Source organism: Anser brachyrhynchus (genome assembly GCF_964034855.1).
Source record: "Anser brachyrhynchus genome assembly, chromosome: 3".
Lineage (NCBI taxonomy): Eukaryota > Metazoa > Chordata > Aves > Anseriformes > Anatidae > Anser > Anser brachyrhynchus.
In genome coordinates, this window is record NC_137696.1 from 31,640,815 (window position 1) to 31,712,903 (window position 72,089).

The 72,089-nt window shown below is 40.8% G+C and overlaps 1 protein-coding gene and 1 long non-coding RNA gene across 3 annotated transcripts; one reads left to right on the top strand and one right to left on the bottom strand.

Moving 5' to 3' along the window:
* Nucleotides 1-3,089: 3,089 nt before the first annotated feature.
* Nucleotides 3,090-57,483, bottom strand: LOC308192773 (uncharacterized protein). Of its 2 annotated transcripts, XM_080586686.1 has the most exons (12): nucleotides 57,429-57,483; nucleotides 56,558-56,742; nucleotides 50,398-55,113; nucleotides 45,915-46,046; nucleotides 45,129-45,373; nucleotides 43,604-43,699; nucleotides 40,884-40,996; nucleotides 18,916-18,997; nucleotides 17,946-18,109; nucleotides 9,347-9,446; nucleotides 8,853-9,055; nucleotides 3,090-6,588 (listed from the first exon to the last, which is right to left on the bottom strand). In XM_080586686.1, exons 7-11 carry the CDS (start codon nucleotides 40,910-40,912, stop codon nucleotides 8,945-8,947), a joined length of 486 nt encoding a protein of 161 aa, XP_080442812.1. In that variant the 5' UTR covers nucleotides 40,913-40,996; nucleotides 43,604-43,699; nucleotides 45,129-45,373; nucleotides 45,915-46,046; nucleotides 50,398-55,113; nucleotides 56,558-56,742; nucleotides 57,429-57,483; the 3' UTR covers nucleotides 3,090-6,588; nucleotides 8,853-8,944. The 2 variants fall into 2 exon arrangements, with proteins under 2 accessions (XP_080442812.1, XP_080442813.1); XM_080586687.1 differs by lacking the exons at nucleotides 9,347-9,446; nucleotides 40,884-40,996 and adding an exon at nucleotides 29,118-29,279.
* Nucleotides 57,484-58,506: 1,023 nt separating this feature from the next.
* Nucleotides 58,507-62,679, top strand: LOC308192775. The gene is made up of 2 exons (XR_013949128.1): nucleotides 58,507-58,640; nucleotides 60,289-62,679. It is a non-coding gene; the product is annotated as an uncharacterized lncRNA (long non-coding RNA).
* Nucleotides 62,680-72,089: the final 9,410 nt, after the last annotated feature.

Below are 72,089 nucleotides of genomic sequence, written 5' to 3' on the forward strand. Positions count from 1 at the left end.
CAATGCAGCCAATAGTAAAGTTGTGAATCCAGTGCTTCTGTTTTGTCCTTAAAATGAAATAAACCTATCTATTGATACTATTTATCAGCACTGTCCCTTCTGGCTGGTGTTTAAATTAACATTGCAAAATATAAACCTTCCTGATTCATAAGGTCATTTAGTTATATTCTCATTTTCAAGGACAAATATTCTCTATTGACAACATCCATGCACGAGTATTTATACCATGTGTAAAATACTATTTAAGAAATGCAATGTCAAGATGAGGTTGCAATACAAAAACCTACTTCTGAACGAACAGAGAGTGAGAATTCAAGACATAAATATGATGAGAGTAACAGTTTAGTACAGACAGGACTCCTGAGAGATTATCTGAATTTCAGAGGCAATGTTATTTTCAACGAGGTTTTTATGTACTATATTGCCCACCACTCATTTTATGGAGCTGAAGGTTCAGGATGCTGCCATGAGTCAGCTGTAAGCAGGCCAAGTAGATAATGCAGTTAACTGCCATTACCATTGACCTCCAAATAATCATCTTTTCTAATTGCCATATAACTGTACACAAGAAGCATTATTCTTTTTATAGAGAAGTACTTATCCCCATAGTCATGTGGGAAGACATTTAAACTGATGTCAGATAGAAACTGCTGAAATATTCCTGAGTCTGCAGATACTCCAAATTCACAATTAGTAAAATCAAATCATCAGGATTCAGAAACAAGAATTACCATTTAAACAAATTATTTTAGCATCAGAACCACAAGCTGATGTGCTTCCTTTTCAGTTTCAAAATGAAAGAGCAGTTAGTCACTTTCACAGTGCACAAGAGGTGCACAGAAACCAAACCTCCTCTGTCTTCAGCTGCAAACCACTTGTGCCTAAGAGAAAGAAGCATGCAGTCCTGTTCCCCATCACAAGCCTCTGTTCCTGCCTCAATTCCAGGAGCAAAGGGCAGCACCACAAGTCCCTGTCACTCCCTACCGCACTGCCAAAAATTCTCCACCGATCTTCTACAACACACTGGTACCATGTCAGTCCAGAAATAACAGTAGTGCTATGCATCAAATTTAGGATTTGAAACTATATAAAATGAACCAGACAGCAGAAGAGTGCTACTGATTAGTACAGACAGTAACAGATGAAACCCAAGAGTGGGCTGTTACATGAAGGCTAATATACAAGTATGGCATTTAATTTTCATAATACATTTGGCTAATTGGATATTCTGCTGGCTGCAATTCGTGGGCTGCCAAGTTTGCAATATGAATGAATGCTAAGGAGGTCTTGACACAGGAAATAGAAAAGAAAGACCTCTGGTTTCCTAGGCTAGAAGGATAAGGCGGTGCTTCTTTCAGAACTATTGCTTAAAAAATAATGCATCATGAAGCACTGTGAGTCTCTGTGAGACTATAGAGAAGTGCTGATCCTTTGCTAAGGCTGCTGCTAATTCCTCCTGCTCACAGAAGTGCTACTGGTAATACGTAGTATATATAGACACATTGAAATAGAAAATATCTATTTCCCTTCAGCTGCCTAGCAATGAGGATGTCTTGATCCCAGAGACAGTGTTAATCAGTTTCCAGTTGGACTTCAGACTCTTTGCTCTGATTTCAAAACCTTGCTTTAAAAAGGAGAGAGAGAGAGAGAGAGAGAGAGAGAGTACAGAGATGACTACACATATGTATCTATCATTTGTGCTTCAGAATAGGTTGTGCTGGAACTTTCTGTAAGTACTGTGCTGGAAGTCCCAGTAAAGTCAGGCATCCCCACACAACCTTCACTGTTTTTGATGGAAAAGTTGTGATATAAGCTATTATGTAAAGGTAACATCTGTATTGGGAGATCTCAGCTCTTTCTCAGCAAAGCGTGAAACAAAAGAGCAGAGTTATTTTCAGAGCTGAAAAGCTATGAACCTTTACTTAATTTTAGAAAACTGATGATTGAAAATTTCACCTTTGATTCACCTGAGTTATTGCGATACAACCTGTCACCATGTCATTTACCTCAGGGGAACATACTGCAGTGAAGGTCAGGTAACAGGCGGTTTCCAAAACTTGTTTTCGTCACGAGCACGGTTCTTTGCTGTGAATAAAGCACAGCAACTCTACCATGAGGAAACCTTTCCTTTTGGAGGCTAATAATGCCTCACAAGTATTTTTAGAAATATGACAGTGTTTGCTGTATCTGGACACAACACCACCTTCAGACAATCTGGGTGGCAGGGGCTTACCACATAATTTGACATCAGGGTGCTACATGTGCTGTCAGCTTCTTGATGCGGGGACACTGGTAGTGGTGGGGACTCCTTAGAAGTCCACCAGGGCCTGTCCCATGTCCCACCGCCCCAGACAGGAGCAGGGCACTGAGGCAGCCCCAGTCCTGGGCATCTCCCAGGGGATGGGACTTGAACCCAGCTGAGTAGGTCCCATGGCCAGGCAGGGCAGGGCTGTGGGGAGCTGGAGCCCTGCCCTGCTGCGGCCTCTCTGGGGCAGGGGCTGGTGTGGGGGCCGGGGCAGAGGGGGAGAGCCCCAGGGGGCCAGGCAGGGACACCAGGGCCTGGTGGTGCCCCTGGGCCTTGACACTCTAAAGCTGCACTCGTTAACAATGCCTGTGGAAACAGCTGAGTAGATTGTGCATTTTTTCTGAGTAGGATTGTGATAGCAGGATTGTGAGCTTTAAAGCTATTAAAACTGTCAATATGCTGTTCATATATAAGGTAACATTTATTTTCTAAATCAGTAGACCTTGAACAGCAGTGCTCAGCTGGAACAGGGAAGGGAAGAAACTGCTGAAACGCAGGCCTTTTTGGTTTCAGTAAGGAAAAAAATCATCTTACTTATATGATAACTTCCTATTCTTCCTTACTCAAAATTTATCAATCAACCTGCTTTTCAGAGCTCTGAACATCTTGATTTGCATTCCTCTTCTCACACTGGAGAGAAACATGAGGATTTTCATTTGGCAGTATTTGGGCAGAACTTACCCAACCTTGGTGCTTCTGTTTCACCATCGAGGCCTCCTCAGTCTCTGGCTGCAAGGTAACATGTGCCTTAGTTTCTTCCTAGCAGAATAGATTGCCCATTCAGTCAAATCATGAAATGCATTTATTTCCAGGGTAGCGCAAATATTGCCATCAAAACTGAAAAAATCCAACATTCTTTCCCAGGTATAGGGGTCATGCAGACTTTTTAAAATAAGGTTCATTAATAATCCTTTGTTGAAAGCATCAGAGTTTGTCCCATCAACACAACCATTGTCATTAGTGACAGTATATTATCCTTCCAGACAGATAATAAAGGGTTCAGTGTGTTAACAAAATTAATTTCTAACATACATGTAACTCATACCTACTTGTTTCAACCAATAATTGAAATTAAAACAGTACATGAAATGTAGAAAAACGAAACACAAAACTATTGCAATCCAAAGTACTTGTGGAGAAAAAAGAAACCCAGTTAAGACTGTCACAATACCCTTGCCTTTGTGTCATTGCACCAGTAGATAAAGCAAGTTGCCCAGAACCTATGTTTCACCAGAATGCATCAACACTGCAATTGAGGCAATCATACATTAGATTTCTGGAAAGTATTGGAAGCCTGTGTTTAGAGCGGGAAGTGAGAACAGGGCTTTCAAAGGGAAGAAGAGAGATGGTCACAACCAACAATTCATCATAACTGAAATTATTCCCAGAAGAACTTCCTGTCCTCAAAAAAATTTGAAAAAAAGTTTTGAAATTCTAGAAATGTGCCATTACAACATTTTTAATACAAAAAGTCTTCTTTTTGTGGTTAAAAGCATCTTCTCCTGATGAAATTTAATTTAGTTTATATTAAAAGTTTTTTAAAAAAAAAAAAAAGGAAAAAAAAGGTCAACATTAAAATGAAGTATGTTTGCTTGTTTCTTAAGTCACTCATATATTCACTGAGCCCCATGCCAGGCCTAAAATTTCAAAATCAACAGAAGCCTTGTGGGATAAGAAAACTGTTTTCTGTATATCCACACAACAAAGGGAACATATTAGCAGTTCAAGTTCTTCCCAGTTTCCTAGCATTGTGGCTCAGAAGTGACCTTTGAGAACTACCTTGGTGAATGGAAACATAGTCTAGACCTCCAAACTTTCAAATGTACAATTATCTCCTTATACCACGTTTTAATATATATAACATATATTATTATACTTTTAAAAGAGAGCTACACAGATAATCTTTAGGGTACTAAAAATGAGGTGCTCCTTCAACCAAGTCAACACAAAACTCTTCTAGTAGATTCACGAAATTGGTGTTAAACATACACACCCATATTTTATTATGGCCTTTGCCTGACAAAGAAATTAGTCACTGTTGATGCTGAGACTGTTATGACAAACTAGATAAAAATAAAAAAAATAAAAAAAATAAAAAATAAAGTATACCATATTTGAAAAGCTTAAGAAAAGTCAGGGGCAACTTCCCTTTTGCAGCATCCAGCTTTTCCAATCATCTTTTCTCCAAAGTACAAAACAGGAAAAAATGAAAAAATGAAAAAAAAATGAACTTATTTGAGTAAGCACAAGTAATAAATTTATGGAACTTAAGATCAGAAAAGACTGCTTGATAAAGTAATCTGAATTCCCGCATATGACAAGCAGTCAGATTTTACTGGGCTCCCATGCTGTGCTCAGTTCCTAGTATCTGAGAGGCACACACTATGCATTTGGCTAAAGCATGTCTTGGAGACAGCCCTCCAGCTGAGGAATAGTGGAGATATTTAGGCACAATGTGCAAGTACAAAAGAAATGAGCAAGAAAGAGAGTTTGAGAGACTCACAGGGGAAAAAACAAACAAACAAAAAAAACCTATCCATTAACTACAATCTAAAACCCCAAAATCTGTACCTGGAATTATGCATATCCATCCTGGACACTAAACTATCACCTTTCCCTGAACTAGCTGAAAAGCTATGCCATTATGTTTTGATAAATCTTCTAGCGTTAGTTAGGACATCCCAAGTGTAATAGCTATGCTGCCAAACCCACCTTTCTGGGTGGCAGTCATACTGGCACCACAGTAATTTTGTCTTAAGATTAGTTAGATGGTTTAACCATAATGAAGGAATACCTTTTGCGACCGTCCTGGTGATGATGATAATAGAATATGCAATACATATAACTTGAAGTCTTTTTCAGTGTAGGCTACTGGTTTTTTGGTTTTTCTTCTCTTTTAAAATCAGACAATGTTAAAAATTGAAGTTTTAAAGATGATGTTCGAGAGCTACCATGAAATGGCACAGGCTTCTTTCTAAGCATGTAGTCACTAAACTCCTTCTTTCTTTATAGAAAATAAAATACTTCTCAAAGTTGAAGAACTATTGCTGTTCATGCCCAACTGCTCAGTCAGGTGTACCTTTCCCAAACTTCCAACTATCCCACTGTGTTTAAATTTTGACAGTGAACAATGCCCAAAGGTGTTGGAAATCTGGGGAAAAAATGGTTTAGCTGTTCTCAACTGGAGGACTGGCTATGGAAAAGGGTTCTTTTTTAATCTGTATGCCAGATCACACTACAAGGAGGAGAAAATTAGTTTAGCTTAGAAATGGTCTACATTAATGAGAAATATCTTAGAATTTCCTGCGTGGATTGCTTTTTATTTCACTGAGTGAATCTTGCATACTTATTTCTCATTGTAATGGCTGAAATATATATCAAGAAAGCAGCAGTATACATGCTTACTTGTTTATATGCTTGTTAATGAACTGAAGTACAATGAGCTCTTTAGTCCTCAAAAAGGCATTTCTAATATTATAAAATTACAGTGCCCCCTTATGATAGTAAAATGACCATGTAGTGACAGTACCACGTAGAAACTGTATTATAGGTCTGTAATTTCTCAAAATACTTTAGAATAAGCTACCCCCAATCAGGAGTTGCACTCAGATTGTTGCCATGGTCATCACTACATCTGAGGAGTTCTTTGTAATGGTATTTGTGAAATTATAGATCCATAGCTCTTAAGGCTAGAAAGGACCACATGGAATATCTCATGTTCCCTGCTCTTTAGTACAACCATATAATTTCACCCAGCTGTGTCTCCATTGTTTGCTAAAGCATACCATCCACTCTGTTTGAAGACTTCAAGAAATGGTAAGCTCACTGTTCCTCTTAATAATTTGTTCCAGTGGCTGATAACTTCATTGTTAGCAGCTGAGAAGTTTAATACTAATCTAGGAAGCAACCAAAAAATACTAGGAATATCTCCACCTGTTTAAATGATGGTATTCCAGATAATTAATATCCTTCTAACCAGGTCTGTTCATCATAAAAGCAACAGGGCTTTAAGAATTATTATTTTTTAGTAACCACTACTTTTGTGATTTTTTTCACATTTGTTTCTCATCATTTGAGTTTCTAGAAGCTTATAAAATTTGGAGGCAAATCCCCTTTCTGGTTTCCATCTTCACAGGCCACAATGCTTTCAAACAATGGCCGATACTTTCTTCTGTAGCTTTCCGTGATTTCCATGCAGCCTTTTTTCTTGATAGAATGGAAGCCTTCTTCTCACAATGAAATTATTCCCAGATGGACTCATTGCTGAAAATTCATGAGAACTCCTGCACATGCACAAAAAAGGAATAAAAAATGAGAGTACTTTTTGGGATGCCACAAAACACATTTCCAGATAAATTGATAGTTTGCATTTTTGCAGACCTTTATATCTTCAAAGCATTGGGCATGCATTCATCATCCGAAAAGATTAGTGATATTAAATGCCATAAACATTATTTTTCTAAGGTTCTGCTTCACCATCACTGTCAGGTTTAGCTGCCACAGTTCAAGGGGTGATAAAACTACTATGTATGACTGACAGACTTAGGTTCTGTAGTGCACCCAACTTTGACAAGTACATCGCCAGCAGAATTCTTGGAAATCTCACTCCCTGGTATGGGGTTAGGATACGGAAAGAGTGTGTCGCACGAAGACTGACTGCTACCATATATTAAGACCAGGTGGTCTTAATGGGTGGGCTACAACCCTCTTATCTGCCCTCCCCCTGTAAATCTGTACTCACTTTGAAGCTTTACCCTTACAAGTTCTGAGTCCTTTATTAGAAGCTGAGGCTCAGCAGCATAGAGGATTAGCCTTTATTGTCTCACTCATGGCCAGGCCTGTCTGAAGGCCCTTTTTTCTATGGGAGGTGCTTATTGATGGCAGAAGTCCTGTGGAGGGTAATTCCCAGAATATATCCACATATGGCAGTGGACCACAGTGCAGAGACTCCTGACCAAAACTGACAGCTGAGATGGTCACACTGCACACTGCAGCATTATGCAGAGAAGCTGTTAAGGTCCCCAGAGCACCTCAGCCATGTTTTTATGGCACTTGACCCAACCAAGCCAGCCCTAGCTCAAGTTCACAGTCATCCTGATCCAGACCTACTAACTCAGTGCCCATCTCAGCATGACTGCAGTACCAGCAGTGACAGACAGGCAGGAACTGTCCACAGCAGTTTAGAAACAAATGCAGAAAAATGCTCTAAAGAAAGCAAGAAAGTTCTCACAAGTTTTATATTTATCATCTGTTACACTGACAGAGGAAAGCTCAAGTTTGACTGATTTGATCAAACTAAGCAATTCAAGCATCTTCTACCTAATTTTAGGCCAAAGAAAATCACAGCAATGCAGAAGCAGCTGATAAATCAAAAGCAGAAAATTGGGAATTAAAGCTCAGTTCAGGCCTTTCATCTTTATTACCCTTCTTTATGTGCATATGGTAGGTGTTCAACACTTTCCAAGTCCGTACGATACTTCTTGTGCTCGAGAGCTTTAGGGCTGTAGTCTTCTATAAAAAGGCAACCTAACAGTTTCCTGTGGCCGAAAGTTGAATGTGTTATTTGTTACCAGCTTGTTCATGGTTAGAATGAGCCCAAGTCTTGGCTTTAAGTGATCAGACTTACTTCAAAACACTCACTCATGGGGTGAATTCATGTACAGAGAGAATTCTGGCACAATATTTTATTTCTGACTTATGGCACATGACCTTTTTTTTTCTAAACCAATATTAAAACCAGAAACTATAATATGCCAAATGCAGACTGCATTTTTTGGAAAGCTGATACCAAACGTAACAGTAAATGAACCCTTTTGAAAGGTTAAAGTTGCTTTCATATAAAACTTTTTCTACCAGGAAATGGAAGTGGAATGTTGAACTAAACATTTAACTTGAAAGAACTGCGCACAGATTCCAATGGTTGCATTATCCGTTAAAATAAGAAAAGCAAAAGGGTTTTATGAGCATATATAGCTCTAGTTTCATAAAAAGAATATTATGGTGATGAGGTAAAATGAATCCCAGTATTTTGGATGCTCCTTTTAACCTTCCAACAGCTCCCTCCTTGTGCATTAAGCATTCTAGAGTGAGGTTTCATAGCATGGCTGAATTCATCTAACAGTCCTGCTCCTTACACTTCTCCCTGCATCCTCCCTTCCCTGGCATGCAGGCCTATAGCTTCCCTTCCACCCTCTCTGACTTTCATGTGGCCCTTCAATGAGGCCGTTTGGATTACTAAACCCACACAACACTACCAATTTTTTTATTTTGCTGAGTTAGTTTTCCACCAGCTGGCAAGGTGAACCAGCCCTAGAAGTGACACAGATAGCAGAGCTCCTGCAGAAAAAAAAATGGCTGAGAACAGCCCTCCTAGATCTGCTCAATATGCCCAGGAAACCTCAAACCCTTAAAGCACCCATTCTAAATAATGTTACTGCTTCCTACATATACACTTAGAGGACCCACTGGAGATTGTGGACCTGTTGCACTAGCTTCTGCAAAAAGCTAATGGAAGAAAGTAATCATACCAAACAGATTTGCCACTTACAGAGATAACAAAGGGCCAACAGATGCACCATAGGGTGGTTATGCATTCTCAGGAGTAGACACTGCTGGATGAGGGCACACATCTGTGCATCTTCATATTAAGCAATCAAAGAATGCCCTTTTGCTGGATACAATTTTCTGATTGGGGCGGGGGAAGCCGATTTTACACAGTTTCCTTGGCTCAATTTTGATTCCTTCATCATTCTGTTGGAAAGAAAAAAAAAAAAAAAAAAAAGCAAGCCACTCAAATGAACTTGGCACACTGAGCTACTGCTGATTTGCCAGATTCCAGTGTCCTCAAGTGTGACACAGCGTTATTATTCAGTGTCCTGTATTTAAAATCAGAAGTGATTTAATCTGGCTTTCTGCCATCCCACTTGCTGACATGTTGACACCATGTAAATAATACATAGCTCTGTGGCCACACTACTTTCATGCCACATGCTGAGAGAAATAGACAACACCTGCTATTATTATTAGCCACATCTTAGATACCTTGGAAATGTGCAAAAGGAACATCAAAATTAAGTCAAACATGTTGTGGTCTCCAGCTCCAAACTCCTTCATTAGGACTGAAAAGGAACCCATGCAAGTACTGTAATTAAAAACAGAGATTGCTGATTTACATCTCACACCCTTTTAAAGTCACCATTCTGAGACTGTTGCTAAATAACTGAGTCTGTTGAATGACACAAGAACTTAAACCAGCAAGATATGTCTCTGTACACCACTGAAAAGGCCACCACTTTAGAAGAAGGCTCACAGAGCAACAAAAGCTCAGTTCCACACTGCAAAATTCTAGCTGTGTAATTAATTTCAGACAATGCCTCCCCTGCTAACATTAGCTTGTCTACTTCTACTCTCCTGTTCATGTCAAAATATAAACCTACCAAAGTCATCAGGGCAGACTTATTAAACCAAAGCGAAATTATGGTTTTCACTGGGGAACACTGCAAAGCAAAGATAGCACATCTGATATGTCACCTACTTCCTATAAGAGCTGCTTTTGTCATCTAAATGTCATACACCCTCAGTCATATTGGGAACAAGCAGCAATATATACTGCTTCTCAGAGGACATATAACAACATTGAAATTTGCTGTCTTCATCCATGGTCCCCGACTATTGCTACACACACCCCCTTTTCACAGACTCGTGACAAGAGGAAGTGGATGATTATAGTTTACCTTTTCATAGTGTACACCAGAAGAAAACTTGCTCATCCTCATTTCACTGTGCCTATGCTGTTAGAGGAGGGTCATGATATTTGTCATTCTTGTGAAAACAAACAAGAATAACTATGAAGTCAGAAGAGACAGCAAAATACAACAAATCTGATGAAAAATAAAAGTCAAGTATTTATAGTTCAGAAGCTGGGAAGCCTGCATTGTTGCAGAGAACTCGCCTCAGTCCTCACTCTGTGACCAACACTAGGGAATTACACCTATGTAGGTACACAGTTCCTTACTGACTTTAGATTCCTAAAGCTATAAATAAAAGAATCTCTGGCTCCAAACCTCTGAACTTTGCAATCAGATCATCATTTCTCAGGGAAAATCAGATATACAGCTTGAAATGCCTTGCCCAAGTGAATTCCTCTGGAAACTTTGGAAACATGCAAACATAAAAAAGAAAGGGAGGGGTTCTTTTCTGCTCCTATGAGACAGGCAGAGCACAGAGAAATTTAGTTTATTTCTGCTCAAGGATGAATACATTGGACAATATTCTGTACTTGTCCCCATTGTTCAAAAGGATCAGAATTTTGAGTGTCCCAGACTGAGACCAATTCTTTCTGTTTTATCCATTAAGAAGACCAGGAATCTTGTGGTCTCTTTTCAAAGGAATGTCTTTGTCCAGAATCTTGCCTCTGAGATTTTATTTGCAATATGTTATTTAGAAAAGAAAAGAACACTGGAATGACTTCCTGATTTCTTTACTAAATCTGTTCTCAATCTACTTTATTCCAAGCATCTTTATAGACAGTTCCTTACAAGATATTCTACTGTGACGCTCTGTAATTACACACACGCTGGTCAAACTTTCTCTTGACTGGAAAAGGGTTGTACTAACTCCAGTAAATTGAAAGAAAAAACTTGGGGAAAAGAGTAGGTTGGTTGAGAAGATAACTCACTGTTAAAGATGTGATTTCTGTTCTTACAGTTGGTCTGGGTAATGTGAATGCTTCTCACACAGAAGTGAGAAAACCTATCTTGTGAGATTTTGTGCAGTTTTTGTTTTGCCTGGGGTTTGGATTTCACAAGGCTAACTAGATTGCCCTTGTCTAGGAAACCCCGGGGGTAAAGCAGATGGTGTCTGCATGCAAGCTAGAAAGAGTGAAAACTGGAGAAGGGTAGTGGCTGAAAACTAGGGAATAAAAAACACTGAGCTGGACTAGCAGGTAAAATATAAAAAGTTAACAAGAAGTTATGAAGTGGCATAACAAGGGTAATGAAGTGTGCTCACCACAGGCAGAAACATGTTTCGAGAGGAACATCAAATGCATTTGGACCTTTTTTCTAAAGTTCCTTCAGAACTTCTTTTGGTGAAGTTTTCCCTCTGCCTCCTCAATGGAAGTCTTGTGAGAATACTATTAGCTCCAGAAAATCCCCCCAGATTCTTGTCATGTGATATATACCTATATATAAATAAGTTACTCCAAAAAGGTAAAAAATAGCACAAAAATAGCACAGAAGGAGCACAACTTGCACATTCTTACTAGAAGCCAGCAGCACTGCCTGAATGGTCAACTGTGGTAGCCTGACTTGACTGTTTTCTCTACCAAAATGTCCTATTTAAGTGATATAAAACGTACAGGTAAGTCTTGCCTTTTGTGCAGCTGAATGTGGATCAACACCAAAAGAGCAAAATCTGGTAAACGTGAGCTACTGACAGCAGCAATGAGTCTCTTCGAGAGGAAATGGTGCACTCTTCCTGCCATCGCGGTTTCCTCTCTCGGTGGTGGAGGGGAAGCAACGAGGGAAACAGAGCCTGCCGCATTCAAAAGCAAATGCTTCCAGCACCGAGGCCTTCTTGCACTTTATCTGACATCCATATTTACAAACTCGAGCACATGTGGTTCCAAATAAACGTTCAGAGGGGAAGACAGCTGCTGTGAGGGGCCCAAGCACGGCCTGTTCCCTACGGTGGCTGAGCAGGGGGAGCTGGATGCCGGGCCCGGCCGGTGGGGCAGCAGGCAGAGCTGTGACCCACCAGAGGTGACGTGGGGTGCTGATGGCAGGGAAGTGGTAGCATGAAGCAGGGTAGGGGGGCACATACGTTTATGAGACCAAATAGCGGTCAGAAGCATTTAATTTCCCTGCACGTGTCACTTGCAGAACAATCTCAAACAATATACAAAAGTAGCAGGTTTTTTTACGCAATAACTAATATAGCCCCATCCATACAGCATTTTGAACATTTTCTGTGATACAACACTACTATTAACATTTCAGTTTTCTCATCTAAAGACACGCAGTATTCCACGTGGAGGTGTAATCTTCTCTTGATTGTTTACAAATCCAGTGTTATACCCTCTCTTATCTGTTCACTTTGGCTAATGTGGCTTGATGATTTCACTCTGTGTTTTCCCTTTTCAATTGTATACATCAGATAGCAGATATTTGTACTTCCCTCCCATCGTATGACACATTTTCATAATGCAGAGCGACAACATGGCAGGCTTACTTTTGCAAAGAATTATCCTTGATCTACTCTATGGTATTTTTAGAAGCTAGCATTAATTTTTACAGTATAAATTAGGGAATGCAAGGTGCAGACGGTGCAAATATTAAATTCTGTGTGTTACATTTCTGCAGAAAATTGGTATTCGCTCAGTCTGAGGATAATTCATGTCTGAAACAGCCTCTTTAAAACTGTTATCTGCTTCATCTCTGTGCTAGCCTGCTCTCTCTGATATGACTGACGCTTTGGAAGACATTGCTGTGAAAGGAGACTACGCTTACAGCAGTGCACTTGAAAGCTAATAAACTGTCATCCATCTCGATATACAGTATGCGCTGGGATAAACAATGGGGAAACCAGGGGCTTACTGAGGCTGCATTGCAAAGTGAATCAGAATTTCATTGAAAATGTGTTGAGGACACTAGGCTGTAATTTTAAAGGTGTTCAGTGTTACAGATAAACGTCTACTTAGCTTTCTGTACAGAACTTAAGTACCTGAACTCCACTTCAGCTTAAGGTGAGCACCCTCACACTCCTCAGAACTGCAATAGGCAGCTACTTGCATGCTAAAGGATTACATACCCCAAAAAATCTGGACACTAGTTCTTGATGATCAATAATGTTAGTCTACCAGCTCACTTCAGTCTTGAACACTGCATTGTTGGCTACCTACACACTAGGAGTAGGCCATCACCATCCATCTGAAAATTAACTCAGTAGTAATGAATGAGAAATATCCCTCTTGGCCTCTGTTTGAACCTGTGACATAGGCTGAACAGCTACCCATACCATTATAACCATCCTAGCCCTCCAGTCTTACTATCCTGCATACCTCTAATTAAATGCACAAAAAAAATAAATGTTTTCCTGACAGTCTTTCCTCAGGCTTGTTATGAGTGATCTGAGAATGTCCAGAAAACTGCTATGAAAAGATGTTGTGAAACAATTTTTCATTCTAAGAGCTATTTTTGATTACACACACACACACAAATTCACTAATTTCAAGAAAATGCAACAGCAGTCTAAGCTTGGATCGATGTGTCTGGAAACTACAGCAAAGTTTACACGCTCCAGTTACAATAAACAAATTAAAGAATAAAATAGTTACTAACGATATGTTGTGGTTGTTTTTTGTTGTTGTTGTTTGTTTTTTTAAAGGATTTATGCTTTTAAGATTACAACAGTGAAAGATTTAGCAGGCCAAAGTGCCTTCCTTTTCTATTTCAACTAAATCGTACACTATTTGGGGTAGAAATTTGGCATGGAACTCTGCTAGATTATTCCTGCATTGTGTTTGGACTGATTTCTTTATCATTTTTTGATAGATGGACATCTAGCCTATCCCTGAATATCTTCAGTGGTACTGATTCCAAAGCTTCAGTTGGCAGCTGCTTTCCTTGGCTAGGAGTCCTTATATTTATAAACTTTTCCCTGATATATAATCCTAATTTTACCCTCACAATGCTTAGGGCTACTTTCCTTTCTTTCCTTCTTTGTTATTAATTAATGAGAATAATTGAACATTGCCTCTCTTTAGTTTCCTTTCTATTGTGAACAATAAAAGATGTCCCTTTAAACTTCCTGGAATTAATGTGATTAATTCTCTCAACATCATACTGTGGGTCTTATTTTGCAAGACTACCATCACTATTCTTCCATATCTCAAGATTCGTCCATTTTTTGTTACACAAAATATCTAAAACCACCTACAGCTCTTCAGCTCATGACCATAAATGACCATAAGCAACACTGAAGTTCTCCCTTCTCATTAGATATATATTTTTTCATGGATTATTCTCATATAAAAGGTTAGACTAGCTGATTCTGTGGACTCATACAGAAAATGTACAAGTTTCTAGAGCTGAAAAATATCAATGCTGCAAAAAGAATGATGCTCATAGTTGAGACAACAGTTGGAGAAACTAAATCTCATTAGAAAAGAAATAAAACAGTAGGTCAGTATCAGTGTTAATGCCACCAAATTGGGAGGCTGCTGTCTCTGTAACCGCTGCAAGACAGTTAAGCAAGGCCAGAGAAGGAGAGATTTGTTTTTAGAGGGAGTAAAGACAGTGTGAGAAAAGGAGCAGTGGACTATGAATTAGCACAATGAAAAGCTGCAGGAGACGCTTTTAGGAGCTGAAGAAGGGCCTAGAAACTGGCTAAAAAGTTTTGGGGACCTGTTTTTACATTGGAAAGCCATGGAAGATTATGTTAACCATGCCATGCAAAGCAGTGTCACTCAACAGCAGCTCACGGCTGCGGATCCTGGGAGGAAGGGGATTGAACTGTGTCATAAATGCAGAGAAAGGTGCAGTAAGCCAAGTCCTGTCTTTCCTCTGAACATTTTCTACCTGCTAGCAGTTTTTTCCTCAATATGTGCCTGAGTTTTGTGCATTCCCTCCCAAGGAACCCAGGCTTGTTCCTAGGTGCATTATAGAATCCTGTTCATCTTTCCTGGACAAATTCTATTATGTGCATTAGAACACACAACTCTTGGTGGACCTAGCCCTCAGAGTTTAACAAAATCACCATAAATCAAAAGAAGTAAGTACCTTATCACTCTGGCAATCCCATCAGACTCCTATTTGTGTCTTTGAACAGCTGGCTTCAAGTGCCCCAATTGGCCATTACAGCTTCAAGGATCAAACAACAGGATGCATGAATGCACACAGAGAGATGGATCACGACAGTATGACTCTGGGAGTCTTTTCTATTAACAGGATGACCACTTGGTTCAGTGTTTGCTCAAGCTTCCGGACACATCTCATCCTCATCAAACATGCTCATATAACTAATGAGAGCTTTACCAGAGCATCTCCCATGTAGACAGTAATCTCATTTCCCAAGACATTCTCACACTACTAACCTGGCATGCATGTTTCTAGGTACCATGTAATCATTTATATTTTGTCAGTAGTTACATAGTATGAAATGTGCCGTGGCCATTCAAATGCTTTTGACTATTTTGCTAGCTAAGTTCCAACCATAAAAAGTAACTCAGACAACTCAAATTATTAAAAAACTGCTTCATCTGGGCATCTGCTACTTGTAGTGATAATTAAATAAGTTGTTTTAAAGTAGGAATGTTGTGGCCACTGAGTAGATAACTCCCAAAAGGCTCAGGTCTGACCTCATTTGCCAGGTAGCTTTTAGCCACTACATCATTTCCTCTGAGCTGTGAACCCTTCAACCCATGCACATGCATCTGGATCAGCATGTTCAAGTGGTGCTCATTTCTGCATCACACTGTCGCCTATCATCAAGCTGTGGATTACCAAGTTCTTCTTTTTACCATAGGACTGTCGCTTTTAGTACGTGGGAAATGTGGTTCCTTTTTTAAATAAAGGAAGTCTGAGTAATTCTGTAAAGCCACGAAGGCTAAAATCTACATACACATTTATTCCAACAACTTACATCATTTCAGCTTTTGCAGCTCTGACATCCAAAATAACTTCATTAAAATCAAAGTTTGTAGGCAATCAAGCCACTAATTTGCTACTAAGCATTACTACTATATTGCAATGTTCATATTCTATACAAACCCTTTGGCAGCACAGCTTCCAAGTTGAAGAGCCGCTAGATTTAATCTGACTTAGAGAAAAGTTCTACTACGCCCCTTAGGAAACCAACAGATGTATGGGAGATCCATAATCAATTAGCAAGAGGAGATAATGGGACGAGGTGGCCGAGTGGTTAAGGCGATGGACTGCTAATCCATTGTGCTCTGCACGCATGGGTTCGAATCCCATCCTCGTCGGTGCGCAATCATTTAACTATTGGAGAGTGTCCAGAGAAGGGCTACAAAGATGGCGAAGGGCCTAGAGGGGAAGATGCATGAGGAGCAGCTGAGGTCACTTGGCCTGTTCAGCCTGGAAAAGAGGAGGTTGAGGGGAGACCTCCTGGCAGTCTACACCATCCTCACAAGGGGGAGTGGAGGGACAGGCGCCAATCTATTCGCTTTAGTCACCAGTGATAGGACCCAAGGGAATGGTGTCAAGCTGCGACAGGGGAGGTTTAGGCTGGACATCAGGAAGAGATTCTTCACTGAGAGGGTTGTCGCACACTGGAACAGGTTCCCCAGGGACGTAGTCACTGCACCAAGTCTGTCGGAGTTTAAGAAGCGTTTGGACTGTGCACTTAGTCACGTGGTCTGAATTTTTGGGTAGACCTGTGTGGTGCCAGGAGTTGGACTCGATGATCCTTACGGGTCCCTTCCAACTCAGGATATTCTATGATTCTATAATCAGCTCATCACTGGTCTGTATAAAGATGTATAGATGTTGAATGAGCTACAGGTCCTGGAACAACCTGGCAATACTAACCTCAGCAGAAGATATGGGTGCTAGCATGCAATGCTGCTCTTCACTTACTGACCAGGACACCTTGCAGGGAGGATTATAGTGCTCTGGAGCTGGAACAGACAATCCTCAATTCTTACTTGTTTACTCAGAATCATAGAATCACCTAGGTTGGAAGAAACTTTCAAGATCATCAAGTCCAATCATCAATTTGACCTACAGAGACCCCTCACTAAACGATGTCCCTTAGTGCCACATGCCCGTGTCTCTTAAACAGCTCCAGCAATGAGGAGTGTACCACTTCCCTTGTCAGCCCATTCCCATGCTTAACAACCTTCTCTGTGAAGAAATTAATTTCTGATATCCACTATAAACCTCCCCTGATGCAACTTGAGACCATTAATCTTATATCCTGTGATTGGTATCTAAAGAGCACTCACTCCTACTTCTATACCACATTTCAGGGCAGTCAGGACTCTGAAGCCAGAATCGTTTATTGAAAAAAATATGGGAGACTATTAAAATGTTTTTTGAGGTTCAAGGACTATGGACCTTGCCACCTCAAGACCAAAACAGTTAAATATAGTAATATTTCAGGCATCAGCTGCTTTTCTGATGTGGCTTTAAGAATGATGGAAGGTATGTTTTTTAGGTAGATGAGGAATCAGACCAACTAAATTGTCCAAATACTTCCTAATACATCTCTGGAGGATCAAGTTCTGATTTGAATGAAGTGTCACGGAGAATAGAAAACTTGTTAATGTGAATATATAAAGTCAGAAATTTAAGTGAAAGCAATCATTGACAACAGTACTTTGAATTACAAAGCTCTTTATAGCTGGGATTTTAACAGGACTTAGTCTAAACCTAACTCCAAACCATTTAAGTCTATGGTAAAACTACTGACAATTGCAGAGGCAAGCTGAGGCCTCACAGAATTTTTTTTAATTTTTTTTAAGAATCTTTAAGTTTTCACCTCACTGCTTTAAAGCATTTTGCAAACATATACACCTTAGAGGTTTTATATAGCTGGCGAGTAAGCTAAAGCATATGGGGAAGAAATAATTTGTTCCACACCACAGAAGAAATCTGTCAGAGCTAGAATTTGTACTCACAGAACTGTTGCTATTCTGTTCTTCTCTGTGGCATGGGAAAGTCTTCTCATTGAGCTTTCAAGCCCACAGGGCAGAAATGACACTATCAGTGAGTTAAAGCTGTTCGAGTCCTTACTGAAGGAAAGCGTCCATGATAATACTTGTAGGTCTACAGATTTCATTTCCTTAACACAAAACAGAAGATAATGATTTAAAGGATCCATTCAGGCTTAGTCAGTTTTAGTTCTCAATGCACTTCAAGTAGAGACTACAGGAAATGTAAAAAAACAAACAAACATGTTTCATCAGATCCTTTTCAACTGTCATGGTTAAATATTTAAGGCAAAAATCAATGGACACAATAGAAGTGGACCAAAACCGCTTCATGTTTGCTTTCTATTTTATGCTGTAGAAATCAAAAAGGCAAATAGATTCTTCTTCCTTAAATGCTTACATTTGCTCTGAAAAAAAACAGTGTATTTAAAACTACACAGCTGATTTTCAGCATGTGACCTCTGACAAATGTCAGTTCTGACCTCTGATAAATGTCAGTTTTTTGGACAAATGAAGAATCTGCATTAAAAACAATATTTTTTTTTTTAAAGAATAGGAACAGAAAATAGACAGTGACAAAATGGTGTTGAGGCAGATTTCAGGAAATATATTTTCTCTTCCAATGTTACATTCCAAGATATTTTTAAAGCACAGATATTGAAAACAGATTCCCATACAATTCTTAATCAGTTACAGTAGCCACTGGAGTTAGTGGTTCCTAACATGTGGCAAATATATAATATTTCTAATTCAAGCCATGCCATGGTGGTATTTTACCAACATTCCTTATGCTATTGTTACAATTCCACTAGTTTCACAGCATTTGATTTTGTTCCCAGAACATAGCATCTCCCTTTCTGATATTAACAGCAAGCTGTACAATCATAATAGCCATGGTTCTTTCCATCCCAATATCTCAAAATAATTTGATCCTTACCTCCCAGTTTTGTAGATGCAGAAACTGCAACTCAGAAATATAAGGAGACTGGATTCGGCCAGCAGTAAGCTTGCTGTAGGGCCTAGAATGGAAAATCAGCAAAAAAGTAAAACACCTCAAACTTTGTAGAGCCTATCTGGTTTCATAAATGAAACTCGCCCCCCACAGTGGGCCAGGGAGAGGGATGCTCCACTGGAAATGGACACCATGGTCCTTCCACTGTCACTTGACACTGTGGCCCTGGAGAAGAAGGGGCACAGCGAGGCACAACCTGGCGTGGGTGCTCCTGCACACAAGCCACGACAAGCATGTGGCACGAGCAAGTCCTCACCCTGTGATTTGCATCAAATTCAGACATTAGGAATCCACATGCTCTGGGATGGGGTGCTAAGTCTCTTATTAACACACTACAAAAAATATTAATCGTCTATGAGACAATCATGATTATTTAGGGAAACTTACTGTTTATACAAAACACATTGAAATACATCACATTAATAAAATCTACCTGATTTCATAAGCAACTTGTATGCAACATTTAATATTTTAGAAGCCATTAAGTACTTCATTTACCAATGGATTAACTAGAAAATTCTGAGATAAAAGCTGTAAGAAGAGACTTGAACTATGAATTGAGTGGTGAGAGAGAGGTCTTGAAAAGCTTGTGGCAAAGCTATATCAAAGTGTGTAAGGGAAACCATTCCAGCTTAGCTATTATGCAGCAAGTGAGAGTTTCATATGAAAGTTTAAAACAAGTTGCTGTCATCAGTCAGAAGAAGCTGAAAAATCCTAAAGAGGTGCTGATCACAACCCTGGATGGGCTTTTTGTTCTGCATCAGTAGTGCTGAGGGTACGAAGCGGCAAATCACACTTTTTCCTAAGCAAAATGATTAAACTGGACAAAAAAAATGGTGATGGGTGAAAAACATGAAAGCTGGTAATTATATTTCAAAGTTGACCTACTATTTTTACATCCACACAAAAAGAATTCACAGTGATTTTTTAAAATTAATTTCAAGTTGATCTGAATCTGTATTTTTCAACACTTTCCTCTGAAGTTAGAAGTAAGAAAGCTCAAACCACCACCTAACCAACAGTAGGGAAAGGCTCCTTCCAGGACTCACAAGGATGGTTATCTCTCTCCTGTGTAAAATACAATACAACAGTGGCTAGCAAAGTACTGCTGACTTATCTAAAACAAATGCTGCAGGCAAGTTAAACATTTTGAAATAACCTTCCTACTTTACAACAGTTATTCATGCACTTCAAATGCAGATTTTACTTATCTTAATCTAAAATTGAAATTCCCGAAGAGCAAGACATATACGTGGATTAAAAGACGTCATTCTTTTTTAATTGAAAATGCATTTTTAAAATGAAATGCTAGATTAAAAATTAGACATTTGAATAAGATGATCTGATATTTGCGAAATTTCACCACCACAGTCACCAAGCAGACAATTACAAGAATTTGGCCTCTCTCTTTTTAATGTATCATCAAGGAAATTTGCAGAAATTAAACAAGTCCTAAACTAACGGTGCCCACTGCCCTTCCAAGCTCAGTGCATTTGTTTTCTCGCAAGGACATCAGCAGAATATTTAGCACCAGGGTGGAAATAGGGGAGGTTGGACTAAAAGACTCATATTACATATTGCAGGTCTCATATTCCCACTCTTGTGCTGCTCCTGGATTTATAACCTGCTCATTTTGTGGTTTCTTTTGAAGCATTTTGACAGACAACCACTTCTCTGCCTAAAACTCAATAATAGCTCTAATGTGATATACTAGATGTACAGGCATCATGGTTCTTCACAAGGAAGGAAAGAAAGCCTTACCCAGAAAGTAATACTATTTTACTAAAACAAGGTGATTGGGGTTTTGTTGGTTTGTTTTTGGCTTTGGCTTTTTTTTCTTCTTCTTCTTAAGTCACATCATGCAGGTGAAGCAGCAAATGAGGGGGGAATTAGCTGCATGTACACTAAGTGCCATCATTGCTGCTGCATATATTCGACCTAATTGTAAGAGTGAATTGCTCTGTATGAGAGCAGGTGAGGCCTTAGACACATACAGAGTTAAATACAGAGACGCTGTTGAGATACTAAAAGCTGAGATATTGCTGCTGACCACAGAGAGTAAATTACAATTAGGTACACATGCTTCTGGGAAGTTTGCCAAGAAAAAAAAAAAAACAGGGAGAGGCGGTCATCATTGCTGCCTTGCCTATGCTAGGTAAAAATGGAGATCTAGCTGCCATAACTCTCACCAACCAAGCAATTGTGCTTGGAGCACAAAGCAAACCAGTGCTGATGAGACAAATGAGGAAACCATCTCTGAGAAGGAGTTCAAAGAACAAAACCAGAAATGCTTCAGCATTGTTGGCTTTATCAGCTGAGCGCTGGGACAACTGCACCACTGCCAGCTGTTGGTGTAGCATGGTGGTTTGGTTTTGGTGTGCATGGTGGTTTGGTTTTGGTGTGCATGGTGGTGGTGGGTATGTTCCCCCCCGACCAAGGACTGAAAAGCTAGGGGAAAAAAAAAGGTTCAGGTGTAGAGTTACAGCAGGAGAAAGCGTGGATATTGTAGAAGCAAGAAGGGTTTGAGCATGGCTTTTGCCTTTCATAAGGAGGTACCAAGAAGAACTGAGAGCAGTGAGGTACAGTGGTAAGAGCAGAACACAATCAAGAGTATTTGTATAGAGCTGAATTTCTTCAGCAGGTAAAGTAGAGGGAAAGGTAATAACACTGGCCACAGTATACCCCATAAGGAGAAAAAGATGAACAGGATTCCAACTTCTAACATCCTGTACTGGACTCAAAATTTAGTTTACTAGGTGACACAAATTGAGAAGAAGGATGAATGGTAAAAGCTAATGGGAGCAGACACAGTAACAGGTGAACACCTACATTATTTCAGTATTTTTGATTCCTTTCAGAGAAACTATCTGATTCAACAAGAAACAGACTATTACGACTTTTTAGTGAGGTCAAAATATCTTCAGAAGTTCTCCACCAGTCTTTGCTGGTAATACGTGGTCCTCATACTTCCATACTCAATATTCAGAGCAGATGCAGCTGTTGCCTGCAACCTCAGCATGGCCAGCAGTGTTGATCCATTTCTGCCATTGTAACTGTAGCATCACCTAAACAGAGGGGGGCTCTTCAGCAGGAGCTTTTCTTGTAACCTGGCAAGCAACTCACTCCCTAAATGCTTTCTTGCTTGGTTAGTTTTGTTCTGGATCTAACATTAGCTCCAGTTCTCATCTCTACTACCCTGGTTGTTACAAGATCTTTTTTTGCAATTCTTATTATTTAAATGTGCAAAGTTGTAGTTTATAAAGACTAAGTTCAACTCCTCTCCACGTTACTAGTATAGCTTTATGTCTAGCATTGGATCAAAAAGCCTTTACATTCTTCTCTCTGTCAGAAAAGTCTCTTCTGGTATGAGAAGAAAATATCGGGAGTTTCATCTTGCATGATTTCCTGAGATCCTCGGTAAGCAAAGAGCATTCATACCTTTGTCTCACCATCTCAGCCTTTCACAGGGCTGGGCGTCAAGGCTGTACCCAACCATTGCTAATCCTAAAAAATTTCACAAGGGAACAAAACAATGCAGATGTAAAAGCCCAACTGCAGGCATCGTATTTCTATACGTGTTGGTAGTTCTTTCCTATGTCATTTTGGGGGTAATGAGTTGGGCCTATGAGCCTCCTCTTGGGAGATTTCCTTTCTTGTTCCAGCCTCTGCCAAAGCGTTGGTGGCAGCACTCCACAGGGGTCTGCAGTCCAAAGAAAGAAACATCACAGGCTACAGAAAGTAATGAAACATTTTGCCACAGGAGCCAATTTCGTTCATTAGTCCAAGGTCTCCTTTTACCTCAAATAATGTTCAATGATGAAGAGAAGTTTGTGACCAGAATTTACTTAAGAACATAAACCAATATTTCCATGTGGTTTCTATACTCTTGTAATCCAGGAACAACATTCAAGGGTTTAACAGCATAAAAGGCAACATCACCAACCTCTCACTCTCGATGACCTGTGTTAACACTGAGTCTCAAATCACCTGCAAAAACAATATCATGGTGAAAAAGTAATCAGTCCTGATCTTAATGCACATTTGTCTGTGTGGTATTATCAGACAGTTTTGAAGTCTGAACAATTTTCTCACACATAAAGCATTAAAACCATTCTGAAGCACTCAAAGTACATGGGGGAACACATGCTTCGCTGCTTGCTGGCAACAATCTTTTCCATGGGTATTTTGCCAGTCTGATCAGGCACAAGACTGCAGGACTGAAGCAGAAACTGATTAAAATATGCATGGACACCTGTGTGTGTGTATGTGTACTCACACATTTTTAAGTAAGTGCTAAGGAAAGAAAGGATACATGGAAGACTTTTTAAAAGCTTTGATGCAGGGCAGGGTTAAGGAAGTCAGGGACAACTGCTCTGGATAAACTGATCTGAGATTAAGGAAAAAAAAAAAAAGGGAAATTATCCCCTTTGATGAAGGAGTTTAGAATAGGTACAGCTGCATTGTGCAGGAACAGGAACTTGATAATAAAAACTCTGATGTGGCGTTTACCCCAAGACATCAGTGAGTAAAAATACACACACATCCACAGAGCTTAGGCTATTCTGGTGCAGCTTAAATCACTTCAGAGCATCACAAAAAGATCTGGGACTTGCTTGAAATTAGTCTTCTGGAAATTATTTAGGGCTGCTCTGACCAGCTACTGGACGTTTGTGTCTTTTTGGTAGTTGTGTATACTGGGAGTGGGATGCAGGATCTGCGGGCAACAAAGTTAAGCATCAGGAACAAGTCATTTAAGGAAAATTGCTGCCCTGAGCCAGAATCCATATCACACACAGTCCTTGTCAGGTTCATCTCTTTTGCTTATTAAGGCTGTTTGCATGGGTTGCTACTGTCCTAAAGTCACACATACTGAAGTCCTCTTGTTCTTATTCATTTGGGATACTTTCTTCCAGTCCAGTACAGCTGTCAGTCAGGGTGCTAACTCTTTGAGAGCAACAAATGAGCCAGATGCATAGTTCAATGGCCAGACACTTCAAGTCATAACAAGCAAGTGAAGCGAGCTAATTTTGCTTGCAAAAGAATTAGCTTTTATTAGCCACTAATACCACTTTTTGCCCTGTGTAGCCCTTTAACCAGCTGCAGCTCCATTGACATCACATTTTGGGGAGATTACTAGAGGCATGTCTCGATGTGAAAAGCTAAGAGGGCTTTCTAGAGCAGCCACCTCTTACTAGGACAGCAGAGGAATGGAGAAACTTAAATTACCATACTGTAGACATTCACATGGCATAAATCTTGTAATTCAGACCACAACTTGTGCAAGGCATTTTTGCCCGTGTCTAATTTTTATCATATGTTAAATAGGTGCGTGTATAGATATGCAGTATATGGCATGCATATTAATAACTTAATGAATTGAGGCCAGAGAACATGTACAGAATTGCATAAATATATATGTATGTGCCATATATATAGTTGTGTGCGATCATGTTTAGTCCTGGTTCTGGAAACAGTGACGGAATATCATTAAGTTGTGTTTTTCTATCTTCTCCCTTTTTGAAAAACTGAGGAGAGTGAATAGCTTAGCTGCATTCATAGACTCTAAGTTCAGATATATTTTTATATAAATCATAGTGATTTATAAACCCCTGCTAAACCCCCCAGTGTAGTTACAATTTTTCCTGTGAGTGTCAGACTGCACTGACACCTTACAACTTTGTGATACTGCTGTAGATCAGAGATCAAAATCAAACTGCTGATCTCAAGGATTAGACCCCCCCAAAAAATATCAAATCTATTTTAATCAGCTATGGTATGTCCTACACAGAAAACAGTAGAAGCTCCTAAGATCCCAACTAGTTAAGTACAGGCAAACTAACTTGATTTCATTGCAAAGGGTTCAAAGTCCAAGTCAGGAGCAAAGTTAGTTTTTATTCTGAAGAATGTCTGAAGAAACAAAGCACAAGGAATCTACATAAGTCACACACGCTGAGAAGGTGAAGAGAAAAGAATCTCAGACAAAAATAATAGTCATTAAACAAACCGCTTGAACTTTTCATTAAACACAGGAAAGCTTTGCAGAAGAGGGAGACAAGTATCACAGGATCTCTGTTAAGGTATTTAGGTGGGGAACCCAAACTAGTTACATTTTTTAGTAACTGTTATCACAAAAAAAGGCTCATGAAGGCAACTGATGCCTGTAAGGGGGTAAAAAGGCAGTAAAGGAAGCCAGTAAAGGAAAGGCAGAGAGATAAACTTACTTCCAGAGCTGCCTACCTCAGAAATGATGGTGTGGGCCCCTACACACTGGGAACATGCCTCAGCCACTGGAAGAAATAGCCTTGCTGTTTCAGGAAGCACAGCATCACCATGCTTCTCCCATAGCAGCAAGCAGTCTCCCAACAGCTGGGCTACAATTTTCAACCCCAGCAGCCTTTTTTGTCCCTAGAGATTATCTAATAAGGAGTAGGTCCTGAAGCGATGCATTTCCCCTGCAATAGAACATTAATGAGATACAGTGGCAAATAATGTGTTCTAATATAGCTAGGATGCTCGATGCACCTCAAGCCGAGAGAACACAAAGAACAAATGAGTTTGTGTGATTTCCTTTAACATAAATGACATTTTCTGTGGATTGGACGCATGACTAGCAGTATTTCTAATATCAGTTTTCAATCACTTCGAAAACTAGAAAGAAGTCTTCCTTGGGACTGAACTGAAACTTCTGATGGGCATATTTGAGTATGTAGCACATGAAACATGGAACCAGATCCTGATTTTGCTGTTACAGGTAGGATGTACAAAAGAAAGGGAGCTCTTTCTTTCCAAAAGCATACCTGAGCAGAGGGAGTCAACCTAACCACACTCCAGACTGTGCTAATAGAAAAAAAAAAAAATCATGCATAACCTTTTGGACAGGAAGAAGAGTGGGGTTCACCCTCCTTCTGCCACATGCCAGCTTGGCTTTGACAAGAAAACCATAGGTATTCATCCTATCAGTGGTTGCAACAAAAAGCATTTGTCTTTCCTTCTGATCATGTTCTTCAAAGTCCAACACAATGGATTCTTAACCTGGAAATTATTAATGTAGTTGCAATCACCCACCTTTTTATGACTAGACTGGACAAGTTCCTACATGGTGTGTAAAAGGGTAATCCCTTAAACATTTCTCTGGCACAGCGCAGGAAAAGTTAAGAACGCAGCAGACAAAAACCTGAAAAGCATTTTCAGGGAACACAACTCCTCTCCCACCTTAGCAACACCGACTCCCCTCAGCAGTGCCACAAGCAACACCACCTTTGTGTTTTTACTTCACATATAACCCCAGAAATACCCATGTGAATGGAGGACTGGTCTTCTAACTAGCTAACTGCTTATGTGTCCCAAAACAGATCTAAACAACAGGGCAGCTTTTGTCCTTGCTCTTCCTCTGTTGCTCTCTGGTGCTGCCCAGAGAGGGCAATAATGATGGAGAAAATATATTATGTACAGGGAAAGCTGTAAGGAAATACCTACCTTGTTAGTTTCCCTTGCAAACAAACAGTAGCTATTAAAGGTTATACATGATTTGTCCAGTACACAGAAAGAAATATATATATATATACATTTTAGAAGGGACAATTGCTGCAGCATAGTAGGAACAGAGATTCCCATCAACTCCAGTGAAGCTGACTAAGATCACTGGTAAATGAAAAAGGAAACCATCCTTCTTAGGAAAAGCAAAACAGCAAACAAATCAACTTGATAACATGGTTAAAACTTAGGTGAAGGCAAACGTGCTTTCTACTTGTGTAACACCTACAACAGAGGGGAGCAGTAGTGAAGCAGAGAAGACACACCAATACATGCCCGCTGCAAAGACCTGCCCTGAGAATAGACTGCCACGTACCACAGTCAAAATAAGTGTCATCTGCACTCTGCGACACTGCCAGGGATTCTGGCAGCCTCAGCAAGTTTGTGGATTTGATGCATCAGGCATTGAGTTGCCATTGACCCACATGGAAAGGACAAACCTGAAAGGAGGCATTATGACCGGCACAGGCTGCTTGGATTAAACCTGTATGAAGAGTAAAAAATTTAAAAAAAAAAAATCAAGCTTGGATTTTTGCTTATACTTCCTCCCCCTCCCCAGCAGAGCTCTCATTATTAAAGAGTTGAGAACAATGTCAGATCTCACGCAGAGAGGAGAGCCAGCACAGCACAAGAAGGAGAGTCAGTGCTAAATCGATTTTATGGACATATGCTTTCAAATGAAATCAAAACGTCCCCAGTGTTGCAGCCTTTCTGCAGCTCCCAAGGCTCTCACAGCTTCTGGGGGTTGTTGGCAGTTGTCTAAGGACATCTTTCAAAGGGTAACTTGAAAATTACCGCAGCCTGGATCTGTCACAAACAACCGGTCACTGTCAAACTCGGGACACTGCCCTGCTGGGGGATGGAGAAACAGGAGGGGTTTTACAGTCCCCTTCCCTCCCATGCAGTCAGCTCCTGGCCACAGAAAGCATACAGTGGTGCCTAAATTGGGCTGTGGGGTGGGGGAGTTACCACTAAGTGAAATCTCTACAGAGAGGCATCCTGCCCACCACCGGGTAACAGGTATCAGGAGTTATTTGTCCCCGGTCTCACCAGCAGAGCAGTTTGCCTACCAGCTGCTGAGGATGTCTGGGGGACATAGCAGAAACTGCGAGGCCTGCAGAGCAGGGCTGCTGCCCAGCGAGCCTCATGTGCTCCTCCCCGGCCTGCTCGGCCATCAATGGCAGCAGGGCTGGGGAGCGGCACTGGCGCACCTCAGCTTCTGGCGAGGCCTGCTCTGCTCATCCTGGGGTACCATGATGCTCCTGTGAGGCAGGCTCTGCCCGAAGTTGTTCAGTAAGGGGGTTTTTGGCAATGGTTTCATGTTACAGGGCTTCTTTTTATATCCCCTGCTGCCTCTTTCAGGCCCTATCCACCCGCTCCTTGCAACTATTAATAAAGTGTCCCTTCCTCCAGCTGTGAGAGCAGGCTTTGCAGCCTGTTTTTAAGCTATTGTTGCACTTTTAACAATTAAGACTTCACAGCTTACACTTCATTATTTTCTTTCCTTGAATCTAAAGTACATTTTTAAAGGAGACATGTCAGCTGACATCTAGTCTTAAAAATAGGCATTCAAAAAGCTAAAACCTATAGGCATGCTTCCAGGACTTTTTTTTTTTTTTTTAATTCAACACCAGTACTTCTTTTAAATGCACTTTATTCTGCAACACAAACAGTACTGCTCTGTACTAGCAAGAAAGAATGTGAGGGAAAAAGGTAAGTCTAAGCCAGCTGTCCTGACAGCACCCATGCTCATGCTGCCCTTGTAAAAAACCTGTCCTCTTGTTACCCTGCATTGGCCTGATTCACTTGCTCGATGGACAGAAAGATGGAATACATAGAGTATGTATTATAATACATATTTTATATCTGTCATATCTATTCCCATCTAATGCAGCCAGCACTCAACTTGCCACCATTGTAAGACCACACAAAACTTAGATAAAGCCACGAAACCAGGGGGAGGTAACAGCAGAGAAGTCACTTTACTGCTACCCGCAGCCTGCTCCACAGCACGGTACGTGCTCAGGGCTCCCACATCACTGTGCCCAAATCTGCTGGCCTCAGTTCTGCAAAACGAAGGCCAGGCATTGAAATTATGGAGAGTGAATGAAGATTTTCATTGCCTCCTTTTTTTCCTTCAATTTTTTCCTTCCCATATTGACACACCACAGACAGCCAAGTTTTAGAAATACATGCTCTGTGCTCCTTTAAAGCCACCCTTCTCTAAAATTTCTTAGTTTTAAAAAAATGGAGGCACTCAAAACAAACAATCATTTTGAAAATCTTGGCCTATATCCCAGTAGGGAGTGAATCTAGTCACGTACACAACCACCTTCAAGCTACACAAAAATGAAGCATTAAAACAGTAAAACCACGACAGACAATATGGAAACAAAAAGTTCAGCATGATGAAGTAGCTAAGATCATGTAGCTCTCGCTTATCTACTTCAATCATAATTGTTCATTACTTGGTTTGTTAGCCCCTGTTATGAACCAGAACCCCAGCAACTTGAACAGCAAACCAAAACACAGTTCCCATGCCACTGAGTTTAAAATATGTGCAGTCAGAGGTAATATTCTGTGTTACATTTTACCTGGGCTGCTTCCTTGTCCTTACCGAATCCCTGAAGCATAGAAATCCCAGATTTCTTTCACTGACTGCTGCCATTTCTGTCTTTCTCGAGTGACTTCACCTTCCAGAGGAGTTGCTACCTTTGCAGTTTTGGCATCATTTTTGTTCTAATGCGAATGTAAAGCTGTACACAAAAGGTATACACTCGATTAGTATTCTTCTTTTCTTTAAGTGTACTTGTTCACAAAACCAAAAAGCATGGCCAGAAGTAGCAGGAAGCGTCAGTTCTTGAACAATAAAACTGCTGAAAGAAAAAGTTTTACAAGCAAGCTCTGGTCCACAGAACACAATGTAAAAGCTGTTAGATTAATCTATTTTCATTGTCTAGGGTGGAAAAAGGAAGGAGAAAAAAAAAAGAAAAAGAAATTCCTTGGATGCTATTATCATAAAAAGATGGTGAATAAAGATGGGAATTTAATCCTACATAATACTTCAGTATTCAACCATTTTTTTCATAAACTGGAAATAAGTAATTTTTTCAGATTTAAAAAAAATAAAGCTTTGAGAGTATTTTGGGAAGAAAATACATTTTTTACTATCCATTAATTGAAAAATTTTGTTTCTATTTGCTGGGCTCTCTCTGTATTGCAGGCCAGTTGTCATGAGGGACTGTCTGCATCCCTCATCCTCTTCTAGGGGATAATGACAGCCATAATGTACCAAGCTGCTCAAAGACAACTAAGGCTCTGCTACTTAGTGGCAAAATACCAGTTAGCAAGCAAGCTCAGACCAGCAAGGAGACTGGGAGCAGCAAGCACAAACTATACATTGTCTAAGAAAATACACCACAAACTGGAAATGCAGAATTGACACAAAAACTAAACAGCCCCAAAACAGAAGGCTCCATTTTCTTTTCTCAAAACAACAAAAACAAAAGCCCACAATGTTGAAAAATTAAGACAACTTTTTCCTTCTTTTTCATAACATATTAATTTTTCCAGAAGTTGCATTATAACATCATCTTAATGGCAGATTCCTGTCCTGACTAGAGATCTTTGAATCCCCAGTGATTTATATACTATAAAAGACAATACAATTATCAAAATCACCCTTTAATATGAGGCATAAAGAAGGTTAGGGCACCGTTGCAGAAAAGATCTAGTAATATTTTCTTCAGATAACTGAATACCTTATTCAGGAGACTCTGCAGTAGGGAAAAATATGGAACTTGGGCTCCTGAACACAGTTATCACAATGCTGCTGCAATGCAGGGAAACAGAGGAGTTTGCTAATTAATGTACAGAACTGGCCAACAGGTCTCCTAACTTCTTTGCCAAACTCTGCCACTGACCCACTGCAGCTTTGCAGAAGTCATTTTGACTGTCTTTGAAAGGTGTAATAGGATATCTGCTCCCTTGAACAAGATGTGTAACTTATGTCTGCATAATACTTCAGATCCTCATTAGAGTCAGAAATGGCCAAGGGAAATGGAAAATGGAAGCATATATAACAAACGCATATTTGATCCCGTTCTTTAACCCTCTATTTTATTAAATAGCATGCCCTTCCTCCTGCAACTGTATTAAGTGACTCTTGCTGCACACTGTAGCAGTTCCATCACATTTGACTTGCTATTCTCCAGCATATTTTAACATTATTTCAGTTGTAAAGCAATGTTTTTAAATACAAAGACAAAACAAACTCATGAGGGAAGATTTCCAAATAAATATTCCTCTTGGGTTTTCTTGTTGTTTTCTTCAGAGGGACCAGATTGCTGCACGCCCCCACTCAGCACAGGAACTGAAGTGATGGACGTGAGAGGAGCCAGCTTACACCACTGAAATGCCCACGGTTGTTTCAAACAATCTGCAGGCCTGTTGAGGCTCAGGGCTGCTCTGTTTTTCAGTCAGATGAAAATGCTGCATGAAGCTGGGCAGGAAGCAAGCTAGATGTGCTCCAGCTTTGCATTTTGTATTAGGGAAAACTAAGTGAGCAGGCATGGGTGGGTATAACTAGCATCCTGTTCCCTAGCATCACCCCAAAAATCACGGTTATGGCAGTGGAACAGCCCTTCCTTTCACTCAACACTTCCCCACAGCATTTGCAGGCAGCATGCTCCTCTGTCACAAACAGCAGAAGAAGGAAAATTTCATTTAACTTGCCTATGGCATATGCACCATGCAAACTTGTTCCCATATATACTTGCTCCTCCTAACAAACGGAAATTTTTAATTTTCCTGTATGACAGGCAGGGAGCTTCACAAGCCCAAAGCACAGATGGCATGCTTGCCTTCATGATACGGTTGAAATCTGGGAGAGCCCAGTTGGAAGAGCCAACAGTGTCCCTTCCGAAGCACAAACTGTGTTGTCCGTGGGCAAATGGCAGGCAGACAGGTTCTCTGATTGCCATTGTACAAAAGGAGCCTGCATGCATGAGAGCCCTTATCACTGGCAGACTCTAGGACTTGCAAAGTCAGAGCAACGAAGCCCAAAATACATATATGCAGAAGGAGCAACAAACTTTCTACCCTGATGAAAGCACAACGAGGAAAATCTTTCCGACAGATTCACAGCTGGTTTCAATCCACAGCCTAAGCATATCTAATGGGCTGCCTTTATCAGAGAAGCTCTCATAGGGTTCTGGCTGCTACTGAGGGCAGTTTGCCACCGTGCAGACCCCTCAACAAAAGTCAGAGAGGACACTGTGTACTCGCAACATTAACTGAGGCATGGGGTAATAGAGACCATCTGCTACAAATTCTGGCCCCTCTTGCACCTTTATTAATCCACCACAACTCCTAAGATCTTGCTGAAGTTAATGTAACTGCCCTGTTAGAGTACCAGGAAAACGCAAAACATACCTTTCAAGAATCTTATGTCTTTTTGCATCGCTCTCAGAGGTAAATTCTACTCATGTGAACATAGAGTATCACATGGTCCCAAAAGCTCTGGGGTGAAGCCCTGGCTTCTCTGGAGACAGACAAGTTTTTTAGCTAGGAGAGGTTAAGCCAAGCTACCAGTGTTCAGCTAAACCAAGACCTTTACAGCACATACTATTTATGAAAAGAAAAAAGTTCAAAACCCCACACCCATTTATGAAAATCTGCACGTTAGGGACTTGCTGAGCAGCTATGGTGTGCATGTCATGTAGTAAGTAAGAAGTACTTCAAATATACATAGCTTTATTTTTCACCCCAGTGGCTTACAGATTTGTCCCAGGACAATAGAAGTTTACAGGGAAGGGAGAGATGTCTGTGATTAAGAAGGCTTTCAGCTCTTCTTCCTACAGATACCCCGTGGATATTGCTGTATTCTCCAGAATCTGAGCTTCCACTTAAAAAACAATGAAGTTTCTAGCCCATCTGGGTTTGCGGAAGCAGAATGTAAACAGATGTACTGTTGTCTTATTTTAGAAGCTGTAGCAAGCCAGACTGAAACAATAGCACTAAGAAATGTCAACTGCTCCCATTCATCTCAGTGGGGTGGGGTGTTAACTTTGAAGCCTAATTGTGACCACTTTAAAGCCAACCTTTTAACCAGTTCACTGCTGTTGCCACACCAGAAACTCTGAAGTAATGAACTTACCAGCCTCTGGATTTGTATGCATCACTCCAAGCTCTCCCACTCACTTGAAAAGGACACCGCATTACAATCGAGCTAGCTTGAATATTCTTGCACTTAAGAAGGTAGCTGAATTGTTTGCTACTGTCTTTCAAACTTAGGGTTAAAAGAAAGTCAAGGGTGAAAGGTTGGCTTCATTGTTGATGCTCTCAAAAGTGCAACACATGGGATTTCATGCTTTTTGCTTTGAACAGGGTGCATGGATGGCCCTTCATTTCAATAAATTGACAAACCGCTACCTACAAAACTCCTGAGAATAATCACTATTGAAGTTACACAGCATTATCAATCACGATTAAAAATAAACTAATGACAGTGGTAACATGTATTTGTAACAACGGGGGGGGGGGGGGGGGGGGGGGAGGAGGGAGAGAGAAGGCAAGGATCTTCATTTCTAAGAACCTGTAGCTGACATTACCTTAAATCTAAGGTGCATCAGGCCTGATTCTGAGCACACAGACAAACTGCCCTTCTGAAGATGTTTTACACCCAATTTCCAGGAAAGAAGTTGAAGCATTCTGTGTCGATAGTCACTTTTAAGCCAGCACGTGAATTTTCCTCTGGGACTAACAACTGAAGACTAGCAGCTCTCACGGCACATTTCTGCAAACTTGATTTCAGGTGCTTATAGGATCTCATAGTTGAAAATAATCAGGGCAAGTTACTCCAGCTCATGTTTCTGAGCATCCAAAAGCCCAGCGGCATGAAGCTGGACTCCAGGTCCCAGAAGCAGTGGCTCTGCAGTTGGCCAAGCCTGGTGAGGTCCCCTGCAGCTGCATGCTAGCTCTGCTCAGCTAGCCCTCGCGCCCACCTCTGCTACAGGACCTTTCACAGCGACCCACGTGTCTGCTAGAGCTCGTGGGCTGCACAGAACCTGGCAGCTTGCTGCACAAGGAATACATGGTCCCTGTAAAGGCTTAGCAGCTCTTCCCAACTCCTCCTTCTTCAGTTCCATCTACATGGGGCACTGAGGAACATGGTTTAGTGATGGGACTGGGTAGGCCAGGCTGATGGTTGGACTTGATGACCTCAAAGGCCTTTCCAACCTAGAATATTCTATGACTCTACATTGATGATCCAGCCACAAGCCTCGTTTTGTCATTTTCTTCCTGACATCACACATGTTAAGGTTGAGAAGTCAACACTAACATCACAGCAGCACTACTCTGGCCATCATGAGTGCACCCACACTAGGTACCTTAACCAAATAATGCTGGGATGTCACAAGAAGCCCTAAACATGGTTATAGCCACCAGCTCACCGGGACTTAAACGGGAAGGGGAATATCTCCCAAGATAGCAACATGGCAGAGATAAGGGAATAGTATCACTCAATAGTTTAAATGAATAGTATCATCAGCAAAAGACCTTAAACAAGCAGCTGGGATGGGAGTAACACCTCTAGTTCAGGAAGTGGCAAATAGAAGAAAGCAAACTAGAAGGATCAGCTATATTTGCATATATAGCATATATTTACATATAGCATATACCCATGCTATATTCACAGAAGATAAATCCTTGATCATACAATTTTCATGCCTGAATAAAGCTGTCTTTACTGAGGAAGGTCTTGAATTGGTATAAGAGTGCCTACGTGTGGTATGGAATAGGGTTATTCTGGTAGAAAGGGGAAACTTTCCTGTCTACACAATGCCTAGGTGTTTGTGAAAACAAAGCCCTAATTCATGCCATTCAGGTTCTTTTGCCTGCTACAACAGACAATGCTCTGATGCTGTTATTAGCCAGTTATGAATGCACAATCCTTCCACGTGGAACTTCCACTGAAAGCTGGGCGTTTAGGGTGCTAGGAATTTGTCCTGACTAATAAAAACACCAAATGCAAAATTCTGTTATCAAACATTAACATTTCCTGAATCTCAGTCTTTAAACCACAACAGAATATTTGTAAAATACTCATGATAGAAAAAATGAAAGAAACCTAAAAGCCTGCAGACACTGACTTCATATGAGAAAGGCCTGGTAAGAGAGAGAGACATTCATTTTCATTGACTTCAATCAGCTGCAGCAGGATGATCAGTTCTCTGTAGAGGTGTTGAATATGATCGCATGTACTTTCACAGAAGTGTCTGAGTGCTGTTGAACACATTTTTTGCAAACGCTTAGAGGTACAGAACAAAGGCGGCTGAAAACAGACTCGGTAAGTTTACAGTTTTACTTTATCACTGCATTAAATTCCCATTCAACATAAGTCAGGCACCACACACTTGTTACAGAAAGAATAAACAGCCTCATAAAAATTAGACTCTCCACGCTTTGCTTTGCTTCACACCCCTCCTCAGCTGCTGGCACATGAAACACCCCGCAGCTGGCTTTGCAGAAGCCCATGCCGGCGGTGCCCCGCTCCAGAGCTACGCTGCCGGCACGAGCAGGCGGCGGGCAGGAATGCTGACACTGGCACAGCTGCCACCGCGTTTACTTAGCACTCATTTCTCTCAGTCTGCTTCAGACCAGAAATGCAGGCAATGAAAACCTATTCAACCTCGGAGAACCTCGGCCACTGCAGGGAGCGGAACGGGGTCTCTGCAGGTACATGAAAGAGGCATTGAGAAGACGCTCCCATTCAAAGGAGGCAGAGCGCGAGCCCCCAGCTGTCTCTGGTTACCTTTTATTGGCATGAAAGGGGGGAGGCAGGAGGGAAAGGTTTCAGGACAGGCGAAAAACAAGCTTTCTAAGATTCACTGTTCAGCCTCGAAACAAAAGCTCACCGAGTTTAAGCTAACAGAGCTTAGATCCATTTCTTTCCATTTAGTAATTTATTATAGTGAAGAGAATGAAAAAGCTGTTTCAGGTAATGGATTAAACATTACCCTGAAACAGAAGCAGAGTGGAAAAAATATGGTTTATGAATCCAGCAAGTTTCTCAGGCAGATAAACAGCAATCATCAAACACAAGAGAAAGTGTAGTATATTAGTAGGTATCCAAGGATCATTGCATGAAAACATTTACATCAGGATGATAGCTGGACAAAACAGCTGTCACAAAAGCCTTATTAAGTAGAGGGTATAATCTGTAAACACTCGCCAAACAAATTAAACTGAGGCCTATTGAGACAGGACAGAAATGTCTGGTTGCAGGGCAAGGCAGGTGTGAGAGTGGCCCTGGTGGGAGCATTACTCCCTGAAAAGCCCCCAGCAGTCAGGGAGGAGGCACGTGGCCAGCAGACACCCCAGGCCCTCTCAGCCCATGCGAGCAGGCAGCCCACAACATCCCAACTTTGCTACCAGCCCAAACAAAACCAAGTTTTGTAAGCCTTGTTTAACCTGGCAGACTCTCCCCCAGGCTTGGTGGATGCCCAGTGGGGTCAGTCCATGCTGTACTTCAGGAGAGAAGATCAAAGCTTCTCCACAAGCATTAGAAAACCCAGTGCCCCTGTGCAACCATGTGCAATTCACCTACAGCCAGCCCTGTAGGAGACCAGGGTGCAGCACAGGGACCCCGGGGCAGCTCCAGGCACCTGATGCAAAGCATAAAACAGCAGCACTAATGCTGGGTTAGCATGCACACTGAGTCTCAGCTCTTCCCCTTAAACAGGGACCATACCGTGTTCCAGCTTTGAAGGATCTCTAAAGCAACATGAAGACCTCAGATGCTGCAGGGGAGCAGACCCGCCAAGTATAGATCTAGAGTGCCTGCTAAATACATTCAACAGTAAATTTAACAATTTAACAGATTACTTTGGTCAGGAAAAGATAATAACCATAAAACTTAATATTTACATACTTCTCTATGCAAACTCATTTTTTCTGTAGAGGTGTACAAATATAACTAATCAGTCATCTGAGGACACATGGCCAAAGCTTTGGCTTCTTGATGAACTGCAGAAGTCTTTTAAACTATGACCATACGCTCCAAGGTTTGTTGCACTGAATCTAGGCAACGCAAGTTTAAGGACACTTGGGTAAATATCTTCAGTCAACTCAGAGCCCTTTATAATTTTAGGTGGCCTTGATGCCACCTAAATTCAGGTGGGTATGGATACATGTACAGACACACGTACAGATACAGACTGAGTTATTAGCATCTTTTATAATTTTTTGAAGAGCAGTATTTTGCATCTAGGTTATCAGGTTTTGATGCAGTTTTAATTTCATGCCAGCTTATCTCTTAGAGGTAAACGAGCCAGAGAGTAAACTATGCATCACTGTATGCTAGCTATTATCTTAACACACGATGAAGTATGGAAAAACAGGAAGAATTTATTTGGAATTCATTTACCGTAGAATTTGCTGTAAGGGAAAATACCCAGGAGTTTATGTAATTCCTTAAATCTTTGAAGATGTTAAATGGATAACTTAGACAAAGTTCTTAGAAACTTCAGAAGAAAAACTATTTTACTCATTACAGTGAGTTGTGATTTTTGTTTTTTTATATCATTCTCTTAATATATCTTCAAGCAAACATGGCCTGCCAAATATTTTAATCAGACTACTTCTGATCTGTAACCTCTCCAGTGTGGAACATATCTTAATAAATCATTCCACAGACTAGAAGAACCATTAAGAACAAACTACAGCACTTGCAGATGGGACATGCAGTAGTCACTCAGCGTTATTTTAGGTGACATGAAAGGATAGGAACAATGATCAAACTTCAGGTTGATACATGAATGTTTAAAAGCTGGTGGGTAATGTCCTGATTCCTATCAGGTGCAAGGCACACTCCTATAGAAACTTCAAATCAAGTCTACAGAAGTCACCCCCACTGACATGAACAGGATTTGGTCAAGTCCTGGTGTTCAGTGATGTAACATGCATGTTGAAGAGCTAGAAAAGGTCAGAAGAAGCAGCATTTTAATCTTTTAGGCTTAAAAGCTGCATTTATTCTTTTGTCTCGTATCTTCTTACAAGACACACAATACATTTTGGAAACTACATTAAATAGATGTAAATAACTCAGAATTAGTCTTACTTTCCTGAAAAGATCACTTACTGATACCATCCTTTCATCTCTTCTCAGATTTTACATCGGTGGCAAATTTGAAGGTGGTAGGATAAATACTATAGCAGGCATCTGCTAAACACAATGCAGTTGTGTTGTGCCATCAACGCTGCAGTCTTTCTTGTGCGCTTGGTGGCGTTCACTGTTTTATGCAGCATTTTGGTTTATTCACATCCCACTACTTATGTCCTAATCAACAACCAGCTCATTTTTCATTCAGGTCCTCCTTGCCCACCTGACTCTTTGATTGCAGAGTTATTTTAGCACTAGTATGGGCAAACTACACTTTCATTTCTACTTCAACTGTTATAGGAGGTGTATTCTAGCCCCCTGTACAGAAAGGACACTGCTCCTGTACCTGAGCTCCTACACATGTAAACAATATTGACAGAGTGTTTAGGAGAGTCCTGGTTCACATTTCTGTTTCTGGGCCAAGTTCAGTTCTGTTACATGCTACTTGACTCCTCCTGCTTTGTCCTTGATCCCATGCCCTTTCCTTCTCCTCCTTGCCTCCCATGCAGAAAAAGGAGCTGGTTTCGCTAGCACCAGCAGGATTCTGTCCAGAGTCTACTCTGAATCCAGCCTCACATTATCACAATAACCCTACCATTACCTTGGAAGCGCTACCATTTCTGGAGAAAGCCTACCACTTTGGTAACACATTGGCTAGGCAGAGAAGTAGCAGTCTTTGAGGAGATTTTTTTATTATTATTAAAAATTAAACTTTCTTTTTTCCCATTTAAACATATGAGCAGTTGCGCCCCGGTTTTAGCATCCCTGCTAGCCAGGGCAGAACAAACAGAAAGCTTTCCAGGAATGGCCTTCAATGAAGAAAACGAAAAGGACTTAAGAGGCTCAAAGCCACACAGAAGGACTCCCCATCCAAGAACTGGAATAATGAAAAAGAGCAATCCTTGCAGCAACATCATTGGATCCAGAACCAAGTTCGTGACACACGGCAGTAAATGCAGAAATGACAGTGTCTTACTTGCAGGAAAAAGCAGCTTAAAAAATCTAGTAATAAATAATATCATGAAATACTAAAGTATTTCAAAGTTTTGCTTCAAGTATCATGACCGTTACTTTCTGATATCACCGGGAACTCACACATGGATCTTGTTAGGAAGGCTTCATAATCTGACTCCCAAAGAATGCAATAAAAAGACAAGAAAAAGTTTGAAACAGTGAAATAAAACAATTTATCATCAGTAACATTGCATGGACATTGAGCAATGGTATTTACACACCATGAAATGATAGCTGTTTAGGGGTGTTTTGGTAAATACTTTACTGACTCACTTCTTAAGGGCATTTCTGAAGAAGTAGCTCTTGAAAAGGAGACAGTAGACATATTTTAGAAGAGCATGCAGAGGTATTTGCATCAGAGGTACAGAAACATATTAATGAACAGGCTTAATGAAGCTTCAGATATCATCAGTTGTTTATCCAAATATCTGCAGTTTCCTTCGGCTTAGAAATTAGGCTTACAAGAACATATTGTATCTGTCAAGCCAGACATAAGCACTGAACTTTCTCACCCTATCTAGACTCCTCCACCTCTTTTTCTGTATTTGAGTGCTAGGCTGTACATGAATGGAATTTTTTTTTTTTTAAATCTTTTGAAGATTGAGTAAATCCTTCTCTATCTAGACACATTTACACAGTCTCTGAAATCCAGTATGAATACTCTACTAGTACTGTGTGTTGCTGCCACAGTCTCATAGAACACACTGAGACTTTACACATATCCGTAACTCCTGTGAAGAAAGCATGAGTTATACAAAAAATTTCCTTCCCACCACGGAGACAGAATGCCCTACCAATTAATTGCACAGCACACAAAAACAGCACTTTGGAAGAGGAAGCGAGGATTACAGCATAACTGTTTGATGCTGCAGGGGGCAGAAGGCTTAATTTCGCTTGTTCAAAGCACCTAGGCTGAACACACTATTCTTATCTTTTATTCCATGTAACAACTCAGCCAGCTGATCTTTATTTGGATAAAGAACTTTGATGACCTCCAGGTCAATAAAGCTACCCCCCTTCTATCGATCATTATGCAGACTGAGAACTGCAGAATTTTATTAAGTCCTTGGGAAGAGCTTTTCCTCACGAGTTTTAAATGACCTTTCATGAGAGACTTTGCATCTCCCCCCCCCGGTTTCAGGTGTTCTGGCTTTTTTCTCCTGCAAGGTGACGCTAGCAGAATCAGTTTCAGGAAAAAAAAAAAGAAAAAAAAACTTGAAAACATTGTGAAAACACAATGTAGATAATATGGAGGAACTCAGATTCAGCTGCACACAGGTTTTGCACCCCTTTACAGCCTTTGCTAGGTTGCAGCTAGCAAGCAGAGATGGAGGTCTGTATGCTTTCTATTTATGGTTGTCCAATACCACATAGAAAGATAAAAAGATGCAGCTGTGATGTACAGTGGGATGGGGTTTCAGAAAAATAACTCCACTCTCATATCTGAGGTGGGTCACGCTTACACAACAGGAATGAATGGTTTGTAATTGAATCAGCTGAACTGGCCTTGTATAAACAAGACATGATGAAATTTAAGTTTTGTCATATAACTTCCAATATTCAGCTGCATCTTTTTCTAAGAAATTCCAGTTCCTGGGAATCATGAATCTTCCATGAGGCTTCTGAGGAACTGTGAGCACACAGTGAGAGAATAGGTGATCAAAATTAATTCCTTTGTCCAGTCTGGCAATTAACTAGCTCAGTATCAAACACTAAAGTTTCAGCTGGCCATTAAATCTGCTAAAGGTAAGCTATTCTAAACACTAATTAAACTATTTGTAAATTGTTCTAGGATGTTTTAATGTGTTTATGTGCTTTGTTCACAAACATTTCCAGGATTTTAAGTAGTTTAATATCCCCAGTAAAGACTGAGCCTAAAGGCAATACATGTTGATGTGATAAAAAGGCTCTCTTCCTGAATGAATATACAACTCAGTGCTATATAACTAACACAATGAAATCAGCTCTGTCAAGCAGTGTAAGCCAACAAATCACAAACCCAAGAGAAGGTCCACAGGTAGAAGACCCAGCTGTTCTTCCCAATATCATCCCACACTTCTGACCATAATTTCCCAAACTAAAAAATAATCCCCAGCCCCTCGTTTGTCCAAAAGCCAAAAAAAGTCAAAAACCATTATAAAAGTATAACGTGAATATAATCATCTACCATTAATTCACCTACCAGACTACATAAGCAGAATCCCACTTCATATTAGGTCTCTGTTTCTTTGTTTGTTTTTCATTTTTTTCTTGTCCACAGTAGCATTATTAGCATCAATATTACAGATGAATCTTCTAGAAATAAAAACACTCACCAGAAAGCATCAAAGAAAAGTATTTCAGTATTTAAATTAAGCTCTCTTGCTACCAGTTTTAATACTATCTAGGCTATATTCTTTCAGGTTTCTCTGGAAAAAAAAAAAAAAAGTATTTCTAAATTTCTGGGACCAGGGGGTATGAACAACTTTTGGAAACAGAAACAGAGACTTTGCCATAAACGTAAGAAGAGGAAGGGTATGGATGCATCCCAGAGGCTCTTCCATTTCCTGCCACCACTTTAGGAAAGGACAAGAAGTAAGACAGCTCCTGTCTGCTGCTGGCTTACTTTGTGCATTCACTGATGTTTCATTACTTCAGCATAGGGCTCAGTAAGAGCTTTCCTGCTCAGGACTCCATATTGGTTATTATCAGTTAACACCACAAAGAGATAAATCACCAGCAGCAAGGCAGTTCTTTCAGCAGGGGAGAAAAGGAAAAGGAACGGGTGCCAGAAAATCTCAAGACACCTACCCATACACAGCGAAAAAATCAGTGTGAGGGGCCAGTGGCCATTTCCCCCTAACAGAATATGTAGGGCATTGTCTAAGTTAATATACTTCTGACCAAATCATTGCTTCAACACAGCAATATTAACTATGAGACCAGCTGTTAGACTACATCTGTATCGGTGAATGAAATCTGTCAGTGGACATTTCTGAGAACTGCGGCCAACTGTCCTCCAAATGGTCCGTGCCTACGTCAGTAACCTCTCAGCCTGTGAAACTGGGTGGCTGTGTGCAACCTGTCTCCTGAAGACAGTCTACGGGATGCCCTACCTCGAGGGAGTGCTCTAATGGGCCACGGTCGGAGATGACAACATCCCACCACATGGGAACATTCCCAGGCAATGGGAATTAACTCATCGTACATGTGCAGCACTGTCTTTTTAAACTACTATACAAACACTTTACTCTCTGGGGCATATTCTACTTTACATCCACACATGGAGCCTTATGAGGCAGTCACAAGTGACCAGCAGTCCTCTGCTGTTAGCAAGTGATATCTACAAGGAAAACGATAGCAGTCCTCTCTGCTGAGCCCAGGGAAAGGCTGCAGTTTTAGGAGCGAGGTACCTGAGAAGTAGGTACACTTCCACATCATCAAAACAGACAGACACCCTGGAATGGACTCTCTGCAGAGCATCTTAAGATTTTGTCTTACAAGGCTTTCTGATACCAATCCTTAAAAAGTTTCAAGCTCTAGCACTTGCATTACAGTCTCTCGCCAGCTATATTTGCATTCATTGTTGCTCCTTAACCTGAAACCTCAGGTATAAGTAACTGCCAACTGATACTATCAATGTTTGGTTTATGAATCATCCAGCCAGCACATGGGCCAAGGAAGAAAACAGCACCTTTACAAACATGTCCTAATTTTTCTGGGCCATGGGGAGCAGGAGCAGTGGGAGAGGGGACAGGAAGGATTTAGTGTCTGAATCAAAATACATGTCCCAGGCCTGGGCTATACCTGTTAGGCACATGTAAATTCACAAATTGGGTCACAAAGAGGACAGCAAGACAACAGCTCTGGGACATTAGACCTAATGTTTCAGTATAGTTTCAAGTTTCAGCAAGAAACTTTCTGCTAACTTGTTTCCTATTTAAATTTGCTCCTTCACATAAGCCCCAGATTTCTTTAAGTATTACTTTTTCCCCCATGGGGCACCAGACCTTAGAAAAGAGAGAAGGGATAGAGAAATCACTGCTCTGGATGTGGCTTTATACAGAGTAGAGTGATTTAAAGAGGAACTGCCTGCCCTCCCACACACACCTGCTAAGGACAGTTTTGCTAAAATCAGCATAGCAATCCCCTGATGGAAAAGCACAGAACCAAGTCGCTCTCGTGTGTTTTTTGTTTGTTTGTTTTTCAATTTTCAGCCAAATTCTGCACCGCCCCAGAGCCCAGCAGACTCTATCTCATGGGGGTGCTGAGCACCTCAGCTGGCCACTAGCTCTGACAAAAGAAGCAGAGAACTTGCAGTGGAGAGCAAGATGCAGCTGCCAGCCTCACTCAGGTTATAGAGATACACAATACGCCCAGACAAGAATCATCTGGGATATATTAGAATGGGAAAGCTCTCATCCCTGCTAGCATACCTGCTTTTATTCAGGGTAAGCATCACTGCAACAAAAGTTATACGTTAGGCTAGGCTGATAAAATTGTCTGTCAGAATCTGGGCTAGCTGCTCTTATCTTGATAAAAAAATTAAATGTTTCTGCAAAAATTAGCCTTGACTTTGCAAAGTAAATCAAAAGCAATTTGTTTTGTTTAAACTAGTGGATTGCAGATATCTGAATAGAACGTAAGGAGGGGAGGGGAAAATTTTGTATTACGGTACAAGGCGATTCATTATATTTATCTATGCTGCAAAATCACTTTGAGGGGTATCACAGCTTCTGTAAATTATTACAGCTTCTAAAACCTGATCACAGCTTGCACCAGAACAAAATCAGCATGCAATTACTGACTTCATTTTCTGAGTTCAGACCCTGCTAGCAATCATTCTGGTAAAAGCACATGTAAGTTTTAAGTGTTTCTCTTTATACATGCATCCTTCATTCAAAGGTATGGACGGGTACTTACACTTTTGCAATACCTGTTTAATGTTCAGGGCTTCAGCCTGAGAACAACAAGGCATCAGCTTCTTTCATGTTTTTTCCAGTACTTCCTTGTTTCAACCTAATCAAAAACATAGAGAGCACTACATTACTCAGACTTCTCCCATGGACAAAAAGCAGCCCCAGAAAGTTGCCTGGACTCCCTGTGTGGTCAGCAGCAGCAGGCAGGCCCTTCCCAGGGGCACTTATTTCCACCACCTCCACCCCCACCTCCCCCAAATTAGCACAGGTGGGATGAACTGCCCTCCAGACACGCTTATTTATCCTCGCTGACTATAAACAGGGCTTAGGTGACTAGATGCATTGCTCAAGACAGGCAAGATACATCTGTTACTGGAACCAAGCCTCAGTAAAAAAAACTCCTTCAGTCAGAATGCGTGTGCCTTTAACACCAGTAGCCCTACCCTGCTCTTCTCTCAGACTGGGGTCCAGCAACAGAAAGCTCTGCAACTTCCCTAGCTTCCAGCTATTGCTGGTGCAGGTCATGAAGTTGGTTTTTGACCTTTCTGTGTAAGGTAACACTGCTTACTCTCCCCCTCCCCGAAATATACAGGAGGTTGAGTAAAGCAGCAGAGTGAAAGCAATAGCAGCACTCTGTCAGTCAGGAAAATAGTTAAAGATACACGGATTGGGAATGCTGACTTTCTTTAGGAACTCCTACATTTTCAGTCATTTATTAGAAAAGGACTTATATTTCTGAAGTAAGCTCTATAGTTCCTCTCTGTTCTGAGGCTACAGGTTTCTCTGCCAGACTATGATGAAAAGGGCCCTCCCTTGCCCATCACAAGCCAATGCTGAAGTCATCCTGTTATTTTTTCACCTTTCACACATGTTGAGGCTTCTCTGTGGAAGCCTTGCTGAGATGTACATCTCTCATTGTCCCTTGTTCCTCTTTGCTCTTGATGACTTTTTTAATCCCCGATTTCTTTTGCACGTAGTTCAAGCAGGAATGGTTCTTGGATTTCAAAGAAGGAGGATTCACACATGCAAACAATGCTGTTTTCGTGCTGCACGTGATCACGTATCAAAACCAGAAATCTTTTGTTTGAGGCAGGTATTGTAAAGACCTCTAAGTAGGAGGTCTTACCTCTTGTTTGAGAGCTCGCCTGCTGTGCCTAACTATAAATAATCAAAGCAGGAAGGTAGGAAGACAGGCCCCTTTCACACCACAGAATGGTTTGGTAGGTTGCTACTTTCAGCAGGTGGATGTGGAACCAGCCACAAGGTGACTTGGTTACAAGAGCCCCTGCCCTGCCTGCAGCACTCGAGAAATGCTGCAAAGGCCCAGCATTGCTCACAGTACCCTTACTTCCAACAGGGAAAAGCAGCAGAAGCTACCTCTGCTCTCTGTTTTAGGTAGCATTCATACTTGAGCCTGCAATTAAGGATGTATTCAGGGACTGCCTAGATTTTATTTTACCTGCTGGTAAGCATTCTGGACTGGCTCTGGGCTGACCTGTGCATGTCAGGGCACTGCAAAGCATACATACCTGCAGAGGGACTCCCTCTAGCAGCCATGGCCTCCCATCGCCTGGTGTGTTCTTTTCCACGTATCCCGTCTGTCCTCACAGCAAAGGAAGGGTCTTTCATAAACTGTTATCACCATTGCTTGCAGGAGGAGGTAGAACTCACGGGCAACCTGAACTCAGTGCAGCAAAGCCACGATGAGCACTGCAGGCTTCAGACCGCTCCCAAGATCAGTTCAGATATGATGCAGGTGTAGCCACAGGCTTTCCTTGTGGGAAGGAGAGAAAATTGGATAGCTGCATGTTATGTATCTGTGGGGTTGTTAGCACGATGAGAATAAAGTGAAGCAAGATTAAGAGGTGTATCAGGACATTTTGGATGGATCTTTTCCACTCAGCGGGAAGACTTTCCCACTGAGCTGCTGGGGACTCCATGCTGAGGCTGGTATTTGCTGCCACAAATGGTGCTGTGTTTTTGTGCAAGGCTGAGCTATCAGGGAAGGTATCGGTGCAGCCTGTTGCTACTGATACCGTAAAAGAAGACAGAAACAGTGGATCTTTTGTTTATCAGCTCCCCGCAGTGTACAGCCCCTTTGTGAATAATAAGCCACCTTTCTGCAGCTCTTGTGTAGTGCAGTGCAACGTTTTCAGCTCAGCTCAGCTCAGCTAAACCGAACCTGCAATCACCTGATATCAGTAAGTTAAAACAGTGCTGATAAGAAAATGTCAGTACAAGAAAATTCTAAGGAGCACAGTGCAAGAATAAGTTAAACCAGAGAGGACATGTTCCTTCTAATAAATGCAACTGACTTTTGGCAGGTCTTTGCATCTCAGATTTACCGCTCGTACTATGGGAACCGCTGTATTGCCTCATCACAGGGCTCATGTGGAGCTGTGCTTACTCATGCTTGCAAAGCGCTTCAAGATCAGAGACAGCAGGGTCTGTAAAATCATAAAGGATGATTCGTTACCATTATTATTTGACCACAGCAATGGGAAAATATCCTTTTAAAATGCTTCAGTTCATGACTACCTTTTAGCAGCTACAAATTTAGCTGAGAACCTTAAAGTAAAAACCAGCAAGATGCAAGGAAGCAGGTTCAGACTTCATACACCTCAATACAGGCCTATTTTTTTTTGTCTCACTGTAGCTGCTGCTTACTTTTAATACCATCTTTAATCCAAAGGTAACAAGTAGATGCAGAGGTAAAGTAAATGCAAACGAATTCTGGACTCACCCTAAAACATCTGTCTCTCAAAATGTTACCCTCTGGCCCATATCCCAAGTTGTTATCCTTCTCCCTGCATAAACTTTTGGGGTCTCATTAGCACACCGGGCAAGTCTGCACAGCAAAGGGCTGTTAGAGATCCTGAGGTAGCTTTGAGGAAACTGGCTTGTCTACACGGCACATTGCAATGCCATGCACTGATGCTAGCTTAGATCCCAGAGGCAATATAGCTGTGTCTGTATAGCAAAGCACCCACGCTAATTAGCCCGGCCCCTGAGGATGCTGCAGAAATGGGGCTAATTAGGTATGCTGAGAGGCACCCCTGTTAATTAGCCCAGGGAGAACACAAATACATTTACAGAGCTTCCGATCGGATCGCAGTGTTAGCTCTATAGCATGCATGGCTGTGTAGCATAGCTGAACCCACAGGTCTTTTCTGAAAGTTGTCCTCAGAACTTAAATATCTCCTTTCAGTCCAGTCTCACAATCTGACCCTGCTATTGTGAGTATTCATATTCTTCATGGTAGGAAAAATGGGTAAATAAATAGATTCAAAAGAATGAAGAAAAAAGCCAGCGTAAACCACACTGCAATAATCTCGTAATATACGTATTATTAAATACAGCTACAGGTAGCAACACGCCTGTAGGGAAGCACTGGATATTCCTAACCCATCTTGATAAAAGGCATGCTTTGGCTAGTGGGGAGCATTTTGCAAGCAGTGTATCTCTACAGGTACTGTTAACTCAAGCCAACTCAGCCATAAATACAGACCGTGGTATATTAAGTTGTAATCTTGCAAGATTTTCCATTACGAGCTCAGGGCTGAATGAAATCACTTAAGCACAGGCTGGCACCTAGGAAGGATGGAGCTCCCGAGACAGCAGCGTTGTCCCATTCCTTCTCCCCCAGTTGTTCCACGGAGGAGAGCGGGGCCACTCTGAACAATCCTTCTGCCCCCGCAAAGGTCCCTGCCCATACCTTTGCACAGAATACAGGAGGCTCTCCCCACCGCTGCCATTATCTGGCCTGGAGAAGCTGCTAATGCGAAGCAATGTAGGCAGTTGTGCCTCTAACTTCCCTGGTTGCTTCAGGACAACGCATGGGCAAATAGCAGCCTGCCTCCACCGCAGCAGGCACAAGCACGAGGACAGCGATGGGCCTGCTGCTGAGCAGCGCGTCCAAATTCCATCCCAACCACCACAGCATAGACACACGTAGAAACATTGCGCTAATGACTTTCAAAGGGAAAATGTGCATGCTTCGTATCATTCCAGGAGTTTTTTGTTTTTGTTTTTACGGCACTTGCTTATGAAAAATGGATCACAGTGATTTCCAATTATCTTCCAGGCATGTGCCGAAGAGCACCCAGTTCTTTCCCATATGTTTCAGAAAAATGTTTTTGCACATGGGTAACCTCTGAATAGGAACTAAGCCCTTAAGTCCTGGCTTCAGTTCTCTGCAAAAATACACAGCGAAATTTTAAATCAGCCTTAAGAGCTTATAACGTGGAACTGCTGGAACATTTGAGACGATCAACATTTTTAGAGGGGATATATGAAATTATAAATATTAGAGGAGACAGAGATTTCTTCTGGAATTATTGTAGTTCCAGTAGATATAACACTTAGACTTCTGTTCAAGATGTCTACATTTTAGGTGTATAAAAGTAAAAATAAAATCAGGCTCCGTTATCTTTTAGGTACCCAAGAATTTACTACGTAGAATATGGAGGTTGGGGAAGGGGAAAGAGGTCATATATCTGAAAAATTTAAGCACAGTATTTAATCTTTACTTCATATCTTTTAGGAAAAAAAATCTTAAAAGTATGGTTTCTGTTTATGTAGCTTTATGATACTTGCCAAAATAAAATACTGTGCTATAGCATTTACTAATGCAAACTGGGATATCTCACACAACTTTGACTTTACAACAGGGGTTCTGGATGTATACCAGATGCACAAAATAGTCATTAACCTGATATGATATGAGAAAGGTGTTGAAGTGAATAACTTATATAGTAGTAGTAGTGGTTCTGCCTATGGACATTTTATCTTGCTCTTGAACTGGAAAAATAAAAAATTTAAAAAAATAATAATTAAAAAAAACCTTTAACATGCCTTGTCTTCAAGCAAGTTTAGAGTGACCTAGAGACTTTTCAGTTTCTGTTTGACATCTGCCCCTTCAGTTATACTTAGCCAGTGCTCAGACCAAATCTGTAATGCATCACATCGTCTCACAGAGACCTAAAAAATAGGAGACAAATTCTAAGCAGGAGCATCTCCTGGCTCTATAAATGTCAATAATGTGTGCCAAAATAACGAAAATACCCCAACTCTCTTTCCAACTGTATAAATAGCTCAGATTTTCAGCTTTACTGCCCGAGCTTGGCTAACACTCTTTACTTTGTCCATCTACTTTCACATCTACCAACAACTCTTTTCCCCTCTTCTATCAATACAGAATGAAACCTGACGCACAAAGGTTATCAACTTCCAGAACCTCTTCAGCACAGGCCGGCCCATAAGGTCCCCGTCAGTGAACAGCAGCTCATCATTTATTCTCATTATACTGGCACACAAATCTTCTGAGTGACCAGGGAAACGGGAAGCTTGCTACCCTCATAACATTCCTTGCGTGCGTGCTGAAGGCGCAGTGTCTATACATTGCCCACGATTCCCAGAAACAGAGTTAAGAATAATTCAAGATATGGAACAAGGAACAGGAGGGAAAGATGAGCTGGATGTCAACCCCAGTATAAAGTCCTCAGAACCAAGTGCTTGAGGTGGCTAGGAAGATAAGACTGACAACCATGGCAATATTTTTCCCAATTCTCAAAGACCGATTGGGCTTAGTATAGTTTTGCACACCTTCTGGGGAAAAAATGTGGTTAACAGTAGAACAGAGGCTTACAGCATGTTTCAATTTGGAAGCCCTTAAAATATTTCTGTGGAGATGCTACATGGAAAACTGAAGACTATGGACAACAGCTTTACATTTCTTGAGTCACCCTGGACGGACCTCTTCCAAGAGCCCACAGAAAATAGCAGTTCAGCATGCAACAGGCTGAGTACCATGAAGCTACAAAGTCATTTGTGAGACAAGGAGGCTAACGGGGCAAGCAGCAGTGCAGCTAAGGTGAAAATATGGCATTTTTGAAAACAGAGTCCTTAAAATCTGCCTGGCACGTCCATACAGATATAGCTTTTTTTTTTTTTTTTTTTTTGTACACAGAAAGAGCTGGTATTTCATATAAAAAAATAAACATATGTCTGCCTTCCAAACTCATAGAATTATAAATAGTTTGAGTGACAAATATTTCTGTCACAGTACTCAGGATACCTTCAGAAGATATCCCTAGCACTGTATGTGATTAACCATAGCATGGTAGAGTTCACTCTTATAAATAAATTCTAGATAAGCTTGCTGATTTGAACACAAATTTTTGTGTGTGTTTGTCTGAAGCAGGCAGGTAGGTTCTGGCAGCCACTTGCACACTTTTCAAGCTGACTGTTATAGTTTGATATCTATGCTTTGACACTAGTAAGAGCATTAAATTCCTAAATGCTGTGTACTACGTTGCTCAACAGGTTTTATCACAGAAAAACTGAGTAGTCTTGATGAATGAAGTTTCACATAGGAAAATGTTAAAAAAAACTTAGACAGTATTTGCATAGATTGCACTGAGTTGCTTGTTTCCCACCCCTCCCAAGCATCTGAGTACCTCAGAAATAAATTATAGTCAGAGGGTTATTAAAATCTAAAAAAAAAAAAATAAAAAAAAAATTCAATCTCAAACCACAGAACAAAGCAAACATTGTTGTAGTCATTTTTTCAGAGCTCCCCAAAGGTATTCACACTCCAGTTGTCAGACAAACTACCATATACCTCCCAGCCATCTTCTACCTTGAAATATTGCTATGGTGTGTTCCACAGACAGATTATTTTCTCTTCAATATGTTCAGAAAAAAGGCAAATGTGTTTCCCTTTAAGAAACGGTTCAAATAAATAAGGAGAATATCCCTTCGTTTACAAAGTCATGCTGCAATTTCAAAACTACCTACCTTGAGAAAGCAGTAGTATTGGTAGCAATGTCGTTGTTACAGAAGGTAGAAATAGTATTTCTAAACATTTTTTAAGCCCAGACTTCCTGGGACAGTGTTTCAACCTATATAAAGCAGATTTTTTGCTAAATTCATAACTGCATTCAGAAACACGTCACTTCAGGGAAGCACAAATAAAGCTGTGCAAAACACTAATGTTCAAATGCTCCTTCAGAAAATATTTATTGTCATTCTGACCCAACCGGAGGAAAAAGGGAGATGAAAAGTTTGCAACAGCAGCTTGCCTCAGTTGGTAGAGGCTGAATGTGGGATTTTGCCTGGTTTATTTTAAGTCTGAGCAGCTAGCAGCTGGAGCATGTCCCACATGCTAACACTTGGAATTCCCCCGGGAGAAGGTTTGTTTCAAATGCAATGTCGGCCCTCCAAATCTGGTCCTCTTTCAGCTTCGTTAAATTTACGTTCTCCATCAAGTTTGGATGATAATGCACCTATTCTGAGCAATCGAACCTCCTCACCTACTCAACATGAATTGGCTTTTGATTTGAACACAATCTATTAACAATATCTGCTTGCACACACATACACACCCTGGCCAGATACTGAGCAGACGCAGACCTGCAGACTTGCACAGCAGCTGTGACAACAACTGATGTCACCTCCTTTGCAGAAATTTCCACAAACATCTTCCAAAGGCCAAGTTAAACGAGATAGAGCTTATCAGTTTCTTTAAAGTGCTCTGGATGAGCCCCGACCACGTGAGCCCCGGCGCGGCCGTGGGGGTGTGGTATGTCACAGCTCCCATATCAGCTGGCACATGTCGCGGGAGATATGAGACAGCAGAAAAGTCGTAGTAACAACATCACCCCGACCGCCGAAGACGAAACGAATACGCTGAGTAACTTCAGGCTGCGCGCACGCACTTTCCAAAAACAGGTGGAGGGCTTTTCAGCCCTGGCTTCTGCCTGCACATCCCACTCGGCACAGATGGGTGCTAGCGCTGCCAGCTACTCCTTAGAAAGGCCACAGCTCAGTAGCATCGTGTTTACGCCTTTACAGGGAGACACAGTTCTGTTGTTTGTTTCCACACAAGCACACAGAGTTTCTCCTCTTTTGGGTGTCCCTTGAATGAAAGAGGAAATGAGTAGCAAAGATGTTTTTTCCAAAAGTAATTTCTTAAAATAAAAGTCCTTGCCTCTCTTCTTGCATCAGAAAGAGAGTTTCAGTAGATAGCTTCTTCAGCTTTTCAGGTGAAACTACCAAACGTTTCAGGTTTCCTTTGCTGCCTTTTAATTACAATTAAATTATCGGTTGCAAAGAGTTAAGTTTTACAGCTTTCACAATGATTAATTTTATTCAAAATATTAACTGGCCAATAATACATTAAAAAAAGCCCACATTTAAACATTTGCAAAGCATCTCATTTAATGCTTTATCCTTGCTAGGACAAAAAGGCATCTTTCTTATAGTACTTTAAAAACACAGCCATAGTATTAAGCACCGCATTCAAACAGCTTGCAATTTCACCCCAGGGCTCTCCCAGTTTCCCCACATGGGCCTGTTAGCACAGAGGACAGCCTTAAACTCTTACCTCCAACTCGTTACCATATTTTAGTTAACAGATGTTGGTAATGCACATTTCTTCCTAGTGAATATGCCTGTTCAATTCCTGAATTTATATGCACTTACCTCTCCTGTCACCATTCCACTGGGCTTCATTAATAGTTTCCCATAGTAAACATTCCTGATTTTAAAATGCTGGAAAAATGTTGGGGAACCAAAAAGAAAAAATACTCTGAGCAAAGACAGGCACCTTTCAGACCTTGTTATATTTCAGAAGCTAGTGGATTGCCTTCCTTACTGCAGAACAGCCATTTGCTTTTTGCCTTGCTGTACCACTGGATGTATTACCTTAAGTTATTCTTTTTTTTTTCCTTCTCTTCAGGAGGTTGTGATAAAAATCTGCTCCTACAGATCCATACTCTGCATGACTCAGAACTCATCTTATACGGGAACTTCTTGCACCAGCACCGTACAGTCACTCTATTACCCTTGGGCTTGTCCCTTGTCAATTGTGCTACCAGTGCAAGATTAACGGATTCTGGCACGCAGCAGCACGACGTGTAAATTCTGGCTCTAACACAGCAGTGAAAGGTTTTGTATATCAGTACACAAGAATTTGGAGGCAAAGATAGTAAGAAAAACTGAAATTCAGTCTTACCCTTTGTTCCTGAGGTCCTTCTCTTAGCCCAGCTACTGAGTGTAGATTGACAACACTTTTTTTTTTTAATCAAATTTTCCTGTTTAATGACATTTTCCTGTAGCTCTGCTGGGCTGCTCCAATCTTACTGCAATCTCACACCTGTTAAGAATATCACTGGTCTAGCCAGGTCATATGGGATGAAAAATGCTAGATTACCTTTACCCATTTCCTCTTTCAAAGTTAAGTGTCTGCAGACAGAAAAAAAGCTTTCTAGGATATGGGCTCTCACATCTCCACTGTAGTGTGCCCTGCACAAAACTGTGGCTGGAACCTAGCTGCTAATGGCATCTTAAATAATACTTCTTCAGGTGGTGCATGGTGTTTTAAGAGATAGTTCCAGCAATGAACGTATTGGAGTAGCCACGACACAGCTGCTCAAACCAGTGACATGCAGCAGTTACATATGCAATGAAAAAAATATACCTCCCTCAGGAAGGCTACCGAGGATGGCTGCAGACCAGTCCTCCTCAGGGTTCATTAGCTTTTTTTCATCTTTCTGCAAGCCAACCCTGGCTAAATCTTTAGAAAATTATTAGACCAAAGATCTGTGTATCACTATACCCTCTCCAGCTCCAGCTGCAACTTTTTATCCATGAAAGCCCCAGGATTCATAATCCAGGATAGAAGCCTTCCTATCTCTGGTATTTCTTTGGCATGCTGGTTACAACCACTTCTCCCACCATCGCCTATTTCTGAACCACCTTAGGGTTCATAATCCTTGCTGGAACAGAATAAACAGCAGCATGGATCACCAGACACCTAAAATCACTTGTGAGCCCTAGGCTACAGCACACAAAAAGCCTTTCAATATTCTTGCCAACAAGTCTTCCTCTCTTCCACAGAGGCATAATGACTTTTGTGCCCAAGTTCACTTTACCTTTATGCTCTAGTGATGCTCTAAATGGTCCTGTTATGTACAGGTCATCTATACTTACATATAATCCTTCCCTTAGAGGCAGCGAGATGGCAGCTATGAATCAACAGAATTTGTAACGCTTTGCCAAAGGTATGCATAGCTGTGAGTTGCGCACATGGGTGCTTTAAATACTAAAAAGGGCTCTGCTTTCTTCACACCTGAAATACAGGCTCCTGTAGCCCCTGCACCTACAAAATCCACAGGCCAGTGCTTGATATCCCACGCAAAGTGAATTTAAAATGCAGACACATGACCTCAGACTCTGCTCACAAAGGGCAATCTGTATTGCAATGTTTGAGACTTACAAGTGCAAACACAGCAGAGGCACTACAGGGCTTATGTGAAAAAATAATTATTCCATGTAGAAAGGAAGTTGGCTTGCTTTGAGCAGAGGTGTTAATAGACTAACCTTCTTCCCCAACACCAGCCAGCTTACCTGAAAATATGAAAACATCTCCTGACGCAGTATTGAATGTATTTGAGATGGGTATCATATCCCACACATGTTAAATGTCTTGCTGCATTTCAGATTAAGATGGTAGTTAATCTGAATGCCAGTTATAAGAGTCATTTACTGAAAAACAAACCTTGGACAACTCTGCTGCAATTTTAGTAATTTGGGGGCAGAGAGACGTGCACATCATAGCATACAAATAGGGCTGAATTTTAAAAAGAGCAACTTCAGAATAGATACCTTCCCCCTTCCACCAGGTTCAGGACAATTAATAAGAGCTGGATCCTGAATGACAGCAACAAGACAGGGGGTAGGCAGAGAGCAGAGCTGCTAGGCCACAAAGATCCACCAGAGTGAGGCTAAAACCAGCAGCAACTGGAGCAAGGCAAAAGGAGGAAAGAAAACAAAGACCTACAGCAGAAAAGGTATTCAGGTCCCTCTCAAAGGCAGCATATCTTTTTCCCTGAACAAGCTTTGGTCTCCTCCGGCTGTCTGCAATATATTTCAATTGCACTCTATGGTAATTCCCTACCAGTGGCAAAAGTGAGAGCAGTTGTGTAGACACAGCGTTAGCAATTTAAGCACTGGGCCATCCGCTGATCCGTCTGTACCTGAGCAATGTCCCTCTGTCCTCATCTTCCTCTGTCATCAGCAAATTAGTTTCTTCTGCCAGCATAAGCACACATGAAGTAGGCCTCTAAGCCTATGAAAATGAGTCAGGCCTGAAAATGAGGAATAAAAAAACCTATGGAAAGTATTTAGTCTAAGCCCTACTGAGAGATTCAAGCACTTGTGCAGCCATGCCTGCAGGCTGGGTGGGATCCCAGTGACATGAGGGCATGGGACAACCTCTCCACGTGGTTTCTTTCCAGCCGGAACTGCAATAGGCGGGAGACAGAGCACAGTAGAAAAGTAGACATAAGCTGCTAGGCCATTCAGTGGAAACTGAAAGATGCTGCTGGTCAGCTGCTGATCTGTGAGGCAAGGGTTCCTTGGGCATCCACACCTCAGAGGAAGTCCTCCCGTAACTGCTTCCTCTTTAGCCCTTCGTGTCAGCATCTCTGCAATAACTCTGTGACACAAGATCTAGAAGAGAAAAGCAGAAAAATAAAGGGAGGACTTACATCACATACCCCTGTCTAAATAACTTACATCTGCTTTGGTGAATTGGTCCATCTCCTCTTCTCCTCCCAGAACTGAAACTGTCCACATTTGAGGGAGACTTTGCTTTTGCTCTGGTTGTGGAAATAGGTGTGGGTATTTGGGCGTTTGTTTTTTTATTATTGGTTTTACACACTCTAAAATAAGCAAGTTGCAAGTTGCTTTATGGAAATATATAACATAAAGAAATAATTTCTCATCAACAGCCCAAGGCAGATCATGCGAGGCTATTTACTAAGATGTTAGACTGCTAATATAAAGTATTCATGGGCACCTTTTACATGTATCACACACACCTACTTGCCTGGAAGCAAATCAATAACTCCCTACACCAAAGCTTGCATTTGTCTGCTCTTATTAGACATGGGATGGTGCCCTGGGGAGGGCCACAGGCATTCCATTACCGAGGATCAGTGCCTGAGCAAAATGGAAAGGCTGCTAAAAATAAGCAACATTTGCTCATTGGTATAAATAACAAAAGTGAGAGAGAAAGAAAAACAGAAAGAGGACAAGACGAAAATGAAAACTGGCCCCAGACCAGGGCTCACAGAATGACTAGTCACCTCTTCATTGCCAATTCTATCACCATCTCCAGTATGGGCAAGGTACTTTCCACTGCCAAGTGCCCCCAGCTTCTCTATCAGGAGGACCATTACTTGCAGATTTGCAGTGAGCCTGAGCACAGGATGGAGCTCCCACAGCACATGTGTTTGTCCCTAGGAGTTTCAGGGCTTGGGCGCATTGAAACAAGGATGCAGCATTTCACATGTCCACACATGACACCAATGGGATCCCTGCAGTAGCTTTTGAAGCGAGTATTTGGTTTATCTCTGTTTTGTTTATAAAGGGACCTATCGAGGAAGAGGGAGGAAGGGAAGGGTCTCCAATTCCATAAAGCTATCATCATTAAAAACTTTATCCTCTCTTTATTAAAGTAGAAGTGTCTTCTGGATTCCCATTTTTCTAACAGACTTCCCCAGCAAATAGCTTCCAGGGCACACGTGGCTGCCTCTTCTCAAGTACTAAAGCTGAGAAGTGCCTATCTGGAGGAAAATAAGAAGACTAAGCTCATAAAAAACTCACCCTTGCCCTGTATTACTAAAAGCACTGTGCACCCCAGTGGCACCAGACCTTTCAGGGTGGGCTGCCTTGTTACACAACTGCAAAATTTGAAGCCAGACATGCTTCTGGTTACTTTTCATTTTAGGGCCTGGTTAACAAAGAGGAATAATAATTGAGAACCAGCTCCCAAGTAGCACACTCAATTTTACCTCTGTTTTTACTTCATGCATTTTATTGTAATAAAACACACAAAAATTCTATCAGCCCTACAATTAAACAAATAGTGGTATTAACAACTCCCACTCACCGCCTTAAGCAGGTTTAGCTGGGAGAGCTGAAGCAGCTGTCTCTGTCCTGTGTCTCTGCCAGAGGTCACCATCCTGTAGCGGGATCAGCTGATCCTGCTGGATAAACTCCTGAGCAAGTGCAGTCTGCAGGCTGCAGCATTAACATAAACCACCTCCAATTTCAGTTTACTCTGGCAGTAACCTCCTAGAAAAATAAAAGGGAGGAAACCTAAGGCTGGTAACTGTTTCATCTCCTAGTATCAGATAAATCCACCTCTGATTACATTTCAAAGCCCTAAAAAACGGAACAGTCAAGAGGTTTATAATAATGTTCTGGCTTGCCATGAATTAACATGAATTCTTGTAATGGAAAAGGTCACTAGCATAACCATTGAAACACACAGCTCAAATAAGGGCTAAAAAAGGTCCTTTAAAGTTTATCCAGGTACATGCAGACTTTAAACATTTTCAAAAATAGCTACAGCTGCTAAGTCTATGAAATTAAGCCCCTTCCAGACCTAGAACTAGGACAAATTTGGGTATCTATCTCTACCAACAACGGTGCGATTTACAAACTGTCACAGCTACAATATGAATTCTTGATACAGTAGAAAGACAAGAGGGCAGGGTTCATACATCAATGCGGCTTTTTTAGTGCTAGAATAACAGAGGATTGGCTCAGAAAGGCTCAATGTCTCCTTGGCACCCAAAGCAGAGACACAAATACTTGTAATGGGTTTGCTTACACGTAACTATGGAGAAAACGGCAGGTGGTTACAGTTAGGTTTCTGGGGCACACATTTCACACTTGGTCAAATTCATGCGAAATAGAGAAAGATGCAGTTTTTGAGTAACTATGTGAATGAGGGGAGCGCTAAACAGTGGCCATACCTTGAAAGCAGGAAAATGGTACAACAGGAGTGCCACAGCCTCCATAGCGTGGGACGTGCGTGCAATAAGAGTAAGAATGAGGGCAAGATTTGTCGTGCTTAGTCTTGAGCATGATGCTGAGGAGTTTGAGGCTGGGAGGTGGGGGAGGACTGAAACGATGAGGAACTTTCAAAAGGAGGATGATCTGTGATATCTGAAAGGGTTTTGCTTCATGGTGCTTGAACCACACTTACGTAGCTGCAATACCACAAAGCCCTGGTAGAGGTGCCTCGTGCTGAGATGAGAGGAATCCTCTGTTGTGGCTTTCACCACACTTGTCCTAGCCTCCTACACACAGCTTGCGCTGACACGGCTCCAGCAAGCCCAAAGAGAACAAACCCTGACATAGCCACCTCCTGCGCCCTTCTCATGCACCCATCCCACCAGCACGGGCGAGTCCTTCAGGAGAGCAGGACCTGGTAGCTGACCATGCCACATTTTCAGGACTATCCCACCGAAATGACTCAGAACTACTGCAAGCACAGGCGAGGAGGAGCAGCAGCTCCATGCATGCTGCAGCCCTGCTGGGCCAGCAACTTTCTCAGGCCAGCACCGCATGCTTAGAGATGACTGTGAAGGGGCAGGGAGAGCATTTGTCTCATTTTCCCTTCTTCCGTCTTTAAAGCGAGGCGGAGTGCACAATGATGATGGGAGAACTGCCTTTTTCTGCTCTTGAAAAGCAATCCAGGGACAGGGCGTCCACTGGTTTGTTACCATGCGACCATGTTTCTACCACAAAATACTCTGTGGGTGACCAAAGAGCAAATACGATGACATCACCACAAGAATCAAGAAAGAAAAAAAAATACAAAAAGGATTTTTCTTCATCTTGCCTAAAATAAGTTATTCAATCAAATGAAGGGGAAAAAAAAATCTTGATGATTGTATTCTGCTAAGAACTGAGGCAGATCTGAAAATACATTCAGAAATGAAAGTTGCCAAATCTGACCTTCTGTATTGTTCAGCCAGAGAAACTCCCTCCACTTACACTTTTGTGTATGGCTCTCACTTGCTGTAACATTTTTATGAAATATTTCAGCCAACAAAAGGAAATAGCAAAACCAGAAGGGAGACAAGACATTCTTTTTCAGGGAAGCTGGCAACTGATTCAGCGAAGTGGGACAAAGGAAATGCTGGGAAGCATGAATCCATCCTGAAGTTTAACTTAAGCCAGTAAGTACTAGACTTCACACAGTTTTATAGTACTTAATAGATGGCTCAAATTTGGTTTAGAAATCAATAGACAGAAAGCAGAACATCTCAGAAAAAAGAAACAGTCATCAGAAAGCAGAACAGTCGTCTAATGTGGATTAATAGGCCAGCATTTAGGACTCAAGAAAAAGCTATGCTAATAAAATAATATAGTGACAAACACTTCTATTTACCAAAGATCATAATAGGTCCATTTCCAGCAAGACCTGTTTTGAGAAATGCAGGAGCCGCTCTTCTGTTTGTCCACTAAAGGTGCAGGTTAAAGAGAGGTGACTGACAGTGTGCAGGGCCAGATCAGGCTGGAGACTAGGAGAAGCTCTGATGACGAGCCACCTCCTTCCTTCAGATGATGCTGATGGTGGCTTTAGTTGCAGTACAAGGGAGGAAAAAAGAAGTCCTCACACACAGCTGGATTAACAGATTGTAAGCAAGATGCAATCATGCATCTGTTTAGTGCTCAGACAGGAGGGAATAGCTAACCCAGGAGAAAATTAGAATAAAAGAGAGGTACCAGAAGCAAGTAGGGGAAGGGTGTCTGCTGGCTATGGCAGCACCACCACCCTACAGCGTGGCTTTTCAGAGCCAGGCTCCCTCGGGGAGCACTGTGAGCAGCTGTAGGTGCATTAGACAGGTGGGGAGCTTTCATCACAGAACGTTTCGTCAGATTTTGTGATGCTCCACAGCCGCATCTTATGCCAGGTTTCTCCCTCACAGCAAATTTCAAGAAGTTTACAGTAAGTAAAATCTTTGAAGGGAATGCACAAGTATCAATAAGGATTGTTTGCAGCCATCAGACTTGTGTCCTATTTTATGCCTGCAAATGTAATGTAAATGAGAGGTGATTTGGCAATGGTGTGAAGAGGCTGTCTCTCTGAAACTCCAACCTTTCCCTCAGTTTCAGGCCATGCCATGCCTCCTATTTTACTTTCGAACAGCTAACTGGCAGAGAAACCCATGATGTAAGCTAGTAACTACACAAAATTAGCCCCTGCCAACTGTGAATTCATTTGTTCTTTTCTATTTGCAGTCTCTCCTTTGCTGAAACATAAAACTTTGTAGAGTCAGCATATTTCATCACATTTAAAATTATAACAACAAGGGTAAAAGCACAAAGAAAAATATTGCTAATGCAAAAGATGAACAAAAATCCAGCCTAGGGACAATCATGGCAGCAGAGCAATCTAGTATGCCTGAACTGCTTTACTGCCACCTTTCATTTTCTAGTTCCAGTCTAGCCTTTTTCCAAAAAGAAAATTAAAATAATTAAATAAATAAATGTAACCTCTTCCAGTGGATGATAACAACAACAACAAAAAAAAAGTAACCATGCTCATTTGCAGAATAAGACTTTTTTTTTGTAAGCTTTAAGTACCTCTACATGATTAATAGCAAAATGAATAGCACTTTCTAAATAAATCTGCCCTAATCTAATCTAACAACACCTAACCACTCTCTGTTTCCCTATTGTTATACCCCTATTGAATGATTTTCCTAGCCCTCCCTTAAACCCATCGCTTCCTGTACCTCCTGCATCTCAAAGGCATGCAAATGCACGCTTGCCAGCTTTTCCCCCTTCTTTGACACACACTTTTTTTTTTTTTTTTTTAAGCAGGCTAGAAACAAACACACATGTATTTATTTACATTGTGATAGTCTCCAAAGGCTCCATTCAGCGCTGTGGTTAAAGCAAACAACCAATGAGAAAGGCAAGTCCAGAGTTCAAGCGGCAGCAATCAATGCGCCGAGTTCATACGCCGGCGAACGTCGGTGTGTGGGTACCCACAAAACAGAGAAGTGCTCCGGACTCCAGCAGCACTGCGAGGTATAATTGCTTCCTTTGTTAAATTGCTTGGTATTTGACATATGGAAACATATTTCCTCTTGAATAGGGTTTCTACCCTTTACATTGTCATTAAAACTTGTTTCTGTCACCTTTGTCAATGCATGTGAGTTATTGCGATGACTAGGCACAACCCTTATACCCAGTCAGTTAAATTACGTGGGCAGGTCAAGCATTGTTAGAACAAAGACGGAAAACGCACAGCCAAATGTAAGTATGGTTTCTGGACTTGGATAAGATAAAAAAGTAAAGGGCATCATTTTCAAACAAAAGGGCAAACAATAGGCCCCAAAATCTGTATTTGGACACGCTAATTAAAGACCAGTCCCTCATTAGGAATCTATTTCAGTTAAAGAGGATCATTTTGGTTTCAGAAGGTCTATTTTGCTTAAATCCCAGGAACACAACTATGAAGCAGTCTGCTACCCTCCGAGAGCAGAGCACAGCACATAGTTCCACCAGGACTGCACACCGCAGTAAGTGACAGGGCTCTCACTGTTGGCTGAGCTATAGCTGGGTCCCTTTGCAACACAATCACCCTGTGAAAAGGGTTCATTCTTTGCCACTCTTGCCAGGGCTGCCTCTGGCGAACCTTACTGCAATAATCAGCCTGCACTGCCTACTTTGCTGTGTAAAGTGGATCTCTACATCTGTCTGAATAACCACGGAGTCACTTTTTCTTCCCATTTGTGTGATACAGTTTCTGAAAATATATCACTTCAGGACAAGAACAAAAAACAAAACAGAACAAAACAAAAATAAATAAATAAATAAAATAATTAAAACCAAAAAAAAAAGGCAGCAAGGCTGGCTCCAGCACAAACAAAAGAACTGCCCCTCCTAGTCTCCACACCATCACACTTTGCTGTAAAAGGTGATGGCCAAACAGCAATAGCTGTCAAGGGTTGGTTTTTCCGTGGGGTTTACCTAGTGGGAGTCTTTAAGAAAACAAATCCAGGCTTCATGTCAAGATGCCGAACTGTGTCAGTGGTGTTAGGCGTAGGTCACTGAGATGCTCCTTCCATGCTCAGAAGAATTTAAGTTTGTATTTGCACTGGAGGAGGAAGAAGGCTCCCAGAAGGTAGGAATATTACAGCTGAAAACAGATTGTTCCTGAATTTTGAGGCCAGGAGATATCTACCAGCTGAAAAGGAAAGACTTCTTTCCCCCCCCTTCCTTAAACAATCAAAACAGGCATTCCAGGAAAAGTGGGCACCTCCAGATGTTCTCCTGAACAACCTGCAAATATCCAAGCATGTTTAGGCTGAGCTTTAACCACATGGCTGGCAGAATCACCCTGCAAGCAATTCACTGTGTGGCCTTAAATAAATCACTTACATGTGATCAGCACTAGAGGGGAAAAGGGTTTTCTGTTCCTTTTCTTTTCATGTATAGAGGCATTATATGAAAACAGGCAGAAATATTGGCTGCTAGCCAGGAGGAAGGAAAAAAAAAGTTGGTTATTTATAGGGAAACTTCATTTTCCTAGTCTTGAAAGAAAGAGTTTTAAATAAGATCGCTGTATCACAAAAGGTCACTCCAAGTAAATGAGAAAGGGTAACTTTCGCTTGGACCTATAGTGACAGGTATTAGGGTGTTACACCAAAATAACACAAGTAAAAAGAAAAAGCGTTCATTACAGGATATAAGTGATTGTCATAGCCCAGAAAGAAGAGAAGCAGCCATCTAAGGGTTAGACAGAAAATATAATGTTCCTCCCTTCCCTTTGAAGGTCACCTCTCTACTTGGTGAGGTTCTCCCTCTGCAGAAGGCACAAACAACAAAAAACACATCACATACATCTGTTGAACACATGTATGGAACTAACTCTTCCATAAGGTTTCCCAGTTTTCCTCCCACCTATCAAACAGCTATTGGTACTTTTCTACATGTCTAAAAGCCAAGTGATTTGTATCAGTAGAGCGGGTCCATGTCTGTAACCTGGTCTAACTAGTAAAAGAGGACTCTGTAGATCTGCTTTTAGGAAGTGCAGTTCAGTTCGCCAGCACCAAGGACGGATGGATTAAAAAAAAAAAAAAAAGACCAGGGTGAAGCACAAAGATAGCTGGATGGCTGGATAAAGTGAAATTGGATTTTGTGTGGCCCCTTTCCCCTTACACCCAGGGCTGTGCCCCACAGTAGCATCTGTAGCTCATGCCCTACAGATCCTCTGGAGCTGCAGCACAAAGCACAGCTGGCAGCTAATTTGGACTTAACCATTTCACACTTGCAAGCCAGGGATTCAAAGACAAAACCCGGGCCCCCTCCTACTTTCCAACACAGAAACAATTTAAAACAGATCTAACACCTATGTAGTACTGATTTGGTTATCTTCAAAATCCCCATTGTTCTGTTTAAAGAGCATATCCTCCTAGAATAGCCTCCTTTTGATAAACAACTCCTTCTGCATGTCAGCCAAACAACAGTTTTGGTCTTTATCACAAGTGGACCAGCAGCAGAAACAACGTGTGGTGAAGCAGGGGAGGAGGGGATTTTAGCTGAAAATAGAGTTCATTGTCAGCTGGACTTTGGGCTCAGGTTTTAAATAGGCTTAGGAATGTGGATATGAAGCAGTTAAAAGAACCTCACCTCCAGCCCTTAAAGAAGAAATGGCTATTCATGCTTTTAACAGCATAGTAGTACCTCAGGTAGTGGGGCCGTTTGTGTGGTTTACACAAAAGTTCCTTGTATGGGAAGGGCAAAATACATAGGAACTGAAATATGAATTCCTCAGAAAATGAAAACTGTCTTAAAAATAAATACGGAACTCCAAAATTGTGGTTTAAAAAAAAAATAATAAAGTTTCAAAAAAAAAAAAAAAAGATCATGAAGTTTAATTGCATATTAAAGAAAAGAAAAAGAAGAAGAAGCACTTATACAATTTTTAAAAGTTGTCTAGGCCAGAAATTTCCGTACCTTTTACACAGTTTGTGGGAAATGAATGGCGGTGCTACAGATGTGTGCTTGGTGGAACATGATCACTTTTGAAGTGTTTATTTTATGAAAAATAGTATTTCTTTTCACTAACGTATCTTGGACGTGATTCTATAATGACACTACAGAGTTTGATTGTATATGTTATCTCAAATATTCCCTAAGCACAGCTGAAAATGGTTTTACTTCTTCAGTTCTTTGGATCAGTGGCTATGGGAGTATGCCATAGACACTAAAAAAGATGTCACAAGAAAATGTTACTTTGTGTTTTCCTCAAGAGCAAGCTACCCTAGGAGAGCTATGTACATTTCTCAGAAATTGACATACCCTCAAAAAGCTGACATGAGGGGTTTTAATAATCGTCAACTTGTGTGTCAAACATTAAAAAGGAAAAAAATGTATGCCAACACACTAAGTGATGACCAAAGTAAAATACAGGCAAAATACCGTTGATATTCCAGCTCCTGGAAACCACGCAGCTCTTGCAATATCCATACGGTTTGCTGGTAACTGCATAAAACATTGCTGTAGTTTGAGGCAGTAGTCCTATCACATTCTAACATTAAAAAATTCTCTTAGGTACACAAGCCACCAGCAAAACCACATCACTTTGCTCTAAAACGCTCGCTGAAAAGCTGTAAGTGGCCTAAACAAGAGGAACATCACCATCTCCAGCAGCGCTATCTGCCGTCAGGCTAACTGGCAGCACAGCCGGGCTGTGGGGTGACCCCAGCCTGCACAAGCAGGCTAGGCCTCGGATAAGACGGTTGAATTTGGAAAACACGGGCGGTCACTGATGCCTGGTCTCTGGGTTTCCCACAGATAGAGCATCTGGGCAACGTTAACTGTGGCATTCTGTAAACACTGGCTGGACGATAACAGAGTGTAACGCCAGCTACAAAGTGGCGGTGGAAGGCTGTTTTCCTCTGTTTTGGTGGTAATCAGATGGCATGGCCAAATGTTGTGCCTGTGGAAGCAAGCTCTGGAAGTAGTTAAAGAAGTGTTTACAGTGCAGTCTGCCACAGATAAGGAGACAAGATGCTCTTCAAAAGTCAGAAAAATCCATCCAAGCGTAACTTTTCCCTCCTGTTCAACACCAAGAGCCACAGATACCTCAAACGCAACTTTAGCCAGGAAACAAGGCTGTGTTTTTGGAAGATTTGCAGGGCTAGGGGCTCGCGACACAAGACGAACTCTCGGTATACTAGCACCAATGGCAAAGCTCCCCACTGCTCAAAGAGATAACAGCATTTCTCCAAAAATCTGACACATTGTGCCATCAGCTCTTCAGGTCTCGCCATTACTACTTACGTAGGTGAAGCAGACTATATGCATGTGCATATATTCAAATCATCAAATGAGATGGCAAAAACTTCAATATAATTGTTTTGCAATTGATAGGAAGGAACCAATGCTGATTTTTTTTTTACTAACAAGTTTTGCTGCATCTTGGTGGCAAATGTAAAATATTGCCCCATATTTCTTTTCTAAAGAAATTCAAGTTAATTCCATTCACGCAAGGCTCCACACTGAGAAATGATTGACAGCAAAGATTCTCAGTCGCTGAACTTATCTTTTCCCCATTTGTGACCATATAACTTTCTTTGTAACAACTTCAGCAATTGCTCCTGCAAAGAAAAACCATTTTGCATCCATTTTGGCTAACCTTTACCACAGTTCAGTGGCTGAATGGAGGAGGATGACTTCTTCATGTTACCAGACTCCAGACTCCTACCTGGTCTGCCACTGAGCACTCACCCACAGTATGACAGGCTGGTCTGAGCAGCTCATTAAATATTTCACAAATCAAAAAAAAAAAAAAAAGCATTAAAGGAAAAATAAGTAACTCATAAATAAAGCAATTGTTCAAGCCTGTAAAAACCTAGAAGTCTGCTATTATAATAAGGACAGTTGGTATTTTATGCTCATCTTAGGTTGAACTGTATAAAAAGATACAAAATACTCTTGTGGAGACTGTGTTTTCCTGAGTTTGGGTTTTGGGAAAGTTTTTTGTTTGTTTGTTTTTACCGAAATAAGCTACATACAAATTAATCACGATTGTTTTCCATGTAAAGAAAGAGCAATGCTTTCCATCTCTTAAAGTCAGCTAGAACTGAAAGGAGCTTAGAGACCAAAAAAGGAGAAAAGCAATGGATTTCTTTTTAAGGAAAAATAATGGCTTTACCTAGTAAATGAATAATTAAAATTTAAGGACTTTGAGCAATTATTTCCAGATAATAAACTATTCACCTATTCATTCCATTATACTGCAGACAGATAAACATCATACATTTAGCAGTTCTGTGCAGATATGTCACTGAGAAAAACTGTTAGAGAATTAAATAGAGAAATGAAAATTAGCCACCAACTAAAGGTGGGGAGGAACTGAAGCCAATTTTGTATGTAGGGCTCTGACAGCATGCTTTCAAATCTCAGAATACAGTCTCAGGATCATCAAGATTGCTGTGAAGGGAATCTAGGATTGCTTCAATGGCACAGAACAGCTCTGTTAAGGAAATGAAATCATATTGAAGAAATGTGGAGGCCTTTCAGATAGCAGTGAGAGTTATAGAAAAAACAGGGTCCCCTGTTCTAAATGCAGCTTCTACAAAATAAACATTTTCCTCCCACTTTCCTTTTCTTTTCTTTTAAACAAATTTTCAAATGTTTATGAAAGAAAACGGAGACGAGATTGCATCTGGCTTGCCTATGGCGCCATTTGTTGCTATAGGGAGACTACTTGGAAAAGGTGATGAGTGGTAAGTTGGTGAATGATATTAATAGAGAAACAATAGACAAATTGCCCTCAGTGTTGTGGTTAACCCTTCAGAGTTCATATTTTGGTTTCTCCCTCTTCTTTGTGAGCCCCAAGCAGAGGATAATGATTAATTACATTTCCCTCCCTGCACAAGCAGCTAATTGCTTTCCCTCCAAAATGTTAGTATTTTTCTCCATTTCATTTCCACAAGCACAGTAGAAGTATTTTTAGAAACAGGGGGGAAGCAATCCACTGAAACGTAATTTTTTCCTGATTCAGGTCCTCAGGCAGAACTGATCAATGTTTCAGACTTCAATAAGGATGATTTATACCTAGAGCACAAGCCAAACACCACCTAATGCTGTATTTTTCCTGAAAGTATGGAGAATGCAGAGAATTAAGAGCAAAGCTCCACCATTGATACCACTGAGCAGAAAGCTTAAGCATTCGTATCACTAAGTACTTACTGTAAAGATACAACTTTGTTGAATGCAAAGAACATCCCTTCAAGAGCCTTAATAAAGAAAAAAGGCCACATAAAAATGATGTGCAGTTTCCCAATGGGCACATCAATTTACTTAATTAAATATTACTTTCAAAGTTTCAGTCACAATAGCTCTTGTTCCTTGCCAGTTGCAGTGAGAAAGATACATTGAACAAGGATGTCAGCTGAATACTAGCATTGATGTTAAAGCCAACTGTCCCCAGCCTTGCCAAGTCACTGACGTTTAGAGCGAGGACTCCCTCTTTTTAAGCCTTTTTAAGGCTTTGTCAAAGTACTGAAATTCTGTGAGCCCATTTTTGTGCATTTTGCAACGGCATATAAAAGCCTACCCTTTCAAACAAGAGAAGATCCATCTACCATGCTTAGGTCTTTCAACAGAGGGTACTTGTGCCATAAATTGTTGCTCTTTCTATTGTTGACCACCAGATTTTGGTCCCATATTTTGTTTCATTACATTTAAGATTACTTTGCAAGTGTGCTCATATTTTAATTCAGGTTAAAAAATAATATTAAGACCCATCTTCCTTCCCCCAAATGCCAGTCATTCTTTGGAACTAATTTCCTATATTCTAATCACTATAGTTTGACACCCACTTCTTTGTTTTGTTTGGTTTTGGTTTTTTGGTTTGTTGGTTTTCATTTCTGAACAGGACATAGAAACCCAGATACATTCCATTAAGTAGATTTCTGTTGTTTTGCCTGCATCATCAGTTAACTCCATCCTACTAACTTTTAGTGGAAGTTGTTTTCTTCTACATCTGAAAGCTGTTTCCAAGTAGGGTAAGAATCCAAGAACAAAACCAGTTTGAGCAATGGTGTTTTGGTGTCTTTCTGCAGCTTCCTGAGCATCAGGATTGAAAGGTAATGTAGTACAAAGAGCAGTGAGACACAAAAGTTTTTTTTCCAGTTTTCTTTTTCACTTTCAGTGCTAGAGGTATTAAAAGGAGTAAAGAGGTGCCTCCAGTGATACTATTGTTCAGTTAGCACCAGGCTCACCTTCAATTCCTCTGAAAAAGAAATTGCATTCATGACATTTCTTGTAAGAGGGTGCCTCAGACCAGACTCTTGGTGGGGCTATCTTGCTCCTTATAGACTTTTAAGGTGAGATGCATAAAGAATTGGTCACTGATACTGCCTAATTGCTCTCTTTGTAGTCAACTTCCTTCCAGAGCCAATTGCATTCTAATTTTAAAATACTGAAGACACGTAACTAAGACTTGCGCATTCTCAAAATTAAGTGAACAGAATTTTGACATTTTCCTCTGAACATTCTCAAAATCTGCTCTTGCACTGTCACTCATCTAAAGTCCAATCTATAGAAAGCATACAAAAAGTATAAAACCTTGTCCCTCTGAAGTTATATTCAAGAACTCCTTTTTCTATTTTTTTCATTTTTTTAAAGACACCTTAAGTTAATCCTACTTTAATGCCTAATATTAGGCAACTGAACTTCTTATTTGCTTGAGCAAAAACCAAATTATTTTATAACATAAAGTCTAATCCATACTTGGGAATTTATATTTTAGGACACATCATTTGTAACTTACTGAATAATGTTTTTCTTTAAAGAGGAGTGACCTCCTAAAAAGAATGATGTGTCAAAATTCATTTATAGTCCATTATATATAAGTGTAACACAAACACAGACCATGCCCAATAGACCCAGCAATAGTAAAACTAGGATTAAAAACCTCCAAATCTAGTCCTGATTCCCTGTGACACACATAAAGGTCTTTAAAACAACATTTCCACTCATTTCAAGCAGCAACTTATCCTCATACCCTTATTATCTTTACTGGAGTTAGTCTTTTAAGAAGAGTTAGAGTCTTAGATCCCAAAAGTTTAATCTAAATGCAACCTCAGGCTTGGAACAAACTTCACTGTGGTGTAAAGTCATGGGAGGGGGGGAAAAAAAATCTGAACTGCCATTCTTCAGACCTACTGCTGTCAGAAGGAGAAGAGGGTGGTGAACACCTCGTAAGCCTCAGTTCAGCAGTTTAACTTAATTACAATCATATTTTTACTCAGAAAACAAAAAACAATAACTGAATGTCTTCTTCATGATTCCCTAGTGCATAAGTTGCATGTTGCATTTTCTCTCCATTGCTTTGTCCAGGCCTAAAGCCATAGAGAGGCTATTGCACCATTTCTTGGGGCATTTGTCCCAAAGTTTCAACGGCAAACCAAATGAGAGGCAGAGAATTAAAGGGACTATAACAGCAGAGGGTGATTCTCTCTGTTGTGAAACATCACAGCTTGAAATTATAATGAAGTTGTCATAAAGAAAAAAGCAAATTTATAAATCATATTACATGCAAAAATGTTTCGTATTCTTAACAAACTCCTGATATCCTAATGAATTCATGAGGCAGTTTTAAGTGACTACCACCACGAAACTTTACCCACTGAACCAAAGAGGCTGTATGAACAGTGTGGGAAAGAAGGACCAAGTGTTAGGCCCTTGAATTTACAGGTGTGAGTATGGTGCCTTTCATGTTTTAAGCATCACCTGGTAGGTAGACTGGGGTCTCTTGTCTTCCCCACCACATTCTTGTCACTATCCTGCAGTGCTGGCTAACATCTGAGCGACTTCTGTTTCTGCTTGTAAAATAATATAACATTTTCAACCTGATGGCCCAGCTAACATACACAGTGTTCAAATCATCCTACGGTTCCATTTGTTCTGCCAAAAACTATAAGACTATAAAACCACTTCTGTTTTTCTTTTATGAGCAAAAGTATTCACATAAATCAGAAAATCTGCTATTTCCTGAGATCTACCTACAACCCAAACAGATCCTAAAGTCTGGCATTTCAGGAATTGATTAAATGGTGCAAACTGTCCTTTATTGAACCCTGAAACAGAGAAAGCCTAACAGCACTTGTGCAATATAGTGCCAATGGTCACTGTTACTTAAAGAGCCTTTCATGTGCTCCGAACACTGTTCATATGCAGTGCAACTGTGCTGTGTACTGTGCTGGAAGGCAGCAGCTAACTGCACAATTGTGGAGAAGGAAAAATGTAGTGACCCAGTGTAAAAACCAGCTCATCCAGAAAATGCTATATGATCCTGAGTGTTTACATAGAGAGCAGGCAGACCTTTTCTATTTTTCCTGTTCTCAAGGACTCATCAGAATGCCCCATGCCACAGCAGAACCCAGAACTTTGTTTCTCTTCTTCCAAAAAATAAAGGGTTGAGTCAACCGCTGCTACACAAGACCTGCAATCCCAAAGAGGCTTTCAAGTAGCAGCAGTGTCTTTCCCCCTCAACACACTTCAAAAAAAAAAAAAAAAAAGGTTTAAAGGTCTTCCAATATAAGCTGCTCTTGAGAGCACTACATTGTGCTATGTTTTTTCATTCATACTTCTTGTTTTTATCAAGCAAGGATGACTAATGTCCTATTGTAATGCACTTTTCACAAAAATGTGACCAACTGAGGCTGCTTCCACCGTAGTTGCATGGGTGTTTAACATTAAAAAAGAGCCCTCAGCTGGGCAATGGGCGACTCATTACCCTGTGCTTTAAAACAACAGGCATCATACATAAACCATGCTCTCATGCAAATTTGACCTACATAATGTTGAAATCTTCCAATGACAGGAAGATTTCACAAGTAATCCCATGTGTCCCATAGCTGTAAAAGTGGTGTTACTTTAGCACCACAGGAAGCACCACATTTGCCACAAAGAGCTTATCATGGCGCGTTTCTTGCAATTTGGCCAGGAAATCTAGATGGCACTTCATCCCATGCCAAGAAATGCTTTTCCAGCTCAGTTTATAGACATTTTAACCACCTTTGAAAGAGTGTAGCAATTCTTTATGCCACCAATACATATGGATTGTATATATGACATATAACTTTTGACTTCAGCTTGGCTAGGATTTTGCTCCTTACCCCTACAGAACCACTGAATATTCATTTTAGGTCCTATCATACATTTGGTGATACTGATAGGCAAAACCAAATGGCATCCCCAGAGCACAAGTGATAAGAAAGAGACTGGTGTTTTGTTATTAGAATATTTCAAATGATTCAAATGAAACCTGGACTCTCAAGCATAACTATAACACATTGCTGACCTCATACACAGTGGCCAGAGTATTTTAGAGTGACTCTGCTTCAGAAACTTTTACTGAATTTAAATGCTTCAGTTTGAATGAGGCCTTGATTTCTCTAGATCGAAACCTGCCTTGACAGAAAATTGTAACAGGTTTTGCTAGTACTAGCACTTAGTAAATTCAATCTAATTTCACATTTTTATTTCACTTTTTAAACCATTTTTCATCCCAGAACAATGACTTTTCTGGAATACAAGGACATGAAAGTATACATTCTTAAGATGAACGTCTATCCCAAATCCATTCAGACTTATCAACTGAGCATGTAAGTCAGTAAATTTTATTGTAGCACAAGCCTTTAATTCACATTTCACATTTAAAGAACTACACTTTTTCACTTCTCTGCCAAACGAACCCTTGTCTTCCCTTTCTTTTGCAGAAGACTTGCAGTTTCAAACCTGGTTCTAACACTGGGCACTTCTATGCAGAAAAGGTCTCCTTACTTTTGGCTGTGATATTCACATGGGTCTCAGGTCACCTGCACAAAAAGCTTATTAAAAGATCACTTTTGAATAGCAGTACTAGATATTAATAAATACAATGTTTAGCCACAGTAAATACAATCACTTATTCATTTCATCATGGAAAGCTTACACTTACTCATGCCTCATTAACCTAAAAATCCTACCAGCATACTTATCATCGTACACTGCCTTTGTGCTTTAAAGGAAAGTTTTCTTACCCTAATCAAAGTGATGAAATGCTCCTCTGAATCATTTTATTACATGATACATGCCTCCACCTTATAAGGATGCCTTAAAAGTCTTCTTCCTTATTAGAAGCAGAAAAAAAAAAAAAAGAATAAAACTTTTAAGTTGGATTGACTAGTCTGTTGGGCACAAATCAGCCTTATCTAAGACTTTAAAATGTTACTACTCTGTCACAAGATAAATGCCTTAGAAGTTGACAGTCTTCAAAACATTTGGCAACTAGGCATGTTGCTCTGAAAATTACTATTGCTCTTGAAGCATCTTTTAAACTAAAACAGAAGCTTAGACTCAATTCCAAACTCAGAATTAATTATTTCATCCATATTAGGGATTTCCATACAATATTTCACACTTGCCCTAAACAATACTTTTTATGACCTCAGTGAAAATTCCTTGAATTGGTAAAAAGATTGTGAATAACAAAATCCACAGGACACATTAACAGAGAAACTTTTACAGCAGAGAGACCTTCATAACAACTATCCAGGCTTGAGGAGAACAAATTTAAGTAAGATTCTTCTTACTAGTATGCAACCATGTAA

What these genes read in the sequence shown, in the direction of transcription:
- LOC308192773 (XM_080586686.1), bottom strand. Translation starts at nt 40,912, where the DNA reads ATGAAGTGGGATTCTGCTTATGTAGTCTG. An exon ending in TGCATCTACAAAACTGGGAG is followed by an intron (nt 18,110 to 18,915) that starts GTAAGGATCAAA and finishes TTTTGTGTTAAG; the next exon opens with GAAATGAAATCTGTAGACCT. An exon ending in TCCTTTTGCACATTTCCAAG is followed by an intron (nt 9,056 to 9,346) that starts GTATCTAAGATG and finishes TCTTTCCAACAG; the next exon opens with AATGATGAAGGAATCAAAAT.